The sequence below is a fragment of the Platichthys flesus genome, chromosome 6, assembly GCF_949316205.1.
Source record: "Platichthys flesus chromosome 6, fPlaFle2.1, whole genome shotgun sequence".
Taxonomy (NCBI): Eukaryota; Metazoa; Chordata; class Actinopteri; order Pleuronectiformes; family Pleuronectidae; genus Platichthys; species Platichthys flesus.
The window spans coordinates 14,373,289-14,444,984 of NC_084950.1; the positions used below are offsets into that span (position 1 = coordinate 14,373,289).

Sequence of the window (71,696 nt, forward strand, 5' to 3'; positions counted from 1 at the left end):
GGGAGAATATCACAAAAGTTCCTTTCCTCGAACCCTTTCAGGAAAACTGGGTCCTTACGCCAAAAGCTACTAACAATATGTCACTTTTCTAATGCTACCAGCACCAAAACAAATAATTCCATATCAATTTTTTCTCCAATCTACTGCTTACGCTCAGAAAACGCAGGGATTGATCAGAGGCTGCGTGCAAAATGCATAAGAGATAAATGCAGACGATAGCTGAGGATTACAACTAGCCTGATTGCTTTCTTTTCCTGAAGCCACATTCGATCATCCCCTAAGCCACATTAAACTTCGTACCCATCAAAAGGGAAATAGGCCAGTAGTTTTAATGAGTGATATACCTGGAAGAAAAGCCACACACGGTATAGATGTGTCAGCCTCATTCAGCTGCTTCATCTTCACAGGAAATATAATAAGAGAAAAACTGTGAAAATCAAAATTGCCATGAAATACTGGTGTAGTGCTAGGAAACCAAACGGAAATGTTAATGTCCTGACAACAAAAATATGTTCATCACATTCAAGGAGCAGAGCAGTGAATTCAAATGTTGTAACCCATTTACTGCAAGTTGCATGATCATATAACTAAACTTTTTTTGAATGTACTTCTTTTTAGCCATTTTTCTTATTTATTTACGTATTTATGTGACATAGTGAACATCTGCCATTATTAAATTATTGCAAATTATTACTGCACTTCAACTGAATTACCATTCAAAGATATGCATTATTATATTATGATATTGTTTTACGCACAACACACATAGACAAGCTCTCTGTTGACATTTTTTTCTTGTTAATGTCAAAAGATAATTGAGTTTCTTGAAACTTCATTTTACACCCACACAGAAGACAACTTCTTCTCGTGCTTCCTCTGATTAAAGCTTTTACTGGCTGCTCCTCATCGTCGCACACATTCTTTACTTCAACCACTGTATTAAAACAACACTAGGTGATTTGCTTATGTGAGAGTTTTTTTAAAGACCCAATTTTATGTGAAACATAATTAAGGATTAAGTTTTGGTCCTAATCTGGTTGTGTGGTGGCTCCAGTATGCATCTGCTTTTTAGTCCAACACACATGTTGATTACGTTGCCTTAGTTTCAGTCTCTTATACAATCTCAATGTCTAAATAAAATAAATGATAATATAATAATGTCTAAGTAAAGATTTTTCTTGATTTATTAAAGAGCTAAATCATGCCAGTGTTTCCTAAATTGACTGTTTAGTCATCATATCATGTTTTATTAAGTTTTAAGGGATGTATGTGTTGATGTTCAAATGGAAACTGTTTATTTAAAGATGTTTTAAAAAGATTATGATTGTTGATATGCTAATGAAAATCACTTTTCAGGATACAGTAAGAGAGATAAAACAAAAAAAACCTAATGACTGCTTGCCTACTAATGCTAATGAGAAGACATTATCGGGAAACACCAGAAATGGTGATGAGTCCAATAAGAGCCTTGCACTGCCTGCAGTTCTCTGAAATAAGCAAGTTTTAATGTTCAAGAGTAATGCTTAATTATCCATACATGGCCATTTACAAGCATATTGCCACAGGGCTCCAGTTTCACAACAGTCCCCAATCTAATAGAAGATAGCATTATTGCGTGCAGTCAGAATTATTCACTGCATTACCCACGATTCATAGCATGTATTAACACAAGCAATTTCATGCATATGGATACAGTGGGTCTTAGCAGGGGAGCTCCTGATTGCTCTGAAACTAATTTCACAATCATTAGTTTTGGTGGTGGTGTGAGTGACGGAGTGTATTTACCAGATTTCAGAAAATGACAAGTTCCACCAGCTTTTGGGAGGAAGTTAGAAAAGATGAAAGTCTGATCTGTGTGAAGTTTCAAGTGTATGCTGTGTTGTCAGACAAAGGAAATCTGCTTTAATCGCCAAACTTTTCCTTTCCAAACTCAGAATCGACACATTATATATGATAAATAATCAAAATGGCTTATATCACTGATGATATCAATGTCCGCCCATAAAAACATATGTTTTTTTTAAAGAAACACAGAGGGAGCTGTCTTTGTAAACACAGGGCCAAGAGGAGCGGGCCCAACAGAAAGCCATTTTAGCCTGGAGGTGAAGTTAATGAATCATGGCCAAGTGCTGCATCGTGTCCTTATGTAAGATGAGGAAATATTGTGCTAAGCCTCTGAATCAACTTAATGCTGTTATGGGCCGTTTTTCACAATAAACATGTAAATTGTGTTTATGGAAAACCGAAAAAATCAATGGCACTGATTCACTAATAAATTACAACCACACTGAGTCCAGACCATGTGTGTGCATCGGCAAAAAAGTCCAGATAACAACAAAGGCATCATTAACACTCACACACACATGCACACACACACACACACACACACACACACACACACAAACACAGTGACAGTGTGACAATTAACAACGTTGAAACTGTGGCAGGTGAACACAGATCGGTTAAAACAAATTTTAATATTTACATCTGTGCTTTTCACACTGTAGCATGTCAATATGTTTTCAGTTTAAAACATAGCCATACATATGTATTATTCAGGATGACCATTTACTAGAAAATAAATTACATTCACAAAAATTGTATGTATCATGATGAATCACATTAATCCTTGTAGTAACCAAAATATGCCAGTAGGTGGCGACACCTTCTTTACCTTGTGGGAACAAAGGTATCAGCTAATAAATGTAACTTATTTCTATCAGATTTGATCAAATCATTCTGGATAATTGTTTTAAAATAAGCACAGCACCAGAATTAATTAATGAAGTGAAAACTGTGCCACTATCCAATTAGGTTCTCTTTATGATCACATTCAAAGATGATGCAATTATATTTCTTAATAAATAATTTACTGATACTTTATAGATCCATTATAGGACAATAATGGGGAATTATTTTGGGGTTACAATAATACAGTTATAAATGTCCATTTATAGAGGCTGATGGGATTCTTGCTTTCTGTCATGTTGGCATTTATACATGTTACTGTAATATGGTAAAGAAGTTGCTCTTTTAAATAATTGATGTTTATATAAAACAGGAATGAGGATGGTTAACCAATGATAAAAACATCTGTTAGAACTTTGTGAAGTGAACCTTGTATGGTTCTGCAACTTCCCAGGTGATCACACGTGCAGCCACCTGTGAGGAAAACACCAGAAGATAGATTTCCACAATGGTGGGAACCAGTGAGAAGAAGGCAGATGATGCAGGCAGGGAGGTGGATGTGATGATGTGTCACCTTCGTGGGTCTGAAGCCGGAGGAGGAGGATTTGAGGGTTGCTTCGGGTTCAGGTTTAGAGGGAGGGATGAAAAGAGAGAGAAAGAGAGAGGGAGGAGCAAGGTCACTGATGCCCCAGATTTGGAGGTGCCACTGTCTGGGGACAGATTGATGGCTTCAAGCAACAGATAACAGCTTGTAGTGTGAAGGGAGATTAGAAGAAGAGGCAGAGATTGTAGGGAGAAGCCGACCCCACCCTTCTGGGTATGTGCTGAATGGTCACCTCAGATCCGAACACACTGCAAACAGCTGCTGAGCCAATCACAGGTTTGTGGAGGGTAAATGGGAGCTACTCGGATTTTATTAAATCATACTAAAGAAATACTGGAGAGCAATCACTGATCACAGATAAGAATAACGCATAGACGGATGATTAGCTGTCTTAAAATTGAATTATTTTAAAGAATTCGCTAGTCTCATAACACTTCTTATTTCACTACAATCTGTCCATGTGGATTTACAAAAGGCACATTTACTCGACCTGCTACTCCGTCCTTATCTAATGTTGTTGTGACAGCAGCCCAGCTGATTGGGCCTCGTCCAACACATCCTGCTTGTTTCCCATGTAGCCCATGAGTGGTCCATCACAATGCCATTGTTAACCACCACATTGTCTGCAGCCATTACTTATTCAGCCAGCCACCGGGCCTTTTGTCCAAAATCTCCACTTCAGTCTGTCCCTAAGACCTTCTCCTGCATGCTGTGGCCCATCTGCCCCTCTGTCTGCCACCCCCCCCCCCCCCCCATTCCCTCCTAACACGCACACACACATTGACACTCAGACACGAACACGCAAAAGCTCTCCACACCAGCTGTCCAGCTCGTGTCTCCCGGTGGATGTTGTCCCCAGAGCAAATCAACAGAGTTAACATGGAAGATGTGGTCACCGCTCAACAGCTTCTTCAGTTTAACAATAGTAGTTTTAAACGCAGAGTGATCTCTTCGCTGTTCTGACTTGATTTGAACAGATTTAGTGACAGAAGGTCTTCATGTCAGGTACTGCATGGAACAGCTTCAATCCTACTCTGTCACCACAAGCACAGTATTCTAATAGTCTATGATATCAATATGTATAAACACTCTAAACAAGATCATTTATTCATGTTTATGTTTATAATACAATAATGTGTTCTTCACAAACATGCCACACAAAAAAAATGTTAAAATGCAAAAAGTTTTACAGAGTTACAATTTGTAAGGTGGCACTGTCAACATACCTATAATACGTATTAAAGAGGAAGGAAGTAAGAAGCCATGCCAAATACCTGCTTAGACATAGTCAGCAGTCATTGATGGAGGATATCAATGACTCTAAATAGAGAGATATTTATTTATTTATTTATATCCAAATACTACTGAATGCCCCCCCCCCCCCCCCCCCCCCCCCCCCCTTCAGCCTCTTCTGGAGAGATGTGTCAGTGAAATGAAATCACTTTTATGAGCGGATCAGAAGGATTAGTCCTCAGGGTCTTCTATTCATGGACACACTCAATGCAAAAAAGTTGGATCACTTTGCAGTGTTGACATATATCTGGTTACAGCATGTTTTACATGTTGTGCATCTTAAGTTGTATACGTGTTGACTCAACATCCCCTGACTCAACACTGAGTTCAGAGGAAACTTTTTAAAATGTGACATGGACAGTGTGTGAATTACCAAAAACCCCATTGTGTTATAGGAGTTTATCACGCAGGAGGATTTCAATAATGCATTTGAATTTGGTGGTTGAAGGTTTTTCCCTGAGTTTAGTGGGAGAGTTCACCCAAAAATGAAAATTCACCAAGGATCTACTCACAACTTTGCCGGTGGAGGGGTGTGTGAAGTGTTTGAGTCCACAATACACTTTTGGAGTTTCAGGGATAAACATTGGTGCAGTCCGATACAATTGAAGTAAATGAGGACCCTTCACAGCGGCCATTTATACTAAAATCATGGTGTAAATGGTCCAATGTGATTGCCGCGGCTAACGGACACTTGGATGACACCACACAAGCAGTATGGAGCCATTTTTTATCTGTTTCTGTTTGAAGAATTGGTCACCATTTACTTCAGTTGTATTGGACTTGGCTGCAACGCTGTTTCCCCCTGAAACTGCAGAGTGCCTTGTGGACTGAAACACTTCACCAACCCCCTCTCATCAGCACGGTGAATTTTCATCTTTGGGTGAACTGTCCCATTAAGAAGGGATTTCTTATTTGGACTTGCAAACTGAATGAGGCTTTACTTCACTTCCTAGTGTCACGTGTTATTTAGTGGTGTTCCTGTGACAAGGAGAAAAGTAGATCTCAGCTGCATGTGTGGAGGAAACACTTGCTCCAGGTGGAGGACAGACCAGCTGACTGGGGACCAGGGGGAGGGGACTGACAGGCGGCTGGAGGAGCTGCTCCACACCGACAGACACACCACTTGAGCGGAGTGAACCTGCGACTCGAACCGCTGCTGCTCAGCCCCCGGCAGCTACCGAGGCTGCTGCTCTGGAACTACAGCGAGCTAAGCTAACTAGCCAAGAGCAATAAGCTAATTATTGTCAACGCTGGGCGGTGGAATCAGACCGGAGCACTGTCACTGGTTGTGTTGTAATTTAAAAGATGTCCATATTACCGTTCACGCCTCCGATCGTGAAGCGGCTCCTGGGCTGGAAGAAAGGGGAGCAGAACGGACAGGAGGAGAAATGGTGCGAGAAGGCGGTGAAAAGTCTGGTGAAGAAGCTGAAGAAGACCGGGCAGCTGGAGGAGCTGGAGAAAACCATCACCACACAGAATGTCAACACCAAGTGCATCACCATACCCAGGTAACACACACAGCTAGCGCTAGTGGACTTAGCCACGCTAGCGCTAATGACAGCTAGTTAGCTCGAGTAGTTTTGCGCTAGAACGAGTTAACATTGTCACGAACAGGTTAGCTACCGACGTGATTGATGAAAAGAAAAAATTATATATAATTGCATTATTTGTGTTTCCCTCGCACCGATCGTTAGCTTTAGCTGCTACAGTGCAAACAGATATACAGAGGAGCTAGAGCTAGCATTAGCGCATCAATGCAAAGTTAGCCCGCTATTTCTGCAGAACAAGCTCGTTCTGTTTGGGAAGAAGGCGACAGCCAGTGGTCATTTTGTCAGTCTGAAATACCGATGCACGAGTAAACGTCACGTTTGTGTGCGTGTTCGCCAAATGTGCTGCACAAAGACCCACGATCACACACATTGGATTGTGTTATGTCACACTCAGGCGTTAGTTGTGCAGCAGGAGGATGCCCAGTGGACCCGAGGCAACCTTTCCCAGAATGTCCCTGTTGTGAAGTGATTGTGATGGAGTGTCTCTGAAAGTGTCCAGGCTGCAGGTTTGTGGGACACGTTGTGCTGCACAGACAAGTGTGTCCAGAGTTCACACGTGTGATGTGCAGACGGAATAGGGCTGACTCACAGACGATGTTTATGCTGGAGTGTGTGGACTGTGGCAAAGTGTTCAGCGTGGTACTCCCCGTGTTAGATACCCATCTGTCCGAAGTCAGTCTGAACACATGAGGGCAGGTTTTTGTACAGTTGTATTCTCAGAGGTTTGAATGAGTCACAACATGGTGAGGGATAGATAACTATTATACAGTTTTAATTAGTACATTCACTGGACATGCTTTTTCAATCTGTATTAACTCAGCAAATGTCAAATCTGTATTTCAAACTGTTGCCCTGGCCTGATGGGAAAAATGTAACCGTAAATAAAAGTGGATACTGTCTGCACAAAACTCAGCCAGGAAGAACAACATACAGAGACATAACAACATGTAGACTGTATTTCTACATTGTCAACTTTTTTTTGGCATTGGCACAGTCACTCTTTTCCTTTTTCCTGTTTGAATATAGATTTCAGAATCAGAAAGTATTTATTGCCAAGTAGGTTTACACCTACAAGGAATTTGCTCTGGTTATTGGTGCATACAATGAACATAGAAACATAAAAACACAATAAATACAACACACATAAGAAAAGCAATACAAATAAACAATATATATTTACTCACTTTTTCTAATATTTATACAAAGTAACATTTATTTAGACATAAACATATCTAAATAAAAATATATAAAAGATATAAAAAGTGAAATGCAAAATGCAAAACAGTGGACAGTGTCAGATTGCAATATGCAATTTATTTGTCTCTCTGCTCTTTGTTCTTATATGAAGTGAATTAAGGCCCCACTGGCCCCGCTGGTAGGAGGCAGTGTTGAGGGAGTTCAAACCCAGCAGTAACTTTCTAGCTGTAATTCATACTTGAACTTTTTTTAAAATATATATTTCATCACTTTGCTCGCGTGATCAATAAAACTAGGAGCTGCGATCATAGTGGGTAGAGAAGTCGGAGCATGGGTGGTAACCTTATATTAAAACCCTCTTCTCTGGTTTTGGGAATGTGCTCCAGGCTTTAGGGAGGGTGTGGGCCACTCTTTGGATTGTGGTTCAATCTCAGTGTGTCAGCATTTCAAAGTGGTAAATGCAGGCCGGAGATGCTCGAACTTAGAGTGGACTGGAGCCAACAGGAAATTATTATGGATTAATACATCTCCATTGTGGTAGCTTCAAGAGAAGATCAATTGTCTGGTCCTCTGTAGTATGTCGAGAGTTTTATAACTTCACAATAAACTTAGTGTTTTTGATTTGTTTGGTGAAAAAGCAAACCTGCTCACTATGGTACATGTGTTTATTTTGACAGACACAGCAATAGGCTCAGACTTTTTATTAATGCCTCTTATTATCTGTGGTACACAACTTGCAGACAGAATGAAATGTTTGTTGGTTAAGAAGAAATTAATAATAACTGGAGGGCTTTTGCTTTTTAATACCTAACAAGTCAGTATAGAGGTGGCAGATAATTATGAGAGACAAAAATCACAGAAATAAATCATTCTAATCATAAATATAGGGTTAGGTTGTTAGGAGGCATGGAGGTACTGGGCAATACACACTTATTTGCTTGTGTAACATCATCAAAAGTTTTTCTTGTTGTTGCTCCTGCAGTGAAACTCTTCAACAGACAGTGGCTTCTCTCCCTCTCAGGATATTGTTATGATAAGGTGAAGGGTTGGTGATGGGATGGTAGTGAATCACCGGCTGGAAGCTGTACAGTTGTTGTATCGTCTGTTGGATAAGAGGGTTGCCTCAGTCCAGCTGTGTGGCAGAGTGTCATGATGTCAGAGTGACAAATCAGGGGTGACAGGACAAGGCCCAGGCCTGTCTCCCGACAGAGGCATGGCAGTGCTGACCTCAGCTGCCCCAACAAACACACCCTCTTTGCAGGAGGCAGTGCTGGAAAATCTCTTTTGCAGTGACCCTTAGTCCCATATTTACACCTTTCTGTTGTCTTATATGTAGTTTTGATATCCATAAAATGGTACATTTGTGGTTTTAAGTACCCAGGACCATCTTAATAAATGCTTGCATCTCCTCTCATACACTTTCTTACTCTCTTCACTAGAACAGGGTGTTTTGTGTCTTCTGGTTGCCTGACTGGAACACATATATAGCAAAGTATAACAAAATAACATGCTTATCTCAAAATCAAATCTCATGGTAACAGTGTCCATCTCATTCTTGTTAAGCCCCTAAAAATGCTTTATCTGAAGGATTTTGAGCTAGACAGAGATTGGATCGCTTTTTTCTTCAATTCCCTGGAGGACCTAATGCTAAAGTTGCCTGGAATTATCTGGTTTATTGTCAACTGAACTGTTTATTGGAAATTATAGTACTTTGCTTTAATTTAACAACATTAATAAGATATATTTCCGGTCACCTTAAAACTAGTGCCCAGCGAGCTATAACTTGTTTTCCTTGAACCCAAGTCCCCCTCTGACATACTTCACGGGAGGCCCGGCCGTGGTAAAGAAGGAGAACCATATGTTTCTTGTCTGACAGTTTAACAATGAGCTGAACTGTTGGCGAGTTCAAGTGGAAAAAACCTGTCACCACTCTGGAGTCAATGTGAACAGACAGATCAAGGATCTGTTACAGCCCTTCTTTTCCCTTTTAGTCATTTGATTTTCATGGCAACATACACATGGTCCTACACTTCAAAGGTACATAATTACTGTTGGTATGAGTTTTCATCACTTTTTGCTCACAGCTGTCTCTTTATGCAGTCACGACTTTATAGTAGAACATCATCCCATTAGACAGCTGACGTTCACTGACCGGTGTTGCTGCGTGGGAAGAACTGAGGGAATGGTTGGCACCGAAGAGCCTCTTTCACACCTATGTAAATACAGTCAATGAAAAAAAAATGTATATTAAAGTTGTGTATTAGAAAAAAACAACTGGTCTGACGTTAGTGAAATACTTTGGTGTTCTGCCCACCTGGTAATGTTGATTTATGTAGAACAAGGTAATAAATTGTTTATACATTTTATCCTGTACTTCAAAGACATTGTTTCAGCATAAATTAGAGCAGAGCAACTCAAAGTGGTTCCTTCTAATCCGCATGTATCATGTTTCTTTTGATGGTATCTCTCAGATCTTTAGATGGGCGTCTCCAGGTCTCCCACAGAAAAGGTCTTCCCCACGTGATCTACTGCCGCTTGTGGCGCTGGCCCGATCTGCAGTCCCACCATGAGTTGAGAGCCGTCGACCACTGTGAATTTGCCTTCCACACCAAGAAGGACGAAGTGTGCGTCAACCCCTATCACTACCAGAGGGTGGAGACGCCAAGTGAGTGCAGTTAATTGCTACGCGATCCAAATTCCGGTTTTCAAAATAACACTTTTGACGGAGGTCTACAGAACCAAGTGTGTTTTTTTTAATGAATTTATCTGTATATGTGTGTATGTGTAGTTTTGCCTCCTGTCCTTGTACCACGGCATACAGACATCCCCGCAGTGTTCCCACCACTGGATGACTACAGTCCATCTATTCCTGAGAACACCAACTTCCCCGCTGGCATTGAGCCCCGGAGTAACTATATTCCTGGTGAGAAAAACTAGGCCTCTCATTCTGAAGGCAGAAAACATCTTTAAATCTTATCATTGATTGATTTTGTCCTTTTTATTCTCTAACAAAAAATATAGTGTTCATCAAATCTACTAATGCGTTTCACAGAAACCCCCCCCCCTGGGTATCTGAGTGAGGATGGAGAGACCAATGATCACCAGCTCAACCACAGCATGGACACCAGTGAGACACAATTCCACCTCATACTGTTCTAATTATGCCTCATCAAGATCCTGACCCAGTCCTGTACTCCTGCTCTATTTCAGGTTCACCCAGCATGTCGCCCAATCCTGTGTCACCCGCAAACAGTAATCTTGGTAAGCAAAGGCAGTGAGCTTCACTTACAGAGCCTACCATTCATTACGGGCAGTCATAAGTTCAACTGAAATCACATCCATTCATCCTCTGCTGTGTAAAGTATTGTGGTTATTACATGTATGGGGTTTTTTAATAAGATGAATTTTCATCAAAGTTATATAACCCAGGCATAAACAAGAAATTAAAGGCAAGGTGGAAAAATATAATTGATCATGTTAATGAATTAATTGTCATATGGGAGTTCAGATTTTCTATATATTGACTATATTTTATATATATCATGTCTGTCAAATCAACATTAACTATTGGTTGAATAGCAGTTAGTGTTATCTCTAGGGCCAACAGTGGTCTGGAGGGTTCTTCCATGATAGGGCGATCAAACGCTTCTCTTGAAGTATACTACCATCTTTTAGGGTGTGTTTATGTGGGTGAGGGACAGACCAGTAATATACAGGAGACGTGGACTCCTTCTGTGAGGGCCTCGGGGCAGTAACAGAGAAAGTATGGTATGAATGGAGTCTTAGTCCAGGTCCGTCCTCATCTGTGGAAAGGCCAACTACAGACAGTTAGTGATAATGCAATAACAGTAACATCCTGTTGCCTGGTTATTTTATCCATGTGCAAAGCCACAGGCAGGTCACTGTTTGAAAAAATATACACGCGTGTCATGTCTTAGCCCTTCCTGGCTGGGGCCGTGAGGGTCGTGGGAAAGAGCCATTGAAGAGAAATCAAAGGGAACTTTATCAGCAGTGTACATCTTCCCAGTCAAATGGTTGTTTGACCACAAAGCACTTTACCTGTTCCCATGAAGAGTTTTTTTCATGGCTCCTACTGAAGCTTGCTTTGTACATTTCTCTCTCTCTCTCCCCTCTCACCCGCTGTTCACACAGACTTACAACCCGTGACGTACTGTGAATCTGCCTTCTGGTGCTCCATCTCCTACTACGAGCTGAACCAGCGTGTAGGAGAAACCTTCCATGCCTCCCAGCCCTCCCTCACAGTAGATGGATTCACAGACCCCTCCAACTCTGAGCGCTTCTGTCTGGGCTTGTTGTCCAACGTCAACCGCAACTCGGCAGTAGAGCTCACACGCAGACACATAGGTGGCCATTTGATTTCAAACGAGTATCGCATAAGATTTGATGAAATCTGCATTTTAAATCTGCACTTGACATAATCAGGTGGTCTCTGAGCTACAATCTTTGCTCCTCCCCTTCCAGGGCGGGGCGTGAGGCTGTACTACATCGGGGGCGAGGTGTTTGCAGAGTGTCTCAGTGACAGTGCCATCTTTGTCCAGAGCCCCAACTGCAACCAGCGCTACAGCTGGCATCCGGCCACCGTCTGCAAAATCCCTCCAGGTTAGTAGGAGAAGATGTGTACAAACCCGTGACGTGACCAGAGCATAAATCAGTCCTTATGACCCACTTACCCGAACATCCACGTGCTTCTCAGTGCTAATGACCCTAATAATGAATCTTTTGTCTGTCAGGCTGCAACCTGAAGATCTTCAACAACCAGGAGTTTGCTGCGCTGCTCGCACAGTCCGTCAATCAGGGCTTCGAGGCTGTCTACCAGCTCACAAGGATGTGCACCATTCGCATGAGTTTTGTCAAGGGTTGGGGAGCTGAGTACAGGTAAATAAAATATCAATACAAAATTAAGCTGCTGAATAATGGATATCGATAATTATATTTGTAACATCTAATAATTTTTAAGGTATCTTTATTGAACAATTATTGTTATTTATTTATGTTATTTACTTAATGACAAACTTGTACTGCGGACAATGGTAGCACACTTCAGGACTCAGAAGTTGTATTAAGCTGAACTCTCAAACTTAATAAGAAAACGTGCGAGGGCTTGATAGTTATGATCAGGATGCTTTAATTCATTTAAGGGTTGAAAAAGAAGGATAAGGGGGGGGCTTCCTCACAGACGGTAGCAGTCTTGTAAATGAAAAAGAGGGTGATGGGGGAGGGTGCAGCTGTGAGTGTGTAAGAGAGGGATGAGTAACGGTGGAAGAATGCAGCAGGCATGCAGTGATATGGGGGACATGGGAAGGTGAACTCATTTCAGACAACCTTTGCGAGGGGACTCCCACTGGACTACGAGTAGTGGGGGCTCAATTTGTGGCACCAAACACCTCGGAGAAAAATAGCTCTGGTAGAAACTTGAATGACTTAGAAGAGACGGTAGATTTGGCTTCACGGTTTGTGCTAATTCAACTTAAAAAAGTGGACTGTATCTTTGCATTGACTGCAATGAGGTTATATGAAGACTGAGATGACTCGTAGTCATTTGAATTTGTATGGTACCATGAGTTGAAGCTTGAAAACAAACCACATTGCCTATCTCCTCATCTTCCCTGCAGGCGGCAGACGGTGACCAGCACCCCCTGTTGGATAGAGCTGCATCTCAATGGTCCTTTGCAGTGGCTGGACAAGGTCCTCACACAGATGGGCTCTCCCAGTATCCACTGCTCCAGTGTGTCATAGGAGTGGCCCCCTGTCCCCCAACTCACTTAAATACAAACCACATGGGCAAACTCAAGTATCCTTCAATGACGATAACGAAAGAGACGCCATTCGTCAAGTATCTCCCCTCCCTTGTCTAGAACCTTTCACCGCACATGTACAGCATAGCACTTATCTTAGAACCATCTAGTGTTTCCATTGAGCCACGACATTGTTTTGTTTTCATGTGTTCAACAGGGAACCAGGGTATTTGCTGTAGGATTCAAAAGAATACCCTAATTTTACTCATTGTTCATTCAGAAATAATGTCTGTGCTTGGTCAATCTTTTATACAGGGGATTGAAATGTCATCATCTACATGTATCATTTTTGATTCTATGAATTAGCTGAAATTGTGAACAAGCTGCCATGACTGGTGTCAGAACCACTTGTGTTAACACTGAATCAGGAGGATTATTTATCAAAATGCTTTAACTTGAAAAGGTTATTCTGTTTATTGACTAAATAGAATATATATAATTAATATTTTAAGTACAAGGTACTTTGCCCATATTGATTTATCTGTATTAATGAAAACATTAATTATTGGAATGACAATTTAATTGGTATTTTATCTATTTTTAACAAAATATAGACATTAGCACCATTGTTTCTTGATGAGAACCCTTGTATGAAAACTATTTTGCTCAGTGAAAGAGACATTTTATAAGTTATTTTTGCATATTGTCCTGCATGGGAATATATTTTTATTATTGCCTCGATATAACTGTACATAGATATTTATAGCTTGTGATTTCTTGTGGTCATGCGTTGCTTGAAACTGTGGACCTGACTGACCTCTGGCATGAGTAGATTCACAAACACAAGACTTTTGAATGACCCAAAAACTTAGCCGCCTTTGACGCAGGCATTTCTATCACATAGGATTACTGTACCAGCTCTTGCTGTTGTTTCATAATGACACAAAGTAAGAGTGATCATAGTGGACTGAATGAATTTAGGTGTGACTTCAGTGTGAACAGTACTTAGTAGCATGAACCGTGGCTGTGGTTCTTCCACGCTGGTTTTTTAACCTTCCATTAGCCAGTAGTACACTATGCTCCTTGTGGGTAAATGATGCACTTGAATTCTAATGTGTTGATCAGTGTAAAGCTTTAGTTCCAGTGGTAATTTGACTTGTCCAGTAAATACTGTATATTTCATGTACATTGCTACAGTATAAGGCATGTGTCATATGCTCGCTGTCATTGTCTATGAAGCCACCGAGCTATTCCTGCATTTACTTACAGTGCATAAGACTGGGACACCGTGTTATCCATTAAAAACGTTACATGGTGCTAAACTGAAATACTGTGTACTGCAATGCATTAGGTAGTTGCTCGATCTGTATGAGTACTTCTGTTCCTTGATGTTTGCAGTTGTTGGTTTTCTGTTCGAAGTCTTATGTACATGTTTATTTCATGTAGTTTAATATTTGTTGACGATTGTTTTGTTATCTGTGAAAATTTAATAAATTGCAACTGGGTAAAAAAATTGAATTAAAAGCTAATGGCTTGCTGATTCAGTGACTGGGGAAGCAACATCCTAAAATCCAATATCACTTTACTGTAATGAATGCTACCGTCGGAGAAACTAACCTTTTGGTGGTCATCTTGTTGGAAAGTGTGATGTGTCAATCATTCTTGCTTCTCCAGGTACTCACATCTTGCAACAATATTTACCTTTGCCAGGGTTGTTTTCATTGATCGAATACAAACTACTGGATGAATTACCATGGAACTTTTGGTGCAGATCCAGGTCAAAGGGCGTATCTAGGATCTTTTGCACTTTCTTAAACAGTACGAGTTATGGCGTATTTCAACATTTATATTGAGTGTTTAATCTGGTGCAGAGCCAAATTAAAATCTAGACCTAGTTAATTTAAATGTGGTTTTATAAGTGGACTGTTAGGATTTAAGACCTGTATGTGCTCTACTGAGTGTCATTGTAGTTCTTCATAAGATTGACTTGAGCTGTATGTACTTTTGTAGTATGCTAGTCTTGTCTTCACAATAAATGAGCCACACACCCACTAAAGAGCATGAACAAAATTAAAATCACAAGTCTTTATGTTGAGTCAACAGAATGTGCATTACCACTCTTCTAAGGCACATTATGTCACTACAAAATATATGTGACAACTGCACCCGAAGAACAAATACATAAATCAAAGCCCACATACTTTAATTTGATGGTTTTTTTCCCCCTATGTAACACCATCATGTGTTCACGCTCAACTCAGGGCTTAAGATATAGTGACAGGACCCAGGAAATATGACTGAGGGTCGTGGCCACGCACTGGCTTTGTCTCCCTATTATCAATTTCCATCTGCTTCTCACTTTTACACCAGTAATGAAATCATTTCATTTGGGTAATCCAAGGTATCTAAACATGACTATGCCTACAGTACCATCTGTAAGCATCTCCACTTTCCAAGTGCAAGAAGCAGGTGAAAGGACGCTGGATCATGTGGAAGTCCCAAGAAAGGAGGAGGATCTGGAGATTAGTCTCTGGAAGCTTTTTTTTTTTTTTAGCTTTCCTCACCCGATGACGATCCATCTATCTCATCTACATCTCCACCGATGGCCGTCCAAAACGCTTTTGCTACCTGCGAATGACAGTGTAATATAAATAATTAGATTTTGCATTAACACGTTTGATTAAACAATTTGATTGGGTTGATTAAAGAGTGACAGAAATGTTGCTAAGTGGTAAATGTTTAGCATTGAATGAGTGGTTTGCACGACAGCGTATTAGGCTGTGTTGTAGGTTAAAAAAAATGATTATAGAGGCAAGCAAGTGTGTCCTACACAAAGTTAATTATCAGTTTGTAACACACTCATCCAAACAATTCTATGGTAATACCATAATATTATTTTGAAACATTCAGTATATCTAAACATGCATCGACAATAAAACACTAGAAGAATGATCATGCTTGATGTCTTGTGGGGAACATGTTGCACTGTGTCTCACCTTCTCTGCATGAACCTTCCTCTGCTCATGAGGTAACGAAGAAGCTTTATCTGTAGGTTGAAATTCACAGAGCAAGTCAACATGAATGGGGTCAGCTGTGCAAACATATGATCTCCATGTAAACAATGACAGATATATATATATATATATATATATATATACACTTTTTGATTGTATGTTTTAAAAGTAAAAAAACAGGCTGTGAAACGTTTTTCGACAATATTGCATGTGTATGTTTTTCATTCTCCCGTTACCTTTCATCTCTTTTAATTTGGTAAAGAGACGTTCAAAGTTATCCACATCTGCATCTCCAGATGTTAGATTAGCGAGTTCCTGAATGTCCAAATCAGTCAATGTGTCTGAGAAAATCAACACAAGTGAAAATGATCAAGATATTCAGATTTGGGAAAAAAACATTAAATTAAATGTGACAGCAGGATTACCAAAAGGTTTTGAGGAAGAAAATAAGTAAATGTTGAGAACAGATTCCATCCTGAGCCGTTCACTTACCGACTACTGTCTGCCCTTGTGTGACTGTATCTGTGCTCCTCTCTTCTGTATGGTTGGCCTCGGTAACTACTGTGCCCTCTTCTGGCAAGCTGGAGGACTGTCACAGATAAGAGGTTAGGATGCCTGCTTGAAAACTGACAGATTAAAAAATTAAATTTAAGTGGAATTGAATGTATTTATGTAACAAGTGAGAGAGACCAATTAAAGAGGTTTACAGAGGGGAACTTCAATCAAAATTAATTAAAATGGTTAAAGAAAAAGCTCCTCACTGCTGTATCTTGGCAGGTGCGTGGGTTGTTGTGTCTGGAGGCCACCAAACTGCTCATCAGACCAAACCCCTGGTTGTGCTCTGTTAGACGGAGAGATCAACTGTTACACGCGATACAAACAGCATACACAGTTAAACTGAACAGTAAGATGACATGACCGAACCCGTCTATCATTTCAAAATGTATGTCTGAACCTGGCCCAAGCCCGTCAGAACCCATCAGGATCCGACAAGCTCAAGTCGGTTATCCACACTCTACTGGGGACTTAATCTCACCATCTTTCATCTCCATACTGGACCACACGTTTGCATTGAGCGCTTGAACAATTCTCTTTACTCCAGTTGATTCTGGAAAGTCATCTGATGAAAGAAACAAAGACTGTGTAAATGTCAACATCAAATTTTTTTACAAACCCCGATGAATTAAAACATGTCTACATCGTCATTAGCGGTTTTCAGACATGCACTGAACTTCGGAGATCATCCCAACATTCTACGAAGGGGCTGTATGTGTGAACGCAAATATCAGAATAAGAGCCTCTGGGCTTTCTGTGGACTTTCTCCGGCCAGCTCCCTAGTAAGAGGTCAGCAGAAAGTCCCGAAGAACCGATGTCAGAACACCACAAGCAAGTTCCTCTAATTAAAAAAAAAAAGAAGAATACTAATATCTCCACTTGAAAAAGGGAGTCCACGCCAACAAGGATGATGATAAGAGAGCTTGGGTGATATGGGCCGACACCACAGAATGTACATGTTGGGTCCTGGCTCCACCTGAGGAGTTGCTGCAGCTTTGAACGCGTCTGAGCGGAAAATCTCCTGCATGTGTCAAAGACCTAATCTAATTCTGCAGACATCCTCCAGAGGTAATTTCTGAAAATGGCAATCGTGATTCGTGCTCACCATCTTCATCCGGCAGCTCCTGTGGATTGAGCTCCACCAGCTCAAAGGCATGAGCCAAACACCACTGCTGTGCTTCATGTCTGCTGACCCCTGCAATATGAACACTACTTTAATGCCATATAACAACCTGGAATTGTGCATTATGGTGCCTTTCTGCAATCACACGTCACCGCAAAGTGCTGCAGAACAAACCTGTTTCACAAACTCTGTCACACACCAGGATGAGCACCTCCGGATTAAGATCCTCCACCACTGATATCCAGGGATGGAGTTTTTCCAAACCATCTTTCTGCAAACACAATGTAGACACGATACACATTAGAGATAAGTCGATTTACTTCCTAGATATTAAAAACAAGACCCACTATTTAGGTCACGTACCGCTTTACTGTCAAAATAAGCGATGAAAGCCTGGGTGGACTGGGCGATCTCTGATGACATCTGGAAGGTGCTGGGCACGACGCATAGCCTGACGTCTGCTGTGTAATATTTGTTGTTGATTTCCCACGGGTACCAGGTCACCGTGTCCTCTCGCTTGATCGGCTCCGGTAGAGCCTTCGAGTTGAGGATCTCTGAGGAAAACACACATTTCTTCTATCAAATTACCCAAAACAACAAGAGAGGCTAGGTAATGCTGCGCTGCTAAACATGCTAGCTGCAGAAACGAGGTTTACTTAACCTCGTTTAAAAGCCTTAGCATCGCCACTAGCACAATAGTTACTGAATTGACCCACTAGCTTGACAACCCCAGGCAAACGAGTTAATAACCTGTATTACTATAGCCATGCAAGCTAGGCGCGTTAGCTTTGTTTGACGTTAGCCCCTCTGACCAAATCCTACATGTCCATGCTAAACGTACGTGTTATCAGCTCCTCCTCTTTGAACCCACTGTCACAGCTGGTGAGGAGCACGCAGGGAACGGTCATCTCCGTGGTTTCCTCCGTGTCAGACATTTTAAAAAGATATGTGAAGACGAGCTTCTCCCCCTGATGTTAGCTTAGCGCTACGTTAGCTCAACTTTGACAACCTTTCAACTCTGACCGAGCCACTGCGCCGGTCACTTCCGGTGCAGCATTTCACAGATTTCAGTTGTATTTAAAAAACTATTTTCAATAAAGCCGATTACTTCTATAAATATATGGATATATATAGTATAATCAATATGTGTAATTTTTGCTCATGGCGATATTGAAGTTTACGCTGTTTGGCTTACAGTGAGGGGAATACTAATCCCTGAGTTTGGTCTTTCAGGCAGAGCAGTATCTCTTCCTAAAGCTCCATTAAATAAATAATACATATTCATGTTTATGAAGGAAGAGGATGGAAATAAAGTTATGATCTATTTTTTGATCAGCCTATAATAGCGACATTTAAAGGAGGTGTGTTTGCCTGACAGTCTGTACACGGGAGAATACAACACCATCTTTCGTTGTCATGACTACGTGTACTGTTCCAATGACAGCTCGGGACAGACTTGGGTCGATGGACTGAATTTAAAGAGTTTAATCGCAGTCGTTTGCTGTTTAACTCAATATGCAAAAATATGTCTCATAGAAATCAAGATAAATTTGGAGCAGTTTTACTTCGGGTAATGTTTCTACTTTAGGTCAGCTAACAATTCTTAATGTTTGAGAGAATACACTTGGTGATTGTCCATTAGCTTAACGTTTGTTTGTTTTGCATTTAGCTTGGTTTGATGTTTGCTAATTGGACCACTGTGCTTAAATATATATATATTAAAATATATTCATGTTATTGTGTGTTAATATTTATCCTAATGTTTTACCAATTGACAGAAGTGTAGCTAAAAATTGTGTTTGCACTCATCACAAAACTGTTTATTGCAGGTTCAAGATGATTTGAGACAACTGAGAGGTAATCTAGAGAAAATCCGTCTCAGTGACAAAACAACACTGGACTTCGAAGCCCTGGACGACGCCATTCACAAGACAGAGAACAGCATCAAGGTGATGATGGTTTATTCAGATTAAGCACTGATAACAATGTAACGTGATAGACATCAGGTGAATGTGGCTGACCATCTCAATCTTCCTCAACTGTAAAAAGAAACACGCTGAAGACTATCTAAAAACAGTGTCTGAGCAGCTGCTGGTTCTTCCAAACATTGAAGACGTTCACAAAAAGACAGTGCAGATTCCCAAATGGTAAGTATTTGTATTTTTACAAAATCACTGCCAACAGTCGGGAACATCTCTTTATGCGGGTTGAATAATAATCTGATGATAGATATTTTGATTCTGAAAGCAAAACTTTACACAGGAAACCTGATCTGGACAGTTTCCCAGCTATGCCTCCACAAAGGGAAGTCCTGCCAGGAGCATCTCAGCGGGAAAAGGTTGATTACTATTCACAATTACATATACTTTTCGTTTTAATTTCATAATATACACTTTTTAGCTGAAATACCCCGTTTTCAGATTATTAGGTACGCATGGCTCAAACAAATACAGTGTACATTACAGCAGCCCCATTATAAATCCTATCTTCATGATAGTTATGTTCATTTTATACTGGAACTATTTCTGTTTTTGATTCTACTTTATTGTCATTTTGATAGCAGGGGTTTGTTGTGCTGTTGAGTCATATTGTGTTATATGGGCAGGTCTTACTATTATTTTGCCCATACCCTTTTTATTCTTATAAAGCTAAATAAAAGTACTATCTCTCTGTACTGTGTACTGTCCAGCAGTACCACAAACTGCATCACCCAAAATTACCATACAGTTGAATCAGCAACTCAAAATTTTAAGTAATCAGTAAAACATAATGGTAAGAAAGGACTGTTGTATTAGACTGAATAATTATTTAGCAAATTATACCTTTAATGAGCTTCCAGCTGACTACATATAAACATTTTTATATCTAATATTGCTGATTCTACAGTCTGTCTAATTATTATTGTAAAAGTTTTTAAACTCATTCTCTACCTGTCTCATTCAGCACAAGACAACGTTATCCATGCATTCGCTTTGCAATCCTGCTCTCTCAAAAAACAGAGCTATTATGTACCTGAAAAGTGGGACATCACTTCCCGATGTCCACAAGAGGAGCACACATGTGGTGAGTAATGTCACAATAGGTAAATTTAGTTGGAATCATAAATAGGATGTATTTTATGATTTCTATAGAAATAACACACTGTAAGCTTTTATTAAGTATTGGTTAATATCTTTAACCTGTATGTGTTTATTCTTGTACACAGCTCTCAAAAGAGATCATACTCGACAAAATCCCAATTTCCAAAATACAGCATAGCTTGGGTCATCTGTATCATGATTCGTATTGCTACACTTACTCTGCTTGAAATATTGTCTTTGACTATAAGATCAGTGTGTGATCTTTTCTCATTCTGACTTGCTTTGTCCTCCAGGTGGGTTTAAAACGCACTTCTGCACAAGAGTAATTTACACCTTATGTAGAATTGAGATGATAGTGGATTTTTTTTTATCATTGATAATGGCAGTTAATTCAATGACTTACTCAGGAGAATGTAAACTTTTTATTTCTGGCGAACACAGGCTACATCTGATATATTGGCCTTCTTACTTATGGAGCAGATATTCTCATCATACTTCACATTTATCCCTAATAAAAGAAAAGCTTTTTTTTGTGCGGTGAAAAATAGACTCCTGTTGGGTTTGTTGATGTTAATTGTAATATACAGCACATGCGTCAGGAAAGACTTGATTAGGAAGTATCACAAGAGGTTCTGCTAGAGTTAAGATGGATTTGATATCGTTGTTATTTTCCTTGATACTGTCACCTTTAATCCCCAGAATAGGGTTCATGCTGGAGTGAAGAATGATGGCACAGGTTTGCATTAAAAGATTCCTCAAGTCTCCTGCTCAGGGGGACACTGACACAAAGGTCACTTGCATTAGTGTTGACAGCCAACACTTGTCACAGAAAACAAATTAATCTTTTGCAAAGGTCGGCATTAGTTTTAGATATATTTTACACACTTTCCTCTCCAATCTGTTTTTGGGAATCTATACCTGACATGAGAAATAGAGGCCAAGACTGTCACTCTGATATAGGAGAGGTAGAAGAACTGGCTGCAGAAAGCGGAAAGCAGCAGATTGCAGCACATCAGCATTCTTCTAAAGAAACAGGCGCCTGATTGCTGTGCTATGGGCTACTGGTTTACAGCTGTCTCAGGACAGAAGTGGGTACCTGGTCCAGCATGCCAATAAGACAGCCGTAGCTTCCCCAACTGCTAACCACTGGCTCCTTGCCTGCTGCCTCCTCCTGCATCTCAGGCCACCTATTCTCTTCTCCACACCGTTGCCAGGGAATGAGCTTTTGCATTTTAGCAATTTTACAAAAGGTGCCACCTTTTCCCAACCCCATCTGAAACAGATGTGTGCCTTTGAGGGGAAATTTCCCCAGCACCTGGCTGCTACCTGTGGTCTGTCAAAGAGCTCACTGGTCTGAGGAGAACGAAGGAGAGGACATTAGGTGACAAGTCTGGAGGATCTTGGGTTTTATGAGTAATGATGGATGAAGCATTGGATGAAACTCCTGTTATCTTAAATTAGGACGTTACATCTATCTTCAATTTAAACATTTGGATACAGTACTGTGTGTTGAATGTCTCAGCTACCAACAGAACTACTCTGAGTTATAGTATGTTAAGATCAGCTCCTTTAACTTTTCAGGGACGAACCTGACTCTGGTAGCATTTCTTTGACTTCACTTACAATGCATGGAAAATCTCTGAGCTTATAAACATGTTCGGTTCAGGCAAAACATCCCAGAATGATCACTGGCCCTGCAGGGAGACTGAAACCATGGCCAAGGGGCAATCACAACCTGGCAGTACTTGAGGATGCCACAGGGACACGTAAGCAGACATTTCACCTTCCTATCACCAGTCCCTCTCCTCATGCAGACTGGATGTTCAGACTCGTTATGTATCTTGTATTTTATTATCTATCTCAGCCTAACCCAAACCTTTTCATAAACAAGGACACGTATTTTCAAAAGTGCTTTTTTTACATTTATTTTTTCTTCAGTGCCAGATACTAGTTCACTCTAAATGTCGATCCAGCACAAGGCTGCTTCTCTTTACGCAAGACAGGAGCCATATTCTTGTGAGATAGCTCAGTACTTTCTAAAAACTTTACATTTTAATGTGATAGTTAAATCTCCAAACGATTGTGTTAATACAATTGTACGGGATGGAAAGACATGTTGTGGACTGGTTCATGTTTAATGCTCTGTCTTTAGAAAAAAAAGTCTGCAGGGTCTGGTCCTCACATCCAACATTTTCACAGGATTAATTGCCACAACAATAACAGTTATGCACTTGCCCATCAGTATTGCTCTTATGCCTTTCCTCTCATTGTTTTAATTGTCTTTTGGTTTTAAGCCCTTAGTTGTTAGAACGGCCTTGACCGCTTTAAATTCGACTGATGCTCAATTACTTATACAATTCAATTGAGCTTGTCCGTTTGTGACTTTAGGTCTGATGGGCTCAAAGTCTCTGCGTCCAAAGCAGCTGAAATGGGAACAAACACCTGGATCCACCTGTGAAGAAACAGAAAGCAAATGCACAACAATCTGCACCACCAGGACACCGCCTCCCTCCACATCCTCACAGAGCATGGAGCACAGGAGTATGATGCAAGCTGCCAACCATCTTATCTGTAAAAATCATCAGGTATGAATAATATTAAAATTCCTTTAACTGTATATTAAAAATCTAGGTTGCCTCTCACTAGTCTGACTGTGTTCTGCAGAATTTGCCTGTATCAGTTCCTGTAAATATCAGCAATTACCCCTTCGCCATCACAAAGGGGAGGATGGATCCATTGGCAGCGGATTTCTGTCTCTTCAAGCAGAGCTTCAGCTCGTGTTGGAGTAGTGTTGTTCATGCTCTGGAGGCCCTGCAGAAGCTGCTCAGGGACTTTGCTGTGCCTATGGCCAAAGTGAGTGGGGAGCGACTGGTGGAGTTCTCCCATGGTTGGGACAGTGGTTGGAGAACCGCCATTCCAGTGATTGGCCTCGTCTCAGTGCTCGAAAACTGGGAGGAGGTGTTGGGTCTGGTATCACGCCCAGGTCAGCGCTTTAAGGGAGAAGGAGGCATCGAGGCGGCTGCCATCCACATCCAGTCCTGCTGGAGGCGCTGTGTGGCCCGGACAGCCTACCTGCGCCACTGCCGCCGCAAGTGGGCGGTGGGCACCATCTCCATCTCGTGGTTGATGCGCTCTCAGATGCGTGGTGTCAGGAGGGCCCTGCAGGCTCGACGTCTCAGACAGCTGGAGAGTTATCGCAGCAGAGCGCAGGTGATGTTGCTTTTATCCAAATACCTTTATTCTCTCTAGCAGTCCCTTACTTAATGTTGCTCTCTCACCTTTTTTCATGATTTCTAAATTAAATTAGATTCAATGCAAATTCTGAAGTTATCAACATAATGTTAAATTTACTTTGTGCTTGTGTGACTCAAGATTTAGATATAAGAGTTTTATCTATTTATAAATTAAAAACCTTTTCTGTTTTTATAATTCGGGGCAAAAATGATATGTTATTACATTTCCTCTTGTTTGCATGGATTTCTGTTTCCTGTTTAGTTACAAACTCCAGTGATTTAATGAGGGCCAATCAAAATCTGTGTCAAGAGTCTTTATTCTATAGGACTTAAAAATAAAGAACATGACCAAAATAAAGACAGGAGGGAATGTCATGTCCATATATATTCAGTGTTAATAATCACTGGCATTTTATCTAGTTTTCCCAGTTTGAGATTAATAGAGATACAAATAAAGATATAACATTTATCCAGATTAATGAAAAACTTATCTACTAAAAAAAAAAGAGCAAAAGGGAACGACAGCAAGAAACAGTGAGGCACTCATGCAGGACATGAGCGGAGACAAGTGAGACAGATGAGAAGTAGAGAACAGCAAAGAGATGGAGAGAGACGGATGGATAAAGTAACACTGCAGCCACGCTTCAAACAAAGGAAGACAAATGTAGAAACTGTGATTATGAGGGCGCTAGAACAAAGACAAAAAAGTTCCCAGTCCATCCCAATGGCCTATTAAAATATAATAGCAGCAGCTAAATGTATAATGACGTACAATAAATATTATAGCCAGTTTAAATAATTAAAGTTGTTTTGTTGTAGTGACAGTAGGTTTTAATTTGAAAACTGATTGTAAATGGAAATTCTTATTTTAGTTCTTTTCGTTTTTCTTCAGCTCATGAAATCTTCATCAGTATGACAGCACATTTTTTCCACATGATTAACACCTTAAAAACATAAGTCCACTATAGATAAAATGTCTGGATTGTCATCTGTCTTGAATATCTTTTTTGTGCGCTGACACAATATTAATTAGTGCCTGCAAGTTAATTTAGTTTTAACATCGCCGTGTGTGTATACATGCACTAAATGTATGTTCTCACTCAATAAACATTCATACCCTGTTAATTAAGCCTGATAATCTTCCCCTGGCAGTGGCATCATGTACCTTCCTTATTGAATTAATTGTGAGAAGATGTTTGTAAAGTAAACGCTCAATTTAATTAAGGTGGTATTTTATGCTTGGTTTGCTTCTGTTAGCCCAGAGAGAGATTGGCTTGATGTGTTTTAGCTATGCAGTGATGTGTGATGATTTGTGTGTGTGTGTGTGTGTGTGTGTGTGTGTTTGAGGCAGTCCCCTCTCTGATCACTCCTTTTCTCCATCCACAGAATCTGGCAGCCGACTGGAAACACATCCAGTCCTCCAAGAGAACCATTATCCACATCCCTTCATTAGGTAGCTTTCTCTGCCTGCTGCACACGCATACACAGACACACATACACATGCGTGCAAACATGCGCACACACACACACACTCAAACACACACGCACACACATGCATAGCTGCAGTCATCCCATGTCTCACCACTCTGCTGCTCCAGTCTGTGGCCCTGGTGGAGTCACTCCGTCTCATTCAAATGACTCTCCACAGGAAAGCACTCACAGGATGATGACAGTCCCCATGCCAGGGAACTGAACAATTTAGTCTCAATCGCCATTTAATTTGCAGATTAAGCAAATGAAAAGCCATTTTGTTGAATATTTGTAAAAGGCACAAAGGTCGTATTTCATTGCACGGCAAAAAAAAAGAAAAAAACACACACACAAAAGAGGAATAAGCTGCTATGTTTTTATATATGACACAGACTTTGCTGCCTTATTGTTCTAATTTTACCTCAGCTCTCACATTTAGACTGTAATCAGGCATGTGCATTGTAAATCATTGAGCGATTGTCTAAAATTATTAAGCCTAATTACTAGCAGATGGAATGCTTTATTTGCACTTGGGGTGGCTACACCGAGTGCTGTGTGAGCAAGGATAATTAGAAAGTTGAACCCCATTGTTGTTAATTAGCATGAATCCAATCATTTAATTACCTTGATTCAGCTGAGGATTCTCTCCCAGGCAGAAATCCAGACAGACATAGAATGGAATCCTGGAGGTGTCACTGGTTGGAGCCCAGTGGTGGCTGGACATGGTGCAACAGGACTCCCAGCACACACCAGTCTCTGCACCTGCTAGTTATTAAGCTAAATTAATCATCAGATCGCATTCCTGTGTGATTAGACCTGACTACCTCATGCCCCAAATCTAGCAGCGCACACATCTGTGCGGAGCGACAGATTTTGAATAGTTTATAGAAGACACAGATCTCTCTCTGAAAGCCTTGTGAGAGTTGGTGTGACCTTGTTTTGACAGGATACTCGCAGAGTCAGCGGCTGAACTTGAGGGAGTTTGACACCCTGCAGAACATCCAGATAAACAGGCTGTGTGATATCAGAGGTAGGAGCTTCACCGCTTTCCCCGTAAGTTTCCCCGTGAACATGTGATTAATGGCGTCCGCTTTTTGCACATTTTTAGACAAGAATGTGGAGGTGATCTACGTTTGCCCTCGGCATCTGGGGGAGGACATCTTGCACTATTACACCAGCCTCCTGGTGCGTGATGGAGCCACAGACGGGGCTGAAAACACAACTACTGAGGCCTCATCCTCCGTCAGACCCTTTATCATCCTCACACCTGAGGCTGTAGATTATTTCCCGGTAAGGTCAATCACATTCACATTTTGTACATGTAAACTTGACACTGTGGGTTTTCAGCAGGATCTCTCTGTGGAGAAATCAACAATCTTGTGCAGTAGAGATGCAACATGGACTTGCAGTTTGTGAATCCTCCTCTAGAGGGTACCAGAGGAGATTGTTACTTTACTCTTACCCTGTAACAGTTTAATATTTTCAATTTCCCTTTACTACATTTGTTGTTTTAAAGTAAACACACTAGAGCTATATTAAGATTTACTTAATTAAATGGTCTCTTGCTGGTTCTCAGCATATAGTTAAATTCCATATTCCTTTCCATCAACTATTAATTCCAGGTTGCTGCTGCGATTTTGTTTTTAGAAATCCTGAACTGTTTTGCTCATCTTAATATAGAAAAATCAAGGTGTTGTAAAAGTTTCTTTTGCATCCATCTATTCTTTCCATCTTTTTACATCCATTTGCACCAGATTGAATGTGCAACGGGACGTGGTCTTCTTCTCTTTCTATTGATTTTCCTGCTGTTTTGTTGTTAAAGTGTGCCAGACGTGTTGCTGAGATGAATCACTGCTACCCACGGCTGGCAGCGCATTCTGCCAGTGACAGAAGGGATAATTCCATGTGGATCAAATAAATACAGATGTGAAGTAATTAGTTGTATTCCCAAGGAGCTCATTGCTAGCGCACATTAAAGATGTGAAGGATAGGGGAGGCCTCCCACAGGCAGCTTTTATCAATTCAACCTGCTGGAATACAGAAGAGGTCAACACCCTGCTGGCTATTACAATAATAGATCTGTTGTGTGTACACTGTGATAAATCAGGTCAAGAAACAACCCTTGGAAGACACGCTGAGAACCCGTAGCTCCTGCAGTAATCTTTCTCCCCTCCTCTCCTCCAGACCCGTAACATGTGCCTGTCCACGCTCCTAAAGTACAGTCCACGCACCCTAAAGCGCATAAGACACCTGATCCAGGGGAAGCGGGCCTATATTGTGGGTGGAGTGGCCCATGTGGATGACCTGGCAGTGGCTGATGAGCTGGGAGTGCCCATCCTGGGACCAGAACCAGCTGTTGCACAACTCTACAGCACCAAGTCTGGAGGGCGGAGGATCTTCAAGGGGGCAGAGGTTGATGTGCCCCCTGGTCAAGGGGACATCTACACACTAAACAAGGTCAGAGGTCAAAAACAGAAATGCATTCGCAGACCCCGAAACAACCTGAGGTCCCTACTCAGTAACTGATGACACTGAAAGAACACATACAAAAAAAAATGTTTTATGTCACCTTTATCCGTAGGCGTTTGTAGCTCATATCTTTTTTCTTTTGGTTTAGCTTCATGAGGCACTGGCAGAGATTATGACTCAAAACTTGGGTGTGCAGCGCTGGCTCTTCAAGGTAGACTCGGAGCACAGTGGCCGTGGTACAGCATACTGTGATGTTTGCCACCTGAGCTGCTCCAGTTGGGCGCTGCAGGAGTACCGGCGTCATAGTGTCGAGCTGCGGAACACAAAATGGATTCAGGTAAAGATGCGACTTTGAGGATGACGTCATTTCTCTCCTGAAGCACATTTTGTACAATTACTTTTGTTTTATTGAATTTGCATGAACTATGGGTTTGCGCTTTTATTTTTTTGTTCACCTCATTACCCTGTAAACTGATGAACAGGTTTTTAGAAAACGCAATACAAATTATGTTTATTGCTATTATTATTACTCTCATACCAATCAGGAATTGGCCATTTAAAGTAAACACGTTAACAACAAGATACTTAGCAGATCAAATTTCAGCAACACCTCAAAGAAGGGTTAGATTCCCTTCTGTCACTGAATGATCAAAAGCACAGGTCACTCCGGGGTCACAAAGAGGCCATCATTTAGATTAGAGTTCAAAACGTGTTAAAGTAACAGTCCCTGTTGTACAGTATTTTGAGCATCGTCCCCAGAGCCGCAGAGCATTAAATCAATACATAAAATATCTGTTTATACACGCAGCCATTATCCATTCTCTGGGGCACACACATCAACTAGTGTCATTGTGGTTTGGAGAACAAAAGCCTGTACAATGGCACTAAAATCACCTGGAACTGACAATTAAATTGCAGCACAGACATTCTGCTCAACAGAGCATTTCTTGTGAATTTGTTTGTCTGAAATTTTTTTTTAGATTAATGTCACACAGACTTACGAATGTGTCGAAAGTATATTAAAGTGCAAATAACACCAAACACCTAACAGCTTTAATTGTAGCTGATTTTGACGCTTTGAATTGCTGTTCTAGTATTTTAATACATTGACCTTTCTGTTTGTCAGTAACACTCACTGGATGTGTCTCAGCCATTTGTAAAGACAACCTTATAATACAAAAACGTATTTATAGACTTTATGTGACATTATAGTTAATCTTTAAAATATAAAAATTTGCTTTCACCTCAAAAATGAATTCAGGTTCCATTTCGACCTAGTCAAAACAAATAAATGTATTTAATCATTTGTAAACCATTCAATTAGTAGCGGTGCAATCTGTACACAGCTCCTGAGCCCCTGGCTCTTATTTCTCATATGCTTACATAGTAGCCTTTGATTTTCTGTCATTTGTTAATTACCGTATTTTGCCATTTAACTCTGAGCTTTGTGTAAACTAATTACAGGCTAATGATTGTGGGCTTCGAGCACAACGATTTTACTTTTTATTCCATTTGAAAGAACAGCAGTCATCTCAAAGCCTCTTATGGCTCACTCTGTTTTGTTCCTATTAGCTTGTTCTTTGACTCATAGTGTATGTGCAATGCGGGGCTGTAATTGTTGTGGCATCGGTGCTGTTAATTATGGCAGAGAGTGGCTGAGCCACAGCCAAGGTCCATAATGGTGGCGGAGGCAGCACAGCAAAGTAAATGGGGTTTGTTTCACCAGCTGGGGTCCCATGGAGAGGGAAGAGTGCCGAGGCCCCCAGTGTAGGCTGACAGCCCCGGGGCTTGAGGGCCATATGGACACAGCACTTTAACTAGCCTTTATTCTACACCTTGCTCTTTTAATCAAAGCAAAGCACACATCCTGTGCTCCTGATTGCATGATGTTTTTGTTATGACATTGTTTTCCCCTAAAAATGTAGTAACCCCTTAAATGTCCGTCTGCTGTTGTATTAGTTTATATTGAAGATAGCAATTTGCCTCTATATGCTGAAAGATTGCAGAGCAATGTTGGTGAATAGATTCAAACATATGAATATTTTATATCAGAGTATATCCTCACAGCAGAAACTGTGGATGGATGTGTAAAGATGGCAGTATATGTTGAGATATGATGCTCATTAATGGAGCACTTTGTTGGAAAGAAGTAGACTTAATTGCGATCCCAATGACAGCCAGTGAATAGGATAGATATTCACAGTGCTGACTATTTGCATGCATTTAGGAATTTGGCTAATAGATGTTTAAAGCTATGTTTATGGAAATGGTAGCAATTCTGTTAATTATTGATGAAATACAAATTATCAAATGAAACATTTTAAATATTAATTCATAATTCTTCACCAAGATTATTGTTTACCAAAAAATAAGTGATAATTTAATTTTTATGTTATAAAATTAGTTTCACAATTCAAAAGCCGATTCCATTAAAAAAAACACCGAGAGTGGATTAGAGCGTACACTTGGCCTGAGCCTACACACACACATTTTTTTTAATTATTGCTTGTTCTGAAGGGCTCAGCAGGAAGAAGCCCGACTCACAAGAAAACCATGTGGCCTTTCTGAATAGAACCAACAGTCAGATCCCTTCTGGCAACGCAAAAGAAAGCCTAAAAGGATACAAGAAGGAGGAGGAGGGATCGCATCCACACTATAGCGGCTTACACGGAGGTCTGGAGACGGAGTGTGCGCGCTCCTCTAAATATTGTGAGGCCTCCAGCACAATGTTTCAGCCCGCGGAAAGCCCCCGGGCCTCTTTCAGCATTTACACAGAGAGAGGTTAAAGACATGTAGATCTGCTCCCATGCAATGCCTGAAGGGGGCCATACACACACTTAAGCGCTCACACAGCTTGCATATGGATCATTAGGCACAAGAGGGTAAAAATTACACCTAATAGCGTCAACAGATGGAGTAGTTCTTTTTTGTCACGCTGTGTACAAACAGATCTTGAGCAACACCTTATTTAGGTTCCGTTTGTCGTGGAAATGGGTCATTTGATAATCACTACCACTGAAGAGGTACAGGGACATTTGATACAGATGTTTTCTGTCTAAATATTGTGCAGCCTGTGCGTGCATGGAGAAGTTTAAATATGTAAGGATCTGCCTGAACACAATTGATGAGAATTCACCTTTTTTTCTTTTTTTTTTGTGGTGCACATTTTAGTGCAGTTGCTCGTCGGTTCCTCTCAATACATTGGAAGTCATAAAAGCTTTGTGTGCAATGTTTAAACAGACAAAAGGCTTCCGGCCCGTTCTCACATTTTAAACCAGATGAGGATAAAGTGAGAGCTAAATGTTTTATTTAATATTACACTTTGAATTAGTCACGCAACAAGCAGTTTGAGGTTGAAGCTCTGGTTTGTAAGTGTCACAGAAAAAATGAATCTTCATACAAAACGAGTCAGATTATATTGCTCTATTCTCAAGATTCTCTCAGTTGTCTCAGTGTGTAATGGCAATCACAGAGGCAGGGGCAACATCTATTTCATTTATGAGCAGATTGCTTGGTTTTATGTGGACACAAAGCAACGCTGGAATCCCATCACAGGGCACTGTACGCAGTTTAAGTCCAAATAATTTATTGCAGAGTACAGCTCTTTCTTCCCCCCCCTGTCCCGCTGCTTCTGTGAACTGCATAGGCAAAGTCCTGGGGTGAGCCTGCTCTTCCGTTGAAAATGACAACCGTTCCCTTACACTTTTTTCCGCACCATTGTGTGCTTTATGGTTTGTGTAGGGGGAATCACTGTGTCGCATTTGACCTCGCCTCGTACAGTACTTGAATATGATGATGGCTGTTACATGACTGGAATGTCAACAGCATAATCTCCGGTCCTGTCTCCAGTGAAGCCAGACAGCGTGTGCTAAAAACAAAGTGATGCTCTGGGTGGAGCAGTGAGAGAACAAAGATAATATTTCCATTCAGACTTTAGTCAACTCTCAGACAGTTTTCACATTTTATTGTGTATGACCAAACGGAATTCCTGTCTATTAGTCAAACGAAGACATTATTGCATACAGAAGCCTGTATTTAAAAAGAAAACCTAGCATTTGCATCATACAGTCAACGTAAGCATTTAGTTATAGATTTATAATACAGTGATTAAATGACAACTAAAGGTTCTACGTTGCCATTTTGTTTAATTATGTGAAAACACCTATGACAAAGATACATTCAGTCAAGTACCCTGGTAAATTCGGATGTCTTTTATTTAAAATTATTTTAGATTGTTGTCATTAAACCTAAAAGCGTCTGAGGAAAGGGTGCACTTGAGTCGCCGGCCTGTTAAAGAGACACCTAAAAACAAAAGTTAGAAATTAACAGCGTAATTAAGTGGTGAAACCATTATGGCATTTCCTACTTACAGAAACAAGAGTGCTATCGATCCCAGTCCAGCCCTGATTGATCCCCAGATAGATGGGGTTAGCTTAGGTATTCATCAGCTGCCATGAGGAGAGAGTTGTTATTGAGGGCAGGTGCTGTCTCTGTGGCTGTAAGTTAAAGCCATTAGACTCCTGAGGCCTTCTGATAATAGGCTGTCACTCACAGGCCCTCGCGCAGTATCCGTCAGGCACTCGCTGAGAAATTGAAGCAGCCACCAAAGGTCTCAAGGATAACAAGCAGTCACTGGAGTCATCCGGATAACACCAGAGCATTTCCAATAACGCAGTCGACACGAAATAATGTAGCCAGGACTTCTTATTGACTCGTGTTTGATTCACCAAACGTACATGATTGCCTATATCGCCAGATCCTTTTCAGTAGATTCCTGATGCACCGTGACTTTCTATTTGCAGGAGTCTGTTCTGCTCAGATATGCAGACGAGATCCCAGAGTGGCTGACCCGTTACGCCCGGCCCGCTAAAACCTCCCGCTATCCCAACTGGGCCTGCTTCCTTAAGACCTTCCTCAGGCAAGGTCAGACATCTATTGTCAGGCACTAGAAACTATTCACCTGCTCATACAGCCATTTGAATATGTTAAAATCTATTCCCCATTTCCTACCTAGTTCTCCGATGTTCCTTTTGTGATTTAATGTGATGTTATTTTAGCTGTTTATTATAGGAGAGTTCCAGGAGCTGTATCATGGGTAACACTCTGCTCCCACTGTCTGTCCAGGCGGAGTGGTGGAGGCCTACCCCCCATCAGACAGTGTCACCTGTCTGACAGTAGATCTGCTACTGGAGCCTGGGGGCGAGGTGAACGTGTTGTCCTGTGGAGACCAGCTTCATGGCTCCTGTCAACTGGAAGCTATAGGCTGCACTGTTCCGCAGACCTCCGTATACCCAGAGACCCTGCACTCCATCTGCACGCGCGTGGGCCGGGCCTGTCTGCAGCGCTGCATCGTGGGTCATGTCTCCGTGGACCTGGCTACTTTCCTGAACCACGACACCATGGAGCAGGAGGTGAGACGCAGCGAGGGCAAGACAAGGCCTTTAGCACACGCTTCCACGATAAATATGACCTGAGCTGTTGTAACACACGGTGTCAAAGCTCTCTAAATCACCACGCTGGTGAGAGGGATCAATTTTTAGGCTGGAGCAGGGATCCATATGAGAAGATAGGTGCCTCCCATGCTGCTCCCCAGGGATGTGGAAAACAGGCAAGGCAAACAGTGGGCACAGGCACCACATGTGTGACAAGGCCATCTAATAAACTGTCAGGTCTTATTGTGTCAATACACTCATTCCGCCATTTAAGGCTTGCCCTTTAACCTTGGGACGCAGAGAATTTCAGCGGCACCTATCTTTTCTAGACAAAGGGTCATTCTAAAGTGATTTGGCAGCTCCACGGCGCTGCCCTGTCAGTGTTTAACCCCTAACCGCTCGGTCTGCTGAAATGTTTCTCCTTGTTATAGCAAAACGCCATCAGAGCCGTATATCTCATTCGTCAGGATTACTTTTTGTGGAAACCTCCTTGATTTATGATAGTGCAAAGGGACTGGTTTATGATGGTTTAAGCGCTGCTTCTAACATGTGGCTACATTGACTGTGTATTGATCCGGAGCTGTAAAATGAAATGCTCTCTTTACAATATGGTGTATAAAATACTAAACCTGTAAAACAGTGGAGAAAGCACTGGGGCTACTTTACAGCGTCACATAGGGTATGAAAAAACGACACAGAAAGATTGCCAATACAATTCCTGTTCAAAGAGTTTGGATTTCTTTTCTTTTATAAAAAAATCCCACCAAATAGCAAAACAGCATTTGTTTTATTCTGAACACTTCAATAAAATCTGTGTTTGCTCTCCACTGCTAAAGCTTTATTTATGTTTACAGTCATATTGTATTCCCAATAAAAAAAAGGGTAGACAGTAGCTAAGGGCACACTTGCCACTAGAGGGTAGTATCTTATGGATTCGATTTTAACAGTGTGAGTGAAGCAGTGTTCACACAATGTGAAACTTAAAATATCTTTCTAATGAACTTGATTCTAACAGAGACCATTAACATTCTTGTTTACATTAAGATTTTGAATGCAGTTAATCAATTTTTTCCAGAAGAATAGTCCTCATTTGGACCATTAAGCTCACCATATATAATTGATAATTTCAGGTAAAAATAAATGCACATAATATATATATATATATATATATATATATATATATATATATACATAACTGTATTTTTTACCTTTCAGGATTTCATATGGTCAAACCAAATTGCCCTTCCTGTAACAAAGCTTTGACTCAAACAGAAAATGTTGAGGAGATTCCTTTTTACTCTAACTGCTTAGAATGATATAATGACAGCCTTAAAATACATTTGAGTTACAATGTTGACCTGAAATTGAATGTGAATCACCGACAGTATGACTAAGAATAGACGATAAACAGCATGTGCTTCAATGGAAGCAGGAATACTAAAGACAGATTCTTAACCATCTCCCCCACGCACACACAGCTCAGAAAGAAGAGAGCCACATGGGCAAACCTGTCTGGATTTAAACATCAATTTAGATTCAAACCTGTTGCTAAAAGCTGCCTACTTTATTTGATGGGAGGAAGTGGGTCACATATGTTTGCCCTTGCAGTCGTTCCTCACATTGTGGAATGGTGGGGCCCCAGCTGCAGCATCAGGGTTTTTAATGAAAATTCAAGGCAATAGAAAACAGGTGCAATCCAGGCTTACATTTCCCACTGCTTTGTTAAGAGCGACAATGGGACATTGGAGTATGATTTTTAGTGAGTCGAGTGAATGGCCCAGCGGTGTGTGTCCGTCACTCAGGCCCAGGTATCTGATGCATAGAGCATCTACCCAGTGGTGCTAACTGTAGCCCCTACAGTAAAGGTGACTGAGTGGCATACATACTGCTGAGCTGTTGCTCAAGATGAATGTACGTGTGAATAGTTTCAGTTTTCACTTTATGTGATTATATTCTGTTTTAAGGCATTCCTGTGCACAGTAGCTTAAATTATATTTTAAAGATTATAAAAAATATTGAAATCACAAAATCTACTGTGGACGAGATTATAAATTACTTCACATCAGCCTTTATTTATTTTCTATAAATCAGATTACGCGTCTAAAATTATTATTATGTACAGAATTTTTTTCCCCTCTATGATTTTGTAATATATTGTTTAGAATATCTCCACAAGAGGCCTTAGTATTTCTTTGTATGACACCCTGTTTAAAACCCATACATCATGTTTTGATTATAAATAGATTTAACTTGACCAAAATATTTGGATCAATTATAATAATTGATTCGTCATTTTTGATTATTTTGAAAGCAAATGATTGGACAAAACAAGACATTTGAAAAACTCAATTTGGAAAATGTGATTCCTTGGTTTCTGACTTTTTAAGAAATATTAATTGAGACCTATCCATCAATTATGAACATAATCATTACTTGCATCCCCACGTCTATGACCTGTGATTTGTTATATCATTGAACTTAATAGAGAGTAAAATATAAAAGAGAATGACTGTGCGTGGTCAGATATCAATGTGCTAGTGGAGATAAAGTGCTCAGGTTACAGAGACTGCAGGGTTCCGACAGGCAGCGATTTGCATTCAGTGGCAGCAGCGTTTACTTTGACAAATAGGAACAGCAAAAGGAGGCAGCCGACTGCCACTTAGTTATTAACAACTCCTTCACTCGTGATTTATTTGCCACTTTTGAAGAGAGGGCATGGCGATTAGGTTATTATTGGGGAAAATAGCCCTGTTTAAGCAGGAGGCTACGACCATACCTGACCCCTTAATATACTTATAATGACGCCATTTACCATACATATCTGAACATAGCTTCTCATCAGACCTGAGCCAAACAAAGTAGCCCAGGGCAGACTGAATCCGAATATGCAGGGAGGGATCTACTTTGTGCATGTGTCACTCCTCAGCTGGATTACCTATCTCTGTCGAGCACACGCCATTAACCGTGTTTTCCCTCTTCCCCTGCCTCTCAACATGGAGAACATTGTGAGGACTAAAAGGTACTGACCCTTCTCTTTATAAGGACTGGTGGATGAAATGCTTTGAGGGTCCATTTTTGTGATTAAATCGGAATTACGCAGTTCACAGCGTTTGTTTGGCTCTGCTCTGACACCGGGTGCATGTTGTCTTCTTTTCAGGTGTGGGCTATTGATCTGGACCTCACATACAGTGACCAGCTGGCCATGACCCAGATGCTTCTGATGAGGACTGGAGGAACGTTGAATTGTCACACAGGCTGTTTAGAAGTGCCAGTCAGGGAGAAATACTGTGAAGAGCAACCCGCAGCCAAAGTAACATTTTGCATTTTTCTTAAACATCAGAATGTGGATTTTAAATGTTGAATTTGGATTTGTTTGCAGCGTTTTTTCCTCAAATTGTTGTTAATTGCAGTCGGCAAGACAGAAGTCTCTAAAGCGAGCTGATACTTTAGAGAATATTATTATACCACGAAGCTACATCAAGTTCTGCTCCTCATTTTTTCAAATACAACTAAATGCTGTAATTATGCACTGAGCTCAATTGGTGTTTAGGTGCTGAATTCATTATCATTTTGATAGATGAGCCTAAATAATCAACACATTAATAATTCATACCATTTCCATTATGCATGTGTATGCATGCTTGAACACCTCATCAACCTGGTGCCAGGCCTTAAACAATAGACGCCTTTTATTAGCAGTATGCCGGAGTTTACGCTTGTTAATCTGCGACTTGTATTATTTTATCAGACATTCATTTAGTTGGTGGCCCGGTGCTTCAGTGCAGCAGTTGAGCCACCGCGGCGGTTAATGGCTTTAGCAGTGGCCATCATTAGGGGCCTGCAAATTACAAACACAATTAAATCCCTGTTGGACACTTTTATTGTTGTGCAAGAGTCCCGGGTTTGACAACTGCAAACACGCAGCCATCACAGCGAGTTATGGGCCCTCTCCTGAGCTCACAGGGGCTTATGGCTGTGCTTTTTGTCTCCCAAAGGTGCCAGAGAACCAGGAACATATTTATCCTCTTGAGCCCTGCCACTTACAAGTAATCAACCTCTCTAGTGTTACTTATGACACTCACACACCCAGAACCCGCTCTAATACGGTGATGGGTATTCTGCCTTGAGTAGTTTATATTGTATCTAGATTTGGATGAAAACATTAGTGGTCCAAAAAGTGTATTTTCCTTGATTTCCGTCTCATCTTGTGTTTGGCGTGCCTTCTAAGCATTAATTGATCCTCCCTGCGGTTAATTAAGAAAGACCCAACAGTTTACTCCACGCGCCCGACACTCATCACATTCACTAATCACACACACAGTGACCCTTATGACTCATTTATGGGGTCTCTGCCCATTAGATACACAACACCATACTCATACGCTGAAGATCCAAATATAAGAGAACATCAAATTATTTCCAGGCTCAGGCCAACGATAATACACGCGTCTTCTTCTTTTACAGAGTCCTGTGGTGAATCGTTATGCAGTTCTCGGGAGCCACTTGTTTCACTCTAACCTTTCCATGTTGTACCACAATGTGTTCCTTATGATGTGCAGGGCTCATGGCATAAGATTTAACATGAAGGTAAAAACGGTCATTATTAACCTATCTATGCTTATATCCTTCTTGCTAATATTTTTTGCAACTGACCCGGTGATGATCATAAAAAATGCAATGCACGTCGAGCAAGAAAACATGGGGCGTCATTATCGCAAAATCCGACAAATAAAATACCTTAATCTAACTAAAAACAACCACAGACGTATTTTGTGTGTAAACATAATCTGTGTAACCTATGGCCTCTGCAAAAATGGCACACCATGAAGTGAGCATAATTTGTTGCTGCACTTGGAGACAAATCTCACCATGGTGTCATGATATGGAAATGTTTCTGCTTGTAATTTATTTGGCATTTATATCCGTTACTTGTTATTACAAAATATATATTTTTGGCCTGGCGGGGGTTCTTTTATAAGGGAAACACTGTCATGATAAGGGATTTACTTTGAAATGTTTGTGTTTCCTAAATTACAGATGAAGGAAGGCACCGTCTTCGCTCTTTATGACAGCAGTGAGCGATGCAGGATTGGAATGATGTGAGTATTTCCTTTTGCATCAAATTGATACATAAACGTATTGATGAAATCAAGGATTGCCCCGACGAAGAAAATTACCAAAAGAGGGGTGCCAATCTCATAAGTTAAAAAGGAGTAAAGCACAAGAGAAAAGGATTATGTGGGTTAAAGTCTTCTGCAGACTGAGAGTAAAGACAATTCATTCAGGGGATTGAGATGCCACCTCCGGCTTTTCTAACTGTTGTTACAAACTCTACAAGTTGTTCAGCAGAGGTGTTTTGAACATATTTATCACACAAATCCTAGTTTACACTGCGCTGTAACAGTTAATTCAAGCTGTGCTCATCCCCCTTCAGACCGACAATGTTGTCTGCCCAAAGTTTCATTTAACAACCCCCCGCCCCCCCTCAGATAAACAAGGTGATTGTTTCTGGCAACGTGGGGATCATTAGTAAACTCGTTTGTTTGGGGTGTTGTTAATAGAACGGTCTCCGAGGATCTCCAGGGAGCTCTGGTGACCTTTGCTCGGAATCTGTCAGTCATTCATCAGGAAATATCATCTTCTAAGATGCAAGAAGAAACCAATTTCAAGGTACCACGTTAACGACTTAATGATTTCCTCTTCTCTACATCATGAAACTTACATATTCAGCGAAGCTAAAATCGGTTGGAATTCTTCTGTTGACGAAAGTTTATTATGTAAAAGTATAGATGAAATGAAGGATGGCAGTTACAGCTTTTAAAATTCACTGTCTCTTTCAAATTTTATTTTGGAGGAGCTGACCAAGAACATAGAGGACGTGCTGCAGACGATCGTTCAGAACAAGCTGAGAGCGGTGAAGGATAAATCTGCCGCTTAGCTGGCGGCTTCAAAGATAAGCCTACATCGCCCATACCAAGCTAATTCATTGTGTCTGTGCCAACTTTAATGTCACATTACACTGGGAATGTTTTGACCCTGGGAGTTTATCGAGGTTGAGCCAAAATAAATTGCTGAGAAACCTTGTTAGAATCTGTCATATAAACAGTTTTTGTTATCTAGATCTACAGTCTGAATACACTGTCTGGTAATACTTGAAAACAAATATAATAATCTGTGCACTTAATAAATACCACTGAGGAATGAGAAGGCTTTTTATGAGTTCAAGTACTCATAAAGTAGCAGCCAAACAAGCAGTTTCATCCGGCACTGTATAGTTGTTTATCTGCTGTGGACAGTTGAGAAAGTGAACAGATTTTGAAAAAGTTTTCTTTCGTACGTTGACTATTTTTTATTTTATTTCTTCAGGAGCACAGTTTGTAGTGGAATATATATATATATATATATATATATATATTAAAATAAAAATTAAATACAGTATTGTGTTTGCAGTGAAGGGCTAAGCAGCTCGTGTTTTAGCCCGTTCATAAGTCATCATGTTTTGTAATTGCTGTGTGGTTCCTTGCTTTGTATACATCAGCACATATTATTCACTAATGTCAGGATTAAAGGTGAATATTTTAAAATAAATCTACATGTGTGGTGTAACATATGCAGCAGGTGTGTACATGCTCTTTTACTTGATCCAGGGTCAGGTGAGGGGGCAGAGTTCAGTACTGGTACTGATTGCGAGTTCACCGATCCCCTGCCATCTCTACAGCCAGAGAAAACCATAGGAGCTGGAAATGAAACAGACGATTATGAACTATTATTTATTATTTTCAATAGCTGTGAATGTACAAGTCTTAGATCACTTCCATGTCAGTAAATACACTGTAGGCCAATGCGTTTCAGTACTGTCACATTAACCCTTCATTTGCCTTCTGTTGCAAATATTCAGTGTTGACTCTGGCTGACATGAAGAAACGTTGCTTTAGAACTCAGATTGGAAGTAATTCACCAACAGCTGCAGTGTCTCTCAGAGGATCTGGTTTGCACTTTGAGGAGGATGTGTTTGTGGTGTTCACACATTTCTGCCATTATTGACGTTTTTTCTTTAAATATTATCTGTCTCGATGTATGTTAGTCTCTGATAAAGTTGTTTTAACAATCGTAAAAGCTAAAGGAAATTTCAGAAAGCAAAAATGTAATGAGCAGCAACATGCTATTCAAACACTTAAATGATGGCAGCGGAATTGTGTGTATTATATGATTGTCTGGTCTGGAGTTAACAGCAGTCTGAGCACATGGATATTATCCGGTTGCTAAACAGGTGAATTCTTATTTCTAAACAGTCTCTGCTCCTTATACACGCAGGCGATAGTTGTTGTTTCTGCTGAGCAGGAACAACGGCGCAGCGCTGCGTTTCCAGTCGGATGACTTTGGAAGGAGTACCAGGTCAGCTCATCCAGTGCTGCAGAGGAGCAGCTCTATTCTAATGTCTGTTGGTTTAGATTATGTTAGAATTCATAGTGTATGTCCGGACAGGTAGCTCTGTGCACGGGAGTGTTGTTGCTAGCTTTAGCTAAGCTCACAAGCACGGGCTTTGATGTTTGTTAACATTAGCTCTCGCTTGTTTCCCATGTAAACAGACCGGTGAGCAGCAGCACGCTGCTTCCTCCTCTGCTCTCAAGGACATGTGTTATGCATCATCTGATTTCAGGTTTCTGTGCAGTTAATCTATGGCTTCCCAGGGAGCTGCTCACAGGCGGTCCGGGTGGTGAATGACGCCGCTTTCCGCACGGGTCATGGCGGACTTCTTGAGGGCAGCACACCGCCTCTTTCTAAAGATCGCCCTGTTCCCCAGCGCGCTCCGCAGGACGGGCCCGCGGCCGAGCGCCTCCGAGCTGCTGACCTGCCACCTGCTGCAGCGCCGCCTCCCGCCGTGGACCTCGTTCTGTGTCCGCTACAGCTCGGTCCACAACGACCAGTTCGGCCTGTCCAACTTCAACTGGACAGTGCAGGGGTCCAACTACCAGATCCTGAGAACCGGCTGCTTCCCCTTCATCAAGTACCACTGCAGCAAGGCACCTGCACAGAACCTGGACTTTGAGGACAGGTTTTTCACCGCGCTGAAAGTGATTAATCTGGGTCAGTAGATGCATGTGCTGCCCCTCATCACTCATTTCAGTATATTCCTACTCTGCAGACCTCTCACACTCACTGTGCACCTTGTTCTTGCAGGGATCCCCTGTTTGGCCTATGGCATTGGCTGCTGGATGGTAGTGGGAGCTTCAGAAACAGTGCAGACAAGTGTCGGACCTGTCACAGTCTATTTCGCCTACAAAGAAGACGAAGGCTCACAATATTAAACCCAAGACTCTTTTTTTGAATCGTGAGATCATATGTTATTACTATTTAGCTGCTGTATGTACAGCATTTCCTCAGGTGGTGTTTCAGCATCCGCTGTCACAAGTCTTCTCATTGTGTGAGAGCACAGGTTCAGTTGTGTTTTAATTATTAAAGATTTAAGGTTGTAAAGGAGGGAGTCACTTATGCATGTTATTGCACTGACATATAACACGGGCAGTGTTGATTCAGATAGCTGACTGCATTTACTTTACATTAATAGTTAATGTAAAGTTCAGGAATTCTAATTAGACTGTTGGACACAATGTCTTATGCTGACCTACACGTTTCATTTACTGCCTGCTGTTAATGTGGGTGAGTACACTCTGTATCACTGAGGTTACTGAAAATATTTACTGTGTTGTAAGTAGTTTGTGTAACAAATATTAAAGTAGCACAGGGAATTTGGACGACAATGGGGACTTAAAATGATCAAGATCAAGGAAAAAATATATATAAGATGGTTCTCGCTTTGAAATGAATATCGAGTTGCATAATTTATTTGTAATTGCCTTGCCCTTTGCTATAGTATCTGTGACAAACACGGGAATGTAAATGACTGCGGCTCATTTATTTAAAGTTAAATTAGTGATCACTCTCCATGCAACAGATAGTCAATCGTGTTAGAGAAAAAAACGGTGACAAGACAGGTCTGATAAAATAGGTTTTAATTACCAAAGTGTGGCCTTTCTACAGAGGCATCTACATCCCTTCCTTCAGGCCCTCTCTGGCCTTTGATTTCTGGTAATGTGCTTTGCTGACAGGGCACACTTACCTCCGCCGCAGAGTCCTGCTCCCTACGAGAGGCAGGTTGACAAACTGCCATATTGATTTCTTCACCCCTCAGCATCTCCTACTAATAGCGTTTATCAGCGACCTCAGTTTTCTGGCCTTGGCCTCTTCGTTTTCAGCAACAAAGAAACCAAGCGAACAATTTCTTGTTCTACATGTAAATCAATGCACCTTTTGACCTTCTCTGCTCTTTAAGGTTATGGGATCCACCTATTGGCTCCTGATGGTGTACAGCGTCTTCACGGGTGACGTCCTATGCACAAGCATTTACATTTAAATTATATTAATAACTGCAGCTCCTGAAAAAAATCTCGTTATAAACCACATTTAAATCTGTTAGAGATAGATTTTTATTTTCAACAAATTGCACAAACTCATAAATATCAGTCTCCTTAATGTTACAGATGTTTTTCATCATGAGCTCTAAATTATGGAGAATGTGTTCTCTCTTTGGCTCATGTCCCATCCTGCCACCAAGTTTTTGGTCAAACAATCAAACAAGAAACATGGACTGGGCTGAAACCATAACATTCATAACAATTTTCCCTCCTCAATTGGAGGCTGCGTACGTTTGTAGGCCTAATGAGAAGGCTTATCGGCTAAGCTCCTTAATTAACAAATCATTTATCCAACAGTTGTTTAAGGCTCCTGAATGTGCAGTAATTTGTTCATCTCTTCAGTTACCTTCCACAAAAACCCTTAAATACACAGTTTTTTTATAGCCAACAATGCAAATCTTTGTCATTAGCACCAAATTTCGAAACCTCATGCAGAATTCATCTCTGAAATCCCGTTAAACAGCCTGATGACACCACACTATCTCGTAATCATGCTAATTGCCTTGAACGAGGAACATTTAGACACACTTATGGAAATCTGATCCATAGTATCAGGCTGCACTTAAATCCCCCTCCTTTCATTTCCAACCTTTCAGCAGGACTGACAGTGTGCATGGGGAATGCTCAGGCAACCATGTCTTAATTACTCATTGACCCTTTGACCCATGAGATGCATTGATACCACCGAACGTAGCCAGACCCACAATTGCACGGGGTTGCGGCGGACTGCAGCTTAGTGTGGGGCTTTTGCAGGGTGATGGGAGTCAGTGAAATCTAAACTGTGCAGCAGGTGACGACCTTGTATTTGTTTTCAGGGCTTCGTCCTGGAACTGAAACTGCAGGGGAGGGCACCCCTCCGGCCCGAGCACAGGCTAAGCATTACACGTTGAATCTCCGTCCCCGTTCGGGGCAGTTCCAGGGCATCCTGACAGCAAATTGAATTGTAAATTAACAAAATATATCAGCATTTGCTGTGAGATTGATGCCTTTTAATTGTAGCCCTGTATTGAAAAGTCTAAATTACCCAGCACACATCTAACATGGTAATGAACAAAGAACGAATGCCTGCTTGGCACGTTTAATTGCACGCTGCAGCGGGTAATAAGTTGTGTCAAGGTGAAATCTTTAAATACTTGTACTGTTTAGGATTTAGGTAAGTAAAGCAAAACAAGTGCTGGAATTGAGTGTAGTGTTGCTGTAAATTGTTAATGTTTAGCAGAGAAATTGCTAATCAACGTGCATCGACTTGTAATTATCTTCTAATTAGCTAATAACTCATCAGATTCTTCAGTGTTAAAAGATTAAAAAAAAGCAGTCCACACCATGTTGACTTCCTTGAAATAGGTGATGCAGCTGATTCTTGAATCAATTATTTAGCAGGACAAGTCACGCCATGTTTTTCTTTCCTCTGTCATATAGATATATAGCTTGGCAGAAACAATTATTGTGTGCACAACCCCTGCAGCTAATGCTTGTGAGGTTATCATTATGAAGCCTCTGGATCGGCCAGCAGCTCCGTCTCCGTGCTTGCTCCACGATCAGCAGGGGTACTGGAGCCATCACTCAGATCACTTTAAGGATCACGATGGAATTACATCTTAATACACAAGTGTCAGCTGACAGTGTCGCAACGCTCCCTTCGACGTGGCATTTCTTTTTTTCAAAATTATAATGAGGCGACTGAAAAACATACAGCTCATTACTTTTCAACCAGAAGTCATATAAACACTTTGAACGCGTTAATAAAGGACCTTCGATATTTTAACTGATGTGCGATAAATCAAATATTTAGTTTTTTTGTAGTTAAAATATATTTTCAGTAGTTGATAATCGTTCAACTCTTGCCTTACCTTACATTTTAAATACATTTCCTTTTATCTTTTGGAGTGGGGCAGCGTATTGAAGCCATTCAAAATCTATTATGGTATATTTCTTCACCCAAGGGATGACAAGAAGCACCATCATTCTTTTCTTTACATCCCCCTTTCTTTATCTTTATGACATTGTGTGAGTGTGTGTGTGTGTGTGAGAGTAGGGGAAAGGGGGGTTATATGCCTGCTGTGCCTATAAGTGTTGCCAAAGCTACTGTCAGTGGGTGGCTAAAATATCTGTCAGTCATCTTCTCTGGCTTTTTCTGCCTCATGACCACTCTCATCTGACATCAGGACAAAGTTATAACGAAGGCAATCTTCGGACAATTTTCATCAAGGTCTTTTATGATTTACTTCACAGCAAAAACGTGACACAAATGCTAATGTATCCGTAGAGTGGGTCTAAATTTATTTAGTTTAATTTATCATTGTCACTGCTTATTCTGTGTTTAGCCGATGCCCTTAAGCCCGAGCACTTAACTTCCAGACAAAACCTCCTTTTTTTCTGGAGTTGAAGTTGATTATTGCTTTGTTTTTCTCTCTTGTTGATGATGTGGTATCATGTTCACTTCATTCATACTTAATGCTTACTCTGTTGACATTAAGAGAGTAGTGGATTTTAATAGTTTTTCCACGACTTATCCGCGGAGTTAAATGAACTATCCATTTTTATTATATATTATGCAGTATTTAAAGTTTCAGCTCATTAAAAAACAGACGCCCTCCACACACCCCCAGGCTGTCTTTTACCCCCCACCAGCATGCAGTCGGGCTCCTCTTGCCACAGGCTCTGCTTGATCTGTTTTTCCTAAGTAAAAAATTGAAATACTCCGAAATATTTATTCATTTGTTTATGCCTTTTTCTTTCTCTAAAGATAAGAACAGCCTAATGTGTTTGTAGCCCCAACGAGCTGCATTGGTGGATCACAAAAGGTTGATATATTGCCTGGTTTTATTTGACAGATAAAATTCATTGCACGTTCATATATGTTTTATCAGTTGCTTCAGGACAATATATCTTATATGTATTAGTAATACCGTATGTACCCTAATTTTGCACCAGACCAGGCCCCTTGTGATTGCCCTGCTACTTACATGCACAATGTGCAGCTGCCCACACAGCAACTCAATGCTAGACTGGAGATTTACATTAAGTACACTGATACTGATGCTGCATGCAAACACAGAAATGGAATAAATCAATTTTGTTCTCAGAAATGCTTCACATACTTTCTGATGCAGTGTGATCTCCAATCTTTCTGCAAATGAGCTGCGGTCCCATGTAATGGTTTCTGCTCCTCGTGGGAGGCCGGCGTCTGAGAAAAGCTGCTGATTGAGGGGGAAATGTAATACAGGTGTAAAGCAGGCTTGATAGGGGTCTTACACGAGGGTTATGCATTTCCACAGTGATATACATACTGTTACATATTTATCAAAGAATATGGAATCTGCTGGCTTGACTCTTTCTGGCCTGCAGAGATTTGCGGGGTTCTGCTAGAGTGTTAATTCTGGCAGAAAGGGTGGCTATTATGTTGAATTAATAGGAATTAAGGGCTTAAATTGGTTAAGTAAGCACTTCATTAATCGTGACTGGATTGCTGTGTGAAAGAGGTTTATAGGTGGTGTAGAGTGCTGGTACTTAGATGAAAGAAAAGGGAGGGAAGGTGTGGATGAAAGAGCAGGATGGTGCTCAGTATGTAGCCAAGCGATCTCATATCACATAATAGAGAACTAAAAAGATTAGTGGATTCATCAGTTAGTTAATCAAAAACCAATTGGCACCTATTTTAATAATTGAATGATAATTTTAATCATTTATCTTGTAGTGAAAAGGTGTTGGAACCTTCCTGGCTCTGACTCCTCCAACTGCAAATTGCTACTGGTTTGGTGAAAACATTTTGGTTTTGGACTTTTGGTCAGAACAAGACATTTCAAGACATCACCAGGGGCTTTGGAAAGTTAAGGTTTTTGTGGCATTTTTATAGATCTAACAATATTATTATCCATTTTAACCACTGAATCAGTGTCAGTAGTTTAGCTGTCCTGACTGCATGCTGTGTGTATTGTCCTAGTCCAAGTTCTGTGTAACGTTTGGGACTTTTATTCAACTTTGTACTACGAGATACAATTTAAAGGGCTTTCGTTTGATTATAGGCATCTTTATTCTGTTAATGCTGAAACCATTGGGCAGCTGTTCAGTGATGTATTCGTTGGCTCTCAGTTCGGACACAGCCTCAGCAGCAGTAGGTGAAGTTATGGCGTAGGTCAGTTGGAAGTGTCTGCCTTACTTGACATGCCTCCCCTAGCAAAGCCCGACTAATTGAGGTGTGTTTTTATCTGGGCTTGCTAATGATGATGAGGGTCCAGGAGAAGTAGTCTGTCCCCTCCGGCTGAGGAATAGCATGACTTAGCCAACCCTCTGTACTTATTGTCCAACAAAGGGGGAATTCACTTAATGCAGTGTTTCAGAAAAGTGGATAATTGTGGCCACAATCAATAAAGTAACCGAGCGGAAAATGAACGGTGTGTGCAGTGTAGCTGTGTTGTAGGTATTTGACAGAAATCGAAATTGTTTTTTTGGTTTGTAGGTTTCAGCCGAGTCATCAAAAGAGAGGTTGATTCCAGTTTCTGCCCGCGATATACATATGCAAGCTGGTAAAGCTGCACGTATTTACTTTGTGTCCATGTAGGTGTGACCAGGAGCATGTGTGTGTGTGTTTTTGTGTATATATGGTGGAGGGGGTAGGCTTGGTTGGATGAGCCACATTGTTCCTGTGCGGCCTAGTGACATCGCTGGAGGCCAGAGAGGGATGGAACCTGAGAGGGGTGACAGTGATAAATAGCCCTTTTAATAACAGCTGCCCCACTTGGCCAGCTAGTCCCAGTCAGTGTCCTCTGTGTATTTATGCCTATGTTTATTTATGCATCCATAGCATGCAGGAAATCACCACCGCAGGGGTACAATCATTCTTTTTTGTGGTGGGGGGATTGCATCAGTTTAACTTTGGGAGGAGGTAAGCCAGCTCGTCTTAAACCAAGCAGATATTCATTTAACCCTGATCTTGATCTGCTGGTATGTCTCTGCTGAACTATAAAATAAATATTCTCATCTGAAAGAGATGTTTTTGTGACGTGAAGTACAAACAAAAGTCCTGAGTGTCCAAATAAAGATAGGTTTATACTTCCTTGTGCATGTCATAGTTTTGGACTCTGGTTTGGTATTGGTTCCCCTTGCGATGAAGACAGTATTTTATCTTGAAGTCCTATTTTCCTACAATATCTGAGGAAAAATTCAGTGTTCGAAACATCCTGCAAGTCTTCTTAAAGGAATCTGGATGTGTTATTAGTTTGCACCATAATGGTTAATCCTGTGCTTTTTACTGCCTTCAATCTGCATGGCTTTTACATTTTTGGTTTCATTGTTGCTGTTTGACTGAAGTCAAAAACCTTTTGTCTGCTGAAATATGACCTGAGGCCCGGGCCTGTGAATAGGGAGGCTGTAGATCAGAGGTGTCAGAGCTTCTTCCCGGAGGGCACCGCCGGCGCTGTTCTCGCTCCAACCACTTCCCTCCCTTTAATTGGTTCAATTAGTTAAGTATCCATATACATTATTCTGTATGCATTTTTCATGAATCTTCTTAACGCTCTGTTTAAACCGAACAACTTCCGGCTATGATTTGCCATTTGGATGAACGTCAAGGAGACTAAATGATTGCGCTAATTGAGTAATTAAAAGCAGATGTTAGAGCAAGAGCCAACAGCATACACTTTAAACACTTTGCCCTCCAGAAAACCTACAGTGTTTTTGACACCCCTGTTATGTATGGTTATCCCAGAGGTGCCTCTGTAATAGTTACAGTTTCACCCTTGTGATTATTCAGTTGAAGTCTTTGCTATTGAACCAAAATGGTGTTTTTATGCTATTTTGACCATGGGAAATGGTCTGGAAAAGAAAAGCCCATCATGCTGCCTAATGGCCGGACTCAGTGGTGCACAGATTCAACACAAGCTCTAGACGGGCAAAGCATGATATCTCTACACTTGCCATACCACTGTAGCCCCCCCCCCCTCCAACCCCCGCTGTCCTGTGGCGGGACACGGGTAGCCTGAACGAGACTCTTATGAGGGACATGATGTTATGTTGAAGGTAATTAACGCTGGAAATGTGCCAGTAATGGGAATCAGTGTGCCATCAAATCGCAAAGGAGCAGAGTCCTTTTCCGTGGTTTTGACAGCTGTGGTGATTGGAGCAGCGCTGGAAGGCTTCACAAAGTGCAGATCAATAAGTAACCATTTTCCTATTAAAGAAAAATTACCTGGACGTTGCACTAAGACAGCTTGTGGCTCTTTCACTGCAGACCAGTTGTGTAGGGAAGGCTGATTGTTGAAAGAAGGTTTGTGTCATTTAATCTGAGATGTTATTTGCTTTTCAGTCCTTCTAGTGTTAGGTTATAATTATGTGGTTTTTTTTAAACATGGAATGGAAAAAGGTGGAGGTAATGTTGGACCCCTCTTCTATCCTATTAAGTGGAAATTGTTGTTTATTGCAAAACAAATATTCTGCTGTCACATCGGTTCAGGTTAAGTAAGTAATTTAGTTTTCTTAAATGTACTTTAACTCCCAACCAAATGTTCAAATTTGACCTGATTGAACTTGACATTTTACATATCAAGACGTTACTTGAGCTGAGACTTTATAATATTCATGATTCAATCAGACCCTGAGCAGAACACTTGATTAACACCTAACACAGGGAATAATGAATGAAACCAAAATGGCACTCAATAGAGCACGTATACCTCTACCAAGGCCCAACACCACTCATCACAAACCCGTACACATCAGTTCCCTAAGCATGTCATATTTTTGCCCATCAAAATCCATGAATTATTCACTGGTATTTTATAAGAAAGTTTTCAAAACAAATTCTGGAACCACTCCCTCAACTGGTTCTGCACCAAAATGAAATGGATTCTTCCCTGACCCACTTCCTTTCAAGTTTTCAAGGAAATGCAATCAGTTGTTCTGATGGATTCTTGTTTAAAAAAAATCTCACTAACATTTAAAGCAACTAAACAAAAAGCGAACGGAGGAAAAAACAAGCTCCTTGATGGAGGAAATTAGTTAGGTAAACAGGTTTCAACGAGTTTTTACAGCAGTTTACTTGCTAATCTGATATTTTTGAGCCATCCTTTATGTCACAAGACTACATAATACCAAGTAAACAGTGTTATTGCTCATTTTCCCTGGAAAGCTGGGGATATTTGTGATCATCCAGACCCTCTGACACTGTCTTATAATGGTTTTCAATTAAACGTTTAGTGTCGACCCATTTTCCCAAATAGTTGATTTTGGCTGTTTCACCTGTGAAGTCATTTGAACAGAGAAGCTAATAATTGCCCACCTATGCCAAATGTAGTCAGTTAAGATGTTCTAAAGCAGCAGAGAGCGTTGATGGCAAATCTTGTTTTAATAAATCTCCAGGCCACTGGCGTGGCTAATGAACTTAGTAATTACTCATCACTGGTTGGGAGAGTTTAGCCCGGGTCTGATGAAAGCAGTGGCTGCTGGGAGCCACAGGAACGGCACAACAGGCAACAATCAACACAGTGTCTGCACAACAATCAATCAAAACTGTCAGGCCCTTAACACTCACAGTAATTTGCTGTTGTTTTTCAGGAATGAGTACACCTTGTAAAATGTAGCTAAGATCACTTTCCCAAACACCTTGCAGCACAACATGTTTAAACCAATGGGATCTGTGCCATATGATTTATCACATAGCTCTCTGAAAAATTATTATTTTTAGCTAAGGAACTGTTTCATGGGCTCAAATAACTCCACTGGAGCTTGGAGTCAGTTATTTTTACAATACATTGTACTGTGTGGTTAAATGTTACTTTCCTTCCGTTCTCTTTTTTTTTTTGGCTTAGTGTTACAGCTCAGTGGTTTTTTGTTATTTGCTTTGCTTTGTTTTTCACTTTAATGTCTATTCAATCATGCATTTCGTGTTGTGAGAATGAGACGATGTTACACTTTGGCAGCAGCTCGACAAACAATGACATAAATTTGAAACATATGAATAGCAAAGCAGAAGTTTGTGAGTCTGTTTATTTATTTATTTATTTATACACATATTTATATTTATATATATATATAATACAAGGAATCAGTAGAGACAGAACTAAAATAAAATGAGGGGATACCTCTATCTATCTCTGTCTATCTCTCTATCTCTCTGTCTATCAATCTCTCTCTATCTATCTTCTCTATCTATCCCATGTCGAAACATTTAAATATGAATAGTCAAACATTTAAATATGAGTCACTGTGTTTTAGTGAACATCTGTTAAACCACAGTGATATTTAAATACGAGTCAGAGCAGGCTGGTGAGTAACACTGGACTATTCATAGATGCTCCTCTGCACAACTCTAAATCATGTTTCTTAATTCCCAGAGCCACATCTCAATCATACTCCTTGCTAATTTGAGAGTCACCCTCATTTCATTTTAAACGATTCATTTTTGGCAAATTTGTAAATGGCCCTGATGTGTTCTACAATTTAGTCAATTACTGTTTCAGCCAGCAGGACTCCGGGGACCAGGAACATACATCGCCTGGAGGTACCATCTCAATAATTGTTTCAGAAAAGTTGGGAATGGATTGCTAATGCTCTGTTCCACTTATTGAAATGTCAATTGGAGCCAAGACCCTTTTACTTCTCTTCTCACTCTTCCTCGGTGCAGTATGACTGCTTCACCTCTCCTTCCCTGTGTCCAACCATTGCTCCAGGAGTAAAACAGAATTTGATATTTCCTCTTCCCCTCTTTCTACATCAAAACCCTGTGTGTTCTCATGATGAGTGTTATGATACGGTTTATTTACAAAGAGCTCAACGGAACAGATTAGCCTCTTCTTCTCTGAATAAAACTATGACTTGCAGGTTTGCTGTCATTTTTGAAATAAAAATGTATGATTTGAACTGCTGTATACTGAAATTGTAATTAATTGATAATTAGCTGGATAGAATTAAGAGATGATACTAATCCAAATGAGGTCTTAATGGGCACTAATTAAGTGGAGAATCCTTCTTTATGGAGCCAAACAGTGTGACCTGCAGACCCCAATTAATTAAGCTATTATTAGCCATTTCCCCGTGTTTGGCTGATCTGGTTTTGTACAACAGGAAGCAACATTTGTTCCTAAACTGTGGGAAATGTGTTGTTTTTTTCCTACAGTTTCCTCCCGTCCTCCGAGCCAATTAACCTGTGACGAGCCCATTGGTACTACGCTGATTAATTAGAGCAGGGAAGAGATGCACACATGACGCTGTGGAGAAGCCCTCAGGTGAGCACATGTTAGTACTGGCAGTTATCTGTTGCCTTTATCCACACGAGTGGGAACTGAAACACGGTGAAGTCTTAGTCATCCAGACTCTAAAAAACAGCTTAGACATGAAGAAGCTATTTGGTTAAATGGCAAACTGTCTTCAATGTCATAATAGAAATTAGGATAAGATAGTAGCACCTTTTACTCTTATCACTAATATCACATTTCTTGTTATAGGTAATTTATTTACATATTTCCAGAATAGAGGTGTTCAACAGAATCATAAAGGACACAATGTAAAAGTTATTTGCATCACAACCACAGTGGAGCATGATAACCGCAAAATGCTTCAAAATACAGATTTATTATAGTGATTAGGTAAGTGAAGTACAGTACTTTGCAATTTGAAAACCATGATGAATGGCAGAGCTGCATATTATCCAATTCGTGACATTACCAAACGATAACTGATAAAGATAATTCTTTATAAGTCGGGCTGTGGGGAAATTTGCCATGTTACAGCAGGATAGGGGATCGTAAAAATAGAAAAGTAATAAATCAATAATTTAATATCACATCAATTGCACATAAAACAGAAATAGGAAAATATTTTGTTCAGTTCCTTAATATAATGAAAACTTGTTGAGTGATGTTTTGTCAGTAGAAAGGCTTCAGTTGTTTTCTTATGAACTTGAATAATTAATTGTATTTGTTTTTAAGTACAAAGACATTGGACAACCTTTATGAAATCACTAAAGATACTTTATAAATGACTCAATACCTGGTATAATACATCAGTCCGTATGGCACACAGTGTATATAACAGTCATGGTTAATAACAGGGAATAGATATGTGTGTTTGTGTGTGTGTACTGTGGGTCAGCTGCAAGTGTCTGTTCTGATTACTGGATGGGTAATTCTGTACTTCTGTGTGTAAGACCTTCAGCTCTATTCTATAATTAACTCTTGCCTGCGCCCATCAGCTTCCATTCCACACTTGATGTGTCCATAGTGACTGTTACATGCAACCAGCTTGCCATTCAGTATGTATTAAGCTGTCAGAGTGGGCTGCTCTCCCAAGCCGCCTGTCTTCGCTGAACAACCCCAGCCTATTAACTCCTATTGACTGTGACACACATGTCCCTCCAAAATGAGCGGTTCCGTATTGATTTTTCCTGAGCGCTCCTCACTTCCCCCCTTTCATGCCGCCAAGGGTGAGATCTTTATCCTGACTGATTGTTTATGTTCATCGTATCAGCGCGCCGTTGTGCGATTGCCATTTCAGACCCATGAACCCCGCTCTGTGCTCCTGCTCCTGTGCATCACAGGGCTCCTTGTATGCAGCCGGGTCTCAATGAGACAATTAAAAGACCCGACTCCCCTGTGTCCTCTGCAACACTGCGGTCAAATGGAGCTGTAGACCCTCCACACGACCCATCGTCTCCCTCCAGCTTAACACAGCACACAACATAAGACATAAGACATGACAGCCAGCTCTTCCCCCCCCCCCCCCCCGCTAACAGACTGCCTCCCAATCAATGGAGCTGAGTAGAAGGGTGCCATATCCTCTCAGTGACGCTCTCTCTAACGGCTGCAGACAAAATGAACATTGACAGCAGGTATCGACGTCATATCAGGCTCCGCCATTGAGAGAAAAATGATTATCTGCTGCTGGAATCAGTTATTGACACGCTGTGGAATAGCTTCCCCTCCCCAAGGGATTTATTGATACAGTTTATGGTATATAAATATTTATCTAATATGTGTCTGAAATAGATTTGTCTAGTTAAGGTACACAGCGCGTCTATGGTTAGCCCACGGAGGGCTATCAACACTGCGCTCAGACCACTCAACCATGACTCTGCCTTTCCTTCTTGTTGGATACTGTTTTTACAGGCAGCATGAAATTGCTTTGGCTGTTGTGACTCTGTCTCGAAGTTAATAGTAAAACATGTTGTAATTATATTTTATAGCCTCTCACTCGAGAAAATCAAAATGGCTCTACACAGGCCATCATACCGTAGACCTGCCACGTGTCACGACATCACTGGAGGAGCTAGTCAAACCCTAAAACATGAGGGGGAAACAGAAATGCCTTAATCGGAACTGTAGGAGTCATAATATTTTAAGATGATATTTTTGATGGTAAGGCATGTTTGTACAGCATATAATAAAGCATGCGTTTAGACACTTTGGATTTTAAGTTTTTGTAGTTGGTGTCATTGTGTGGCTGCAGGTCCAAACTGATAACTGTGAGTTATACGGACATCAGAATATTACGCATACTATTGCAGATGGTTAGATACTAAGTTTGTACAGCAGGTAAAGAGCAGCCAGGACAGGAGCACCTATGACCAGTCTTCTATAGTCAGCAGCAAAATGTGTTGCTTGTGTTTCAGCTGCAGAAAAAGTCAGTTTTACTTTTGCTCTCATGCTTAATACAGCCTGTTTGTCAGATCTCTTCTCTGTCACCTGTCTAATATATTCAAATTTTCTTACTATGATTTGCCAAATATAGTTCGTTCTTGAATGCAACATCTATTGCTTGTGTGTTGCTTTTCACTGTATAGATTGTTGAAGTCTCTTAAGACAAATTAGTGATTTGTGGTATTGGTCAATATAAGCAAAAGTGACTTCACTTGACCAACAGCAATGATGGCACGATGAAGAGGCAGGTCACAGCGAGGACGTTTTAGATCTCCTCGTCTTCCTCAATTGAGAATGCACTTCGTGGCCTTTTTCATTTTTACACTTCAGTCACGGCTACTGACAATTCTTGTAATGCATATATGAAAATGGTCCTAAATGACCATTTTATTGTAAACTGTATAATCTTTAATTTAAGAAAAAGTACATCCATAATTGCAAAAGCATTTTCCTTCATAGCATTATATATTATCAGTCATTTCCTATAAACCAGCAGAAACTGAAAACTCAAAGGAACTACCAGTCCTTTGTTGACACCAGTAACTCTCAAAGAAATTCAATGTGCACTATCTCCAGGCCATTTCAGAGAATTCTTCATGTCCAATAATTCCAGTGTGGGGATCTCGTTTTCACAATTCTCCTCTGACAGCTTTTATCAAAATCAGATGAAACAATTCCAGCCAAACAAATTTGTCATTAGATTTGTCCCTCAGCTTCTGCTCCCTGGTATTATGGTTTTATTGTACAGCAAATGTTGTATTGATCTCCCACCTCTCACAGCAGCTGAACTTGAGGTGACCCGCCCCGATGTTTAGAGGTGGGACAATGCAGCCTTGGCATTTCAATCATTCAGCTTGACCTTTGCAAATTTGTTAGTTAGTTTCATCTCATTTCTGTGAAAGTTGATTTGCAGCACGACCAAAGGTTGTGGGTCAGCAGTCCAGCCGCTAAAAGACAATTAAAATCGGATTATTCTGAGGAGTGTTTTTCTAACAAAGATGGGAAATACATCAAATGCAGTGATATTGTATGATATTGATTTTTGCGGACAAGCCCATGGCAGAGTGACTTTTTCCCCCCCCGATGATGCACGACCGCCGCCCCGTGAACATGACAGGCAGTCTCAGGTCAAATACCTCCGTCTCCCATCCTCCGCTGTGTCTCTATTACAATCTGTTGGCTCTTTGGCTGACTTATTGACCAGCATGCTTGTTACTCAACAGAGGAGTAGTTTGCTGTGATTGATACCATGACTACTCTAAGACCTCTCTAAGCCCCCCCCCCCCCCCCCCTTGCCTCTTCCCTCTCCAAATCCTATCTGTGGTTTTAAAGCCATGAGTGGGTTTCATTAATGGTCTCTCCTGTTTATGACACCATAATTAGAGTTGAGGAAAGGCACCTAACTACCACAGTTCCACCATACTGAGAAAGTCAATAATGCAAGCCCAACAACTTCTCACACAATTGAGCCCTGTGGAAAATCTATATGCTCTGCTGCTCTATGTCTTTATGGCACCGTTTCAGAAGAAGCCACCTGATTTGTTAGTGTTTTGTCTTCCACTTTTAACTAATCCCACAGAATTGATTATTAACGCCGGCGATATCATTTAGCTTCCAGCAGCCTCCGCAGAATGGATGCTGTGTGGGATGTTTCCTCTGTTTCCTGTGTTCAGTATAGCTTGTGAGGCCTTGTGGCCATTTACCTACTTTATAATTTGTTTTGTGCTCCGGCTCATGTACATGCAGTGACTCCTGTAAAAACCCAACCAGGCTGACCGCCACGCCTGGTTTATTTGTGTGCAGCAGGTCATGGGGGATATTACATTAGATTGCTTTTCCAGGAAATAATTCTGCCAGGTGGTCTGTTGGCCTTTACTCTGTGTATCTGTCAGGCAGGATCGTGTGCACTTACAATCAGAAAGAGAACTGTTTGAATACACACAATTACACCCTTGTTCTTTTACTCACCCATCTGTCTTTTTAATTAAAACAACAACAAAAAAACAGCTCAGGGAGTTCCAGCGCGTGCAAGAGAATATGTGCTATTGCAGACTGCATGATGAAAGAAATATGTTTGCTTTCTCCTACGAGCTATTTTCAATTGAACATTTTATCCGTGTTAACGTAAATTCAATCATCCAGGAACAACACCGCTACTTAAATATAATTTTCCAGTCTGGCACCTCGTGTCAAGCTCTGGAAGTATGTTTTGTGTTTCCTCAGTCACAGGTTAGTTTGAGAAAACAGCTTTTGGGGAGGGGGCGTCGAGCAGAAAAGTGTGTAAGGTCTTTAGATTCTGAGCAGATGACGTTTCTTCTGAGTAAAGACAAGTCCGTTTTTTATTTATTCATAACCCAGCATTGCAAAGTGTTCCTCAGGACTTCACAAAAACAAAAGAAAAAAAAGAACAGTGATCACGTAAAGCACTAAAGTTCAAATTAGAGTAGGATTTTGGTCTTGGTCCAGTTGTGCTGGAGTGTCAGTATTTGTAACAGAGCTCCCTGTTCTCACTGAGGGTCATGACTGTCATCTGATGGGCGCTTTAGAAAGCTCCATGAATAGTTGATGTCCAAGCATTCAGTGTGGCCCAGACATGGATGTAAATAAGATGCAGGTGACTGGGACACCATTTCAAGGGTCAGGCTGACTGCAGCTCAGTTTCATGTGGCTTTGCTATTTGCACATTTCCCAGTGGCAGCACAGAACCAAAAGTAAAGATGTGTTCATACCGACAATAGTGCTTGAGTATAGAAATAAAGCCCTCCCATCATTTGAAGCCGGCAAGAATAGGCCGGGGCTGCCCTGTTCATTCAGACCAGCCGACCAATAGCTTTGTATTTTGTATATTCCTATTTGATGATGTGAGTGGTGCTAGATTACTGAAACTGACCTTTTTGTTGATCTGATAACAAAATACCAAAATCTGGAACTGGTCAACAAGTAGATGGATATAAAGATAGATTCAAAGATGTTTCCACTTCCTCCCACTATCCAGAAATGAAGCCAAAATATACTGGATACAAACACTGGCATCTGGTGTGCCTGCACGGTCGAGATCAGAGACGGGGCAGCGGAAGCACTCAACACAAATTACACCTGTCAGTAATATGAACGTTATTCCAGTTATTTGTCCAAGTTATTACACACAGCTGTTGACCGTATGATGGTAAATTTACCAATAAGATTCATCAATGGGGACTATGAATGTCTGAACATAGTTAATGACAAACATCCATCAGTGGTTTTCTGGACCAAAGTGGTGGACTGACTCGTCTCCGTCCCCAAATAGAACCCCTTTCATAAATGCTAATGGGAAAATTAACCACTCCTCCAAGTTTAACATTATAGGTAGCAGTCATGTTGCAATCTGCAGGCAGTGTTAATGAGGCCAGAAAAACATGTTGAGATGACAGCAGCCTAATGACTAATGAGTATACAGGCTCTGGTGTAATCACAACTAAATGCCAGACACCATAAGGTGCATAATGGCTCCAGATTGATATCTCCATCTAGTTTTAATTAAGACATCACATTTTTTTGCTTCACATGTATTGATTATAGGTTAAAAGAGGAGTAAGTGGTCAAACTAAAAGTGAGGAGACGACCCTGGAGTCGTGAGTGACAGTGAGGGATTGACTCTGACAGACTAAAGCCAGGCAGTCACACACTGGTTGGCTCCATCGCTTTATGAAGATGATGAAGTTAGGTAAGGTGAAGTAGCACTGTAGCTGACACATTTGAGTTGAATATCAATTATGATAGTTACCACTCAGGTGCAGAGTTTGCTCATTAATCAAAGCAGTCAGTCAGGAACCTGTGAAGCAGTTTGGTGAGGAAGTCAATCCCCCAGAGTGAGCAGCGTCACTCACTTTGCCAGGCAGGAGATGAGCCGGTGCAGGTAGCAGGACAATGGATGTTATCTATCATGCATAAACTAGGCCTCAGAGAGCCCAGCGACCGGCCTGGCTCCACGGAGCTGAGCTGGACCCCCGAATGGGACCTTTCCCCCAGAGACCCCACACCCTCTGGCCAGTCGGCCCTGCTAGATTAAATGTTATCAGCTTGGAATCCAACATGTGCTCGTGTAAACCTAAACCAACCCTAGCTCATATCAGATCACCCTTATCTGGAAACCTAACCTGTGTGACTGAATGAACCAGTATCATAATTAAATCATCACTGCGCTTTTACTGTGCTTGCAACCCTAACCACTGCAGGAGAGGGGTAAGAGGAGCGTGGCTGCGCTCGCCTGTGAGGACAGTGAAACCAGGAGCTGAGAGCCGCCCTGAATGGTTTAGAAAGGAGGGAGCTGGGGGAGCGACAGCCACCCCCTAAACACCTGCTTAGACCTTATCTGGATATCTGTGCTATCACTCTCTTAGTTACTCCTACATTACCCTTACTTACCGCACTCCTTTTAAACATTGTTCATTACCTTTGAGAAGGAGGGTGCAAATCTAGTTAATAACCTGCAGATTACCTGCTCGTTCAAAAAACCTATATATGTCTTTCTTTTGCCGTCAGATACTGAATGATATCGAATCCCCATCCTCCGACAAGAGGCGCTGCAGCGAGAGGCTTGCAGTCATGTCCGCTCCATGTTACCTTAATATCCAGTGGCTTGTTGCGCAGCTTGTGTAAGGACTGTGGACCTATCAGAGCTTGTCCTGTTGAAGTGAGGATATTAAGGAGGGTAGTTACAAAGGCCAGACTTTAATTTGACCTCTGTCTGCCCTCTTCTCCACTGAGGTGGCTGGCGGAGGCAGACCGGTGGTTTGGGCAGTTGGTGATGAATGACTGTATTTGTTGGGCAGATTGTTACAGTTCCACACTAATTGAGGGGTCAACACAAAGAGCAAATGAGGTAATTGAGTCACTTGACTGTGGCTATAGAGCTTACCACTGCTCTTTTGACCCTGTAGCCTGCCGTGAATTCTACAACACAACAGACTCTCACCTCTGTGTTTACTGTGGCTTGCTTCCAAATCATCTTATTCTCTTTATTTTAGTCATTTGCACTGCAATGCATGTTATTTATTTTTTTCTTGACCACTTTGGGACTGCTTCATGATGCCACTCATTACATGTAATGATATGACAGGGAATAATTTCCTGATCAATATAAGCTTTAGAAAGGGTACTATATTTGTTTCGGAAATATGGTATCTCCCGTTAAGTAACCACAAGTTACTTAACGGGAGATACCATCTGATTTAATAATCCCTCTAGATATAATGAAATCTGTCCACGGTTTTTTTACTTACTTTTACACACATACACTTAGAAGGGATGAAAAAAATACCTTGCATAAACGGTTGGACATGTAGGATATAAATTGTAACCTATCCTTTAAAGAAGGAAAGTGTTGGAGAGTCTGTAGTGCAAGACTTTGTTTCATCACGATCAAAACCCAGAGCTTTTATTTACGTGTCAATTAGATTGAATAGATTATATCCATATTTAAAGTCAACCAATGTCGTCATACAGTGTTATTACACCAGATTCTGATGACTCTATTTAATGTTCCCATTAGTAATTAGTCACTCCAGTTTTCTTACTCTCTTCTTGTCTGAATTGTCATTAACATTGACATAGACGTTACATAATGGATAGGGCTATAACTACTGATTCATTCTTTATCAACTCAAATGTCAAAACGATGTTTTCAATGTTGTGTTTTGGCCCAAGCAAAAGTTTAAAGCCCAATGATATTGAATTTACAAAGAGTGGACTAGTGGATCCTCGATAATCACTGTTCACAATTAATTTACTGTTTTGTCTCTATTATGAGAAATTATGATTTTTTATCATCTATCCGTTTCCTTTACTTTTGTGCCTCATCCTGTTGGAATGTTTCACTGTAACAGTTGTTACCCTCAGCTGTAGAGCCTCGTACCTATGTTATTTTGCAGTAGTGGTAGAGTTTGTGGTGAAGACATGCTCCAGTGTAAGTGGATGGAGTTTAATGGATCTGTTGGCCTTTGCATTTGCTTTGCTCCTGAAACATGCGCTCGGCTGAGACTTGGGCAGAACACCATCCATTTACACCTAATGGCCATTGCCTTTGGATGTGGTGAGTTGTGAGCAACATTACGTACGTGCGTGTGTTTGTTTGTGTGTGTGTATATATCTGTGAGAGGTGAGACAGAAAGAGAGAGAGAGAGAGAGAGAGAGAGAGAGAGAGAGAGAGAGGGAGAGAGAGAGAGAGAAAGAGAGAGAGAGAGTGAGAGAGAAAGAGAGAGAGAGAGAGAGAGAGAGAGAGAGAGAGAGAGAGAGAGAGAGAGAGAGAGACCCTACAAGGACAAATGCATTCTGCATTTAATGAGTGTGGGCCGAAGGGAACCTGGGTAGTTAAAACTGAGAGTTGGCGAGACTATTTTGTCCCTTGTTACCTGACTCTTGTGTTGCACCTTTAAACTGCAACATGCCACTAAACTACTCTGATGGTCTCACTGGACAGATGTGGAGGCTGCAGCCCTGTGTGAACGGGATTGATAGACCACATTAAACTCTGGGCTTCATTCTGCTTAAATGCTTTTGCACTCTAAATCTTCTCCGCTATATCACTGCGGGAAGACTTCAGCCTGTGGAGGATTTATCCATGAGCTTGTTTGGGCGCTGCTGGAACTATATATTTAGTTGATATATGGGTTAACAGTCATTACCGACTTGTGTCTGTTAATTATATGGACTACTTGATTAGAGACAAACTCAACATGTACATCCCAAAAATCTGTTTAAAGATCCACCATCTCACTCCTTACTGAGATGTGATTGTGTCAATGCACAGAAATGTGGATGTTGTAATTACCATTTGCACAAACAAGACAGCAGCTTCATTGATATGCTGCCGCTGATAAGGCAAGAGCTTGGCAGCGAGACAATGGCTGGGGCCACCAGGGGCTCTTCAGCACTGGGGACACGGGACCGTCCTGCCTCCTCCGTCAATGCAGACAACCAACAAAAGCGTCCGTCATTCACAGCACACTAGCGTTTTTAATTAATTTTCAGTCAGCTCTCCTCGGGGTGTGCGTGTGTGGTGATGTTGACCTCAGATCTGCTCATGAATGTAGCTTTCTCCTCAGCCCCGGCTGACAGAAGGTCAGTGGTGTTCGCTCCCTGAGCTGGAGACCCCTTTTTCTTTCTTGAAAAATATACAGAATGTGTCAGAGATCAATAAGAACATTCAGTCAGCCTGGTGTAATCGCATGCTAAACATGATTCGCAGAATAGATTCTGAATGTTGAAGCCTTGTGTGGTGTTAAGCCGTATGAGGCCCTTGTTTTGACAGTTGCCATTTTAATTGTCTTTATCATGACTGTGTTAGTTATTGGCAGAACCGTCAGAGCTTATTAAGCTTAAGATATAATTTCACATTGTCAAGTTGCTTTAAGTCTCCACAGTTAAGCGATTTAGTGTCGCTCTTGCTCGCCATGCAAAAGTACAAATCTGGACAGCCTGTGTCTAATCCGGATCAGAGCTGATCAAATTGCTGTTGTCTTAAAGGCATTCTGATTTGGATTAATCCACAGGAGTGGTCGCACCGGTGCGCTTTGTAAATCTAGAGGTCCTTATGTTTCCACCTTGGACCCCCGACGTGCTTTGGTGATCTGCTGCGGCTTTGGGGGATGAAAGGAAGTGGGACTTCTTATTTTTGTTGAACGTGCCAACTGTGTTAAAGGAGGCTTTTTTAATAAGTGCCCTTGACCTATTCTTAGGTTTATCCCCGTCTCCTTTTAGCCCTCTTTTGTCTCTGTGGGGGCTAAATTTAGTCTGATTAACTAATGGATACTGTTGTTAGACAATTTTTTTTCAGGCGACGGTGGGCTGTGATCACAGCCCTGTCATCGTGTGGGTTGCTCTTCACCTTGGCTTTGCAGAAGGAGATTAAACCAGCAGTCCACCTGATCTGCTCACTTACATTACACTGACGGCTGTTCAAGATGGGTTTCAATCATATCCTCTTCACTCTTATTCCATGTATTTCCCTCTTTCTTAAGCCCAACTCTAGAGTTCAACATGTCTTTGGTTTTGGACTACGTTGAATCCATGTGTGTAGGTAAATGTTTTGGCTAATCTAGGAGGGTATCACTCGAATCTGGCCCAGGTGCCGGGTAAGATGTCCTCTGGTCTCTAAAAGCATTAGATCTAATGGTGGACCATTTTGTTCACAATTAATAGGGCTCCCCAAGAGACCAGGGGCCTATAGACTTGTGGAAATACTGTAGCAGCCTTCAGGCAGCTGGCTAGATGTGGCTTTCTTCCCCGTCACTCACATTTGTCGTAATGGCACAAGAGCCTCACTGGCTATTCCCCAATGCTGTGTGTATGCACGAGTGTGTGTGAGCGCACTGCCCCAAGCATGTCTCATTTCAAGTGCTGTCACTCCCTGCTTCCTGGCATCTATTAACACCCACCATTATCATGCTAATCTACATTGTATGATTACATAAAGTAATTTATGCACACTTCGATTCCATGGCTGCACAGGGATGCGTGCACCCATTGTTGAATGTTTTAAAAAGAACAATTTGCGATCGTAGCATTCCTTTTCTCTTCCCCTCTCCTTTGAATCTCGTCCGCTTTGCCTCCTCGCACTTTTCCTCACTTTCCTTTAACTTCATCAACAAATCCGTGAAAAGGTCTCGCAAAGTTTTGAAGGCCTCTGCCTACTGAGAAAATAATAGCCAAAATCACTAACTGAGCCATGCTGCTTGGTTCATGAGGAGACAATAAGTTGGGATCACTTTCCTCGCACTCCTCCTCTGCTCCATATCGAAAATGGTAAGAGTGTGTTTCGTGTTGAGGGCAAGAGATGAGCTCTCTTCCTCATTTATTCACAGCTAGTGGAGTAATTAGGAATGCAGAGGGCTGTTAAATTAAAACTGAATTGCACTTATTAACATTTTAACTACCAACCCCACCCTCTTTAGACACTAAACAAGGACAGTTTCAGCTCTAATATGCCTGTAGAATCCCGCTGAGGGGAGTCTTTATGTATCTCTGAAACAAAGACGTTCTTTAAAGTAAGATCTCCCTTTTGTTTAAACCACCAAGCATTTAACATTCAGTGTAATATGCCAGGGCTTCCTGCATGCTGTCAGGAGACACACCACCGGAGCTTCTCAAACTCTTTGCTTAATGGAACACTATTTGTGGTCAGATTGGATAGCTAATGGTGGTCCCTCTGAGGGTAACTCTCCAAATTAAATAGCATGGATTCACATCTGTCAGACAAAACCAGGAGGCTCTTTGTAATCAATGACCCAAACCAAGAGAGGCTCCACATGGGGCGCCGCCGCTATGATGGCAGCGAGTATAAGGAGCCGCCAGGGACAGAGGCAGCTCACCTGCACTAACAGCCAGTGTACCAGGCTTGTGGAGCACACACCAGAACCTGGGAGGGAGCACCAGCAGGGTTAATGTACATTTATAGAACAGGTCAAACTACTTAAGCCAGGCACTGATTTATAATGAAGAGTGCAATGTGACTAAACTGTAAAGGGAATTCTTGTTTTTCTGTGCAAACATTGCCGTCGGTGTTGTGTTAAAATGTTGAACCCCATTAATTTTATCACTCCCCCTCTCTTGTTTCTCTACGTCTTTAAATTTTGTTTGGAGGAGAGACTAGCAAGACCTCCCGCTGTTGTGGAGAATTTCCTCTCGTTGTTAATTTTCCCTGCTCCATATGGCGCCACAGACACTTCACCTGCAGGCTGTAGCAGGCCGCGCGGCAGCCAGCAGACATCCTCAGGCTCAGGCTGTCATTTACACAGGCCTGTGCATCTGTCTGAGCAGAACAGAGCACAACGGAGCAGAGACAGCTTTTCCCTTCACCTCGCAGCCTGAGTCTGGCACCATCCACCGGATCAAATCAAGAGCTATTTCTGAAATATTGTGTGTTGGAAAGATGGTACAGCAGGTTAGGACAAGACTCCCTCAATGCAAAGAGCTCACGTCCTCGCTACGAGTTTTCCAAAAGACAAGCTGGAAATGAGCCACAGAGATCATGCCAGATCTGTGCATGTGTGTGTCTGTCAGTCTGTCTTTGAGTATGTGTTCATGCATGTGTGCACACAAGTGTGTGTGTATGTGTGTGTGTGTTTTCAGGGGGCTTGAAGTTTGCCTATGGCAGAGCCATGGAAGAGAGGGTTTCATCCTGGCTTGTCATTGATTAGAGAAGGGTCTTTAATTCCATCCCACCCCATGTTGTGATTCATTTGCATTCTGTGTCAGGAGGTAATGGAGTTTTGCTCTACGGTTTGCTCTGAAAATCTTGAAGATGTGGTCTAATGTGTATGCTGCCGCTAGCAAAGAGCTTTCTGATTTATTATGTCTCTTGTGTTGCCTCATTTTTACCCCTTCTTCCTTCTCCTTGGGTAGAACTCTGAGCTCTCCAACGGTTTGGAGAGAGAAGTGCAAACACTGTAAACATATTTGTCATGATTGTTGTTTTACACCTTTATAAAACAATAAATTCTTGTATGCCGAGAAGATTTACTATTTGGACACATTGTTAATTTCAGAACCATTTGGGTTTTTTTCAGATTTAAGTTTCATGAATTCATCACTCTGAAAATAAGGAAACTTCTCACCACTCCTCATAATTCAGGTTTCTTAATTCAGATGTAATGTGAATTTACAACATGTATGATTATTTGAAATAATTGAGGACATTTCTAAACATCGTTTTCTAAAAGAAGTGACAATTTGGTAAGTACAAGTCTTAATATTAATTTTCTTTGGTAAACGCTGTGAGCGCTCAGACTCCCTTGTCACTCCAGCACATGCCCTTATTTTCCATGAATCTTAAAAGATTCCTGTTCACAGAGCTCAGATTTTCCCATTATGTGTGGAGACGAGATATGAGATTGTGGGGAGACCTACTGGTGGGGCTGTGGGTTGGTGAGTCGAGTTGGTTTCCAGAGCAAAGTTGGGAAAATGTGATGATAAAATTTGTGTCAACCTCTGGGGGAGGCTGCGTTCAGGGTCACAGCTAAATCGGTGTGCCGTGGGCAAGAGGCCATCCCATAATTCCAGCACAGGCGAGCAAAGAGCTGACCTCAGTGCCGCTGAGGCCAAGCCACACTGATTTCTGCCCACCTGCCGTATCATCAGTGGGATAACAATGAAGACGAGAGGACAGACGAGGGGGTCTCTCTCTCTGTTTTCTTTTTTCCCTCTCACCTCGGCCCGTCTATGGAGACACCTGAACGTCCTTGCACGCTGACCATCTCTGTTTTCCTTGAAAGAATACAGCTGTTCACATTACGCTGTGCTGCTTTTTAAGTAGCAAATCAAATTTTTCAAGGCATCCTCACAAATACTTAGTCCATCACAGGAATAACTCAATAAATATCTAAAATGACAAGAATTGCACTCTTCCAGTTGCCCTCCATTTCCATCCACATATTGATTTTCTATTATATTAAAATGTTGCATCAACACGCAATCACATTAATACATCTTACCTATTGTGAGTCATGGCTCATTCAGCTGATAAATATGTAAATTAAAATGCTTTATAGTTGATAGCCAACATTAATCTCATTTGGATGTCTTAAACCAAATTAAATGAGAAAGTCGAGCACGTATAGCAGTTTGGAAAGTGTGCCGTGAATTCATCTTTGAATTAAAAAGGAAATGAGCAGGGGACAGAACTTCTTTCTTTTTTTATTACAAATGTTAATGAAAAATGTTATTGACTTGAACAAATGGAGGATACACCTGGAAATGTATATTAAAAGCCCTTTCCAATTTCTCTCTCTGTGTAGTTTGCAATTATAGTTATTTCAGCAATAGTGGGGGAATTAATTTTGCGTGCAGACTGATAATGTTAGCAGTGTGAAAAGAATGGATATTGTGTTGGATAGGGGGTCTCTGGGTATTTACAAGGAGTGGAGAGAGCAAAGCTTTATTTAATTGAAAGAATGAATCAATAACGGCTATAGCGCTTTGTCAGAGAAGGCCTTGCGAAATGAGCAAGTAATTTACTGTGGACAATCTGCGGCCCAGTGGATGGCTGATTGAAGGCACGTACTCTGGGTGTGAGGACCATCAAGTGCAGGTAGATGCAGGTCGGCCTCTTAAAAACTTAACAAATTACAAGGACAAGCTTTTCCGTGGACGGTTGGCTTCAGTGCTGGGGAGTGACAGAAAAGATTTGTCAATATACATGTCTCCTCTCCCCAACAAACACGCTGCACACTTCAGATGTCAAGAGAAATGTCTTCAAATCCATAATTAAGGATAAATATTGTCCCATTCATATGCAATCGTAAACAGTAAAGCATCAATCTTCTACCTCATTTTTTATGAGGGTTTTACAAGTTTGACTAATGATTTATTTTGTTCTTCTTTTATTCAGAAGTTTTCATCAAATTCTTTCCGCCTGTAAGAAAAGCTCTTTGACTGCACAGGAACACACGCAGAATTTGTTTTTCCTCACTACTTACATCTCACACTCCAGTTTTTCATTGCTGCTGGATGTTGGTAAATGTTTTCTCAGATCTATGCATCATTACTCTCACGCCATCACCGAGATCCTTTAACAAAAACAAAAAAAAGAGGCAGAAAGAAATAGTCTTTAAGGTAAATTAGTCTCCCTGCACACTGGCAGACGTCCCAATATGTAAATTCATGTGCTAATTCACAACATGATTTCATTTCAACTTCCAAGCAAATGAGATTTTAATTGAAAATGAGATCTTCCATAGAGTCTCTCACTGGAGATGTGCGACAGGGGAATGATACTTCTCACCGATTGTTTTAAAAGACAAGGAGACTTTCCCCCCCTCCTTCCGAGCCATTTACAGCAAGATTGTATGTTTTCTGAGCCTGGCGTTTCCCCACAACCTGCAGGTTAGTGAAAATGCACTGTGAAATTAACATTGCGCCTCAGCCTGGTCCGTATGAAGAGGCGGCCTATTAACATTTCTGTATTTTCATTACGTTAATGGTGTTAACACATGCCCACAGATTGCCACCAGTGGTGCAGTAATTTTGTCTCGCTGATCATAAAGTGTCCGAGTGGGTCATTTTGATTATGACACGCTAATTACATATTGCCATCTCTCTCTGTGTATTTTTCCCCCAAACTCAGAGCGACCTACAGTCTTTAATGGTGAGCTTTTATGAGTTGGAGGAAAGAAAATGGCAGGAAAAGATCTCTGCCTATGTTCCTGACGGCTATGCTGCACGCATGCTTCACTGCTTCCCTTTAAACTTCCTAAATTGTGTTTCACAATAAATAGATGCCCAAGCCTTTAACTGCCAGTATTAGATTAGACACCATTAGATGTAATAGAAAATTCTCTCCCTGTAATATTTTCATAAGAGTTTGAGGCGTTTGATTAATCTGACCACATTTTATTGCATTAATGATTTTTTCCCCCTTTTCGCTCTGCTGTAAAGACATTGTATACTGGCTAATGCTGTTTCCTCTCTCCCCTCTCTGCTCGCTCTCATTCATCCTCAGCCGTTATTGCAATGCATTGTTGATGAGGTGAGTCGGCGTCTTATGTGCTTTCACTCCTAAAGTCATTCCTAATGGAGTGGAAACCTTATATTTTGTTTCCTAATGAAGCACAGGAGTGGCAGGCAGCTCCGCTTGGGCTGTCCTGCGGCTGCCTGCAGGTTGAAGCCACCGGCCCGAGCCGAGCTGCTCTGAGGGAGCCAGCAGGGGATGTTGTGCCGGGGCAGCAGACAGCTTAGACATGAACTTATGCACGGGCCTGAATCAATCTGTGTAAAAAAAGATAAAAGATAAAAAATGTGTTGGTAGATTCATACATACTACTTGCAATACGGCTATTTAAACAAGTAAAAGTCATTCATTATAAATTACTTAAATAAATATCTGAAAATATATTATATAAAAAAAAACTTTTATCAAGCACTATGGCCCTGTAAACGGCATTTTAGATGTTAATGCTATATGGTAGTTTGAGGGACTTTTATCTGTAACAATGCAGAACATTTTATAAACTGATCATAGTTTGTGTATGGAAAACAATACAGGAATAGCTCAACACTGTGAAAATACACACATTCACTTGATACTATGATAGTGAAGTTAATATGAAACTACTGTCAGCACCTCAGACTGTATATATTGGGAATTGCCTTAATATTAAAATATCCACCAACCAGCTCCTCTGACGCTCACCAGCCAACTTGTTGTATCTTATTGGTCCAAAACAAATAGTACCATGATTGTCAGTCTGTATCTTACCTTTGTTGTCATTCCATAGCTTGGTTCACTTCATTTAACATATTGAGACAGGACCCACTCCAAAATGTATACATTTATTTATATACAGTGTAGATGACTTTGTATCTACACCCATCTGAACCATCTGAAACTCTCACATCTACATTACCCCAAGTGCGACTATTCAGCTCAAATTGTATCGTCTTATGTCTCGTATTGTATTTTCTTTTGTGTGTGTCATAGGTTTTTCGTTATAAAACTTTAAATAAGCATCATTTGTATTGTGTGAATGCATCTGCGTTTTACAACTAGTTTTGTTGCACTCGTTGCAATGACAGTAAAGGATTCAGTCGATCTATTACATACGCATCATCTGAGAAAATTAGTTCACACAATTTAGCCTTTTTTACTAAAACTGTGGTGATTTCTTGTTTTGAACATACAGTGCTAACTTGTTTCATACACTAATTTAAGCCAACAAGGCTCCTGGCTGTAGCTTCATATTTCATATTTCAATCTTCTCAACTAAGTCATCAAGGAAACGTGCAAAGATATTTTACAAAATGTCAAACTATTCCTCTCAAATGCAAAGTAACAAGTAGCTGTCTCTCAAAAGTAAGGGCTTTCAATATTACTTAAATGAAGAGGAGAAGAAGTAGCACACAATTACTTGTAATGTACTTGGTAAATACAGCTATGTCAAAATTATTCTTAAGTACATTAATGCATTACTACCAGCATCTGACCATATAAACACATGAGCGGTAGATCAGACTGTAAAAAGTGGCTTTGTGGCGGTAAACTCTTTCACAGTATTAAAGCATTATATTCTCACTATAATGAATAGTTTTTAATCACCAACACTTGAAGATGCGATGGCCCCATTCGCTGCTTAAAGCTCCATTTAACCAGAAGCTGAAGAAATCGGTCTGTGCTCCGAGAGTCCGTGGAAAACTATCCGAGCTATTCTGAGCCGAGGTTTCACAGCAAGGTCACTTTTAAAACAAAATGTCTCCTACGCCATATCTAGGTCAAGGCACATTCTGCTACTTTCTCAGAAACTTCCTCCCTTCCTTCCCTCTCTCCTTCCTGCTACGGCTTATAATTAAACACACACAATTATCCCAAATTTAATGGGATTTCAGTACCAGGCTTTTATTTAAGAGGTAATGAATAATATTTTAATTGCATATGTAACTGTGAGATCGAAATGTTCTTGTCTCATCACTTGTAATTACTACGCCACATTTTTTTACGGCGCTGTTCTGAGAATGCGATCAATAGCTGGGGAGTCTGTGTTATTTTTCATCTGTGTTTTTAAGGTAAGTGTTACAGTTACTAATTGTGAAATGATCCAGCGGGGAGAAGACAAGGCATAAGCACACTTTAAACATATGGGCAGTGTCCTATTGTTTATTGATGTCTGTAATTAATGATATAATGCATGTCACTGAAGTAGTTTGACCTCTGAACTGATCATTATTCAGAGTGTAGAGGCATCAATCAAACTGTGCTTTTCTCACACCTTATTTTTGCACACCCCCTCAGGGACAGATGGAGCACCCACTGTATCCTCATTTGTATTCCGCTGACCAAGGCCTTGGCATCAATGATTTAGACGTTTGTATAAGACATAGAGTGTGTGAGAGGAAGTAATATGAGCTTTCACAAGCTGCTGCTGGAGTTCATAAAGACCAGAGCTCGTGCTGCGCTGCCTCAAACTCCCAAAAAGAGTCATTTTCTTTTATAGGAGTTTTGTGTATTTACTGGTCCTTTTTTCTCTGTTCCACCTCAGAAAGGACGTGTATTTACTCATCTTTGGGAGCCGTAGATTCTCTGTCCGGTAACGACAGGCTCAGTATTATTCACCCTCTCCACATCATGATCATCATATGAATGTCTGCTTTTGGATGGAGTGCTGGCATGATTGTTTGGGCTATCTGGAAGGAGCGGCATGCATCGCTGCCCAGCCTGGGGTTCAGAGGTGATGTGTGTGTGTGTGTGTGTGTGTGTGTGTGTGTGTGTGTGTGTGTGTGTGTGTGTGTGTGTGTGTGTGTGTGTGTGTGTGTGTGTGTGTGTGTGTATGTGTGTGTGTGTGTGTGTGTGTGTATTCGTTTGTGTGTGTGTGTGTTTATGTCCCACTCGAGCAAGCAACATCCCGGGCTCTCCTCAGGATGGGCGCATTAGAATAAGCCATTCCATTGTTAATTTAAATGGCTTAATACATCACTCTAAGGTAACAGAGTGATGTGAGGAGCAGAGGGAAAGAGTTTGAGAGAGAGAGAGGATGGGAGAGAGGGAGGGATGCCAAGGGGTGTTTCTTTAATATCAAATGAAATTGAATCCTGCGTTACCTCACTTGTGCCGTTTCTCAAGCAGCTCCCAGGCTATTAATGGGAAGCTGTAACAGGATTGGTTCGGTCCTTCGGTTCTTTAATTTCACCGCAGCTCCCAGATGTTAGGTCTTTGTCTCATTGCTGATCCCTGGCTGATCTATGGTGTTGTCTTTATCCTGCCCCAAGTCCATTGTGGCTATGTGTTGTGTTATTGGGTCAGGTGAATCTATCAAGGACGGAGAGTTGGACAGTTCACACACCAGGGGGATAATTACGGGGTGATTGGTGTCCTCACGCTCTCTGCTCTCATTGTCTTTGTCTTCTCGCTGGTAGCTTCGCCCTTACATAAATGCACACAGCAGTCACAGCACTGGAAGCCGACCAAATGAGCGACTCAGTCCTGGGATCCCGGCTCTTTTACCTGTCCCAGTCTCCGGGGCCCTGTATTACACAGCTGTGTTTGTTTGGTAGAAAATATGTGCATCAGTGTTTACAGATGTTTGTGGACTTATTTACACCAGATGTTCAAGTGGAACACAGGAGACTTTAGACTTTAATTCTCCACCACCATCCCCTCA

General features: G+C 41.1%; 4 protein-coding genes across 8 annotated transcripts; 3 read left to right on the plus strand and 1 right to left on the minus strand.

Annotated features, from left to right (window-relative positions):
• Window positions 1-5,607: 5,607 nt before the first annotated feature.
• Window positions 5,608-14,630, plus strand: smad3b (SMAD family member 3b). The gene is made up of 9 exons (XM_062390121.1): window positions 5,608-6,093; window positions 9,804-9,997; window positions 10,121-10,255; window positions 10,385-10,459; window positions 10,543-10,593; window positions 11,485-11,697; window positions 11,815-11,952; window positions 12,084-12,228; window positions 12,966-14,630. The coding sequence occupies exons 1-9, from the start codon at window positions 5,891-5,893 to the stop codon at window positions 13,087-13,089; spliced, it is 1,278 nt and encodes a 425-aa protein (XP_062246105.1). The 5' UTR covers window positions 5,608-5,890; the 3' UTR covers window positions 13,090-14,630.
• Window positions 14,631-15,158: 528 nt separating this feature from the next.
• Window positions 15,159-18,802, minus strand: aagab (alpha and gamma adaptin binding protein). The gene is made up of 10 exons (XM_062390122.1): window positions 18,622-18,802; window positions 18,144-18,334; window positions 17,955-18,051; window positions 17,763-17,852; window positions 17,139-17,222; window positions 16,864-16,943; window positions 16,595-16,691; window positions 16,339-16,443; window positions 16,085-16,134; window positions 15,159-15,716 (listed from the first exon to the last, which is right to left on the minus strand). Exons 1-10 carry the CDS (start codon window positions 18,713-18,715, stop codon window positions 15,639-15,641), a joined length of 966 nt encoding a protein of 321 aa, XP_062246106.1. The 5' UTR covers window positions 18,716-18,802; the 3' UTR covers window positions 15,159-15,638.
• A 2,661-nt stretch (window positions 18,803-21,463) lies between these two features.
• Window positions 21,464-40,078, plus strand: iqch (IQ motif containing H). Its single transcript, XM_062390751.1, has 15 exons — window positions 21,464-22,626; window positions 23,249-23,445; window positions 23,525-24,070; window positions 25,480-25,546; window positions 26,510-26,593; window positions 26,672-26,853; window positions 27,748-28,020; window positions 28,181-28,369; window positions 32,835-32,955; window positions 33,157-33,443; window positions 36,622-36,774; window positions 37,929-38,051; window positions 38,502-38,563; window positions 39,026-39,134; window positions 39,319-40,078. Exons 1-15 carry the CDS (start codon window positions 22,542-22,544, stop codon window positions 39,400-39,402), a joined length of 2,562 nt encoding a protein of 853 aa, XP_062246735.1. The 5' UTR covers window positions 21,464-22,541; the 3' UTR covers window positions 39,403-40,078.
• A 388-nt stretch (window positions 40,079-40,466) lies between these two features.
• c6h15orf61 (chromosome 6 C15orf61 homolog) lies at window positions 40,467-41,794 on the plus strand. 5 transcript variants are annotated; one of them, XM_062390754.1, is made up of 3 exons: window positions 40,467-40,859; window positions 41,125-41,552; window positions 41,646-41,794. In XM_062390754.1, the coding sequence occupies exons 2-3, from the start codon at window positions 41,186-41,188 to the stop codon at window positions 41,771-41,773; spliced, it is 495 nt and encodes a 164-aa protein (XP_062246738.1). In that variant the 5' UTR covers window positions 40,467-40,859; window positions 41,125-41,185; the 3' UTR covers window positions 41,774-41,794. The 5 variants fall into 5 exon arrangements, with proteins under 5 accessions (XP_062246738.1, XP_062246741.1, XP_062246739.1 ...); XM_062390757.1 differs by having other exon boundaries at window positions 40,799-40,859; window positions 41,137-41,552; XM_062390755.1 differs by having other exon boundaries at window positions 40,810-40,901.
• The last annotated feature ends 29,902 nt before the right edge of the window (window positions 41,795-71,696 follow it).

Coding starts and splice junctions, on each gene's coding strand:
- smad3b (XM_062390121.1), top strand. CDS start 5,891: ATGTCCATATTACCGTTCACGCCTCCGATCGTGAAGCGGCTCCTGGGC. Junction 10,594..11,484: donor ACCCGCAAACAGTAATCTTG/GTAAGCAAAGGC, acceptor CTGTTCACACAG/ACTTACAACCCGTGACGTAC. Junction 11,953..12,083: donor CGTCTGCAAAATCCCTCCAG/GTTAGTAGGAGA, acceptor TTTGTCTGTCAG/GCTGCAACCTGAAGATCTTC.
- iqch (XM_062390751.1), top strand. CDS start 22,542: ATGATCACTGGCCCTGCAGGGAGACTGAAACCATGGCCAAGGGGCAAT. Junction 38,052..38,501: donor GCATAAGATTTAACATGAAG/GTAAAAACGGTC, acceptor CCTAAATTACAG/ATGAAGGAAGGCACCGTCTT. Junction 39,135..39,318: donor AAGAAGAAACCAATTTCAAG/GTACCACGTTAA, acceptor TTTATTTTGGAG/GAGCTGACCAAGAACATAGA.
- c6h15orf61 (XM_062390754.1), top strand. CDS start 41,186: ATGACGCCGCTTTCCGCACGGGTCATGGCGGACTTCTTGAGGGCAGCA. Junction 41,553..41,645: donor GCTGAAAGTGATTAATCTGG/GTCAGTAGATGC, acceptor TTGTTCTTGCAG/GGATCCCCTGTTTGGCCTAT.
- aagab (XM_062390122.1), bottom strand. CDS start 18,715: ATGTCTGACACGGAGGAAACCACGGAGATGACCGTTCCCTGCGTGCTC. Junction 18,335..18,621: donor AGAGGAGGAGCTGATAACAC/GTACGTTTAGCA, acceptor TGTTTTCCTCAG/AGATCCTCAACTCGAAGGCT. Junction 16,692..16,863: donor GCACCTGCCAAGATACAGCA/GTGAGGAGCTTT, acceptor TATCTGTGACAG/TCCTCCAGCTTGCCAGAAGA.